The sequence below is a fragment of the Oreochromis niloticus genome, linkage group LG15, assembly GCF_001858045.2.
Source record: "Oreochromis niloticus isolate F11D_XX linkage group LG15, O_niloticus_UMD_NMBU, whole genome shotgun sequence".
In the NCBI taxonomy this organism is placed as follows: domain Eukaryota; kingdom Metazoa; phylum Chordata; class Actinopteri; order Cichliformes; family Cichlidae; genus Oreochromis; species Oreochromis niloticus.
This window is the reverse complement of record NC_031980.2, coordinates 35,047,805-35,108,067: the sequence shown is the minus strand read 5'-3', so window position 1 is coordinate 35,108,067 and position 60,263 is coordinate 35,047,805. Positions and strand designations below refer to the sequence as shown.

Genomic DNA, 60,263 nt, shown 5'->3' with positions numbered 1-60,263 from the left:
TTTCATTTTCAGTGATTTTCAGACATTTTTATTGAGGGGGAAGGTGAAATTCTGACTTCTCTAACATGCATAATTTGAGGCCTTTACAAGCTTTAAGGGATTTAAGCTACATCCTTCAGAGAAGTGCCATCATTACTCACCTCGCCGGGGGGCAAAAAGATAAAACAGGCAGCATCCAAGATGGGTATTTGTGTCAAGGAAAAGTCCATTTCTTTTCAGGAGGCATGTGCAATAGTATCAGAATTAAATATTTAGTAGAAAAATACATGTGCACTGCTTAAGACTGAGGGTTTATCCATGCGCTGTGTCTCATTAGCTTATTGCAGAGACAGATAAATCTTCCACACATATCTAGTAATCAGAAATGAAATCTTCAGATGTTCATTAGTCAGTAAGTTTATTAGCATCATTGTTCATTCTGGAAATGAGAGAATTTAAACTGATGGTGTGATTTACTTTTTAATTTCCATTGTAAATTGCGACAGCTTTAATATAATGGTAAATGGCCTGTATTTATATAGCGCTTTACTAGTCCCTAAGGACCCCAAAGCACTTCACACATCCAGTCATCCACCCATTCACACACTGGCGATGGCAAGCTACATTGTAGCCACAGCCGCCCTGGGGCGCACTGACAGAGGTGAGGCTGCTGGACACTGGCGCCACCGGGCCCTCTGACCACCACCAGTAGGCAATGGGTGAAGTGTCTTGCCCAAGGACACAACGACCGAGACTGTCCAAGCCAGGGCTCGAACCGGCAACCTTCCGATTACAAGGCGAACTCCCAACTCTTGAGCCACGATTGCCCCAGAAAACGTAAAATTGATAGCATGTTGGTGAATGGCTTTGCTTGTTTTTCGTTGAACCCTCCAAAGATGTGTGAGCAACAAAAAGTGATTACTTCAGTTTGAAGGAGGTGATAGCTGCATGTCCGTTATGAAATAATTTCAGGTTCTTCACTTTGTCATACAATTTAAATGTAAAACCATTACAAAGTGTTTTACAGGTGAGGCAGAATGAAACAAAAATGACTAAAAAAAGTCAAAATCGTGGAAAGCTTTTCATAAAAGCATCTTTTCAAACATGACGTGACTGACTCTGACATCCTATAGGTTGATACAGCGCTTCTGAGGTCTGATTGCAAACACTCTGTCCCCTTCTTTTCCCCCGGGCCGTGGAAAATGACAACAAACCTTTGCTCAAGGATCTCCACGTATGAAGTGGTGCGGTCAGTAGATCTTCTTATGCTTCCGCAGAACCAGAAAGTGTATTTAGTCAGAAATAAAAGATGTGATTGTGAGACATGAATCATTTTAGTTCTGTTGCTATGAAACAGATGTAAGAGCAAAGCAAAGTTAAAGATGCCTCCTTTGTGTAGTTATCTTGTCATCCACTGCACCAGCCTCCTAATAATTTTTGCATGACTGCGTGGACATAACCATTTCTCTCTGCAATTGTTCGTAACTTAAAGTAACTTTATTAAGAACTTACAGTTAGAACAAGGTAGCACAGGGATTCAGAATACTGACGGGGAACAGAAAGACAGAGCATGTTCTCATATCTCATATTTCCAAGGATGTAAGACCTCATAATATCTTACAGACTTGTATGATGTCCAGTTATCTCAGTAGGGCAGGATTACATGTGTTTTGGACTCCACTCAACTCCCTGTCTGGCTTCTGGAGACAGGCACTCCCTGTACTTTTAAGATTAGGCTTGAAGGTGTACTTTTGAAAAAGTTTATAGTCAGGGCTGGATCTTTTTTCCAAATCAATTCAATTTTATTTATATAGTGCCAAACTGCTTGACTGTAAATTATGCTGTGGTTATGCTGCTACAGTCTCGTGGCGGTTTTCACAAAGCCATACTTAAGGAAAGGAGAACAGGGGGGAAAGGCTGAAGTATGTCAAATTACACAAGAACTGCACTGAAAATCCATTGCAACAGGTCTTACTGATGCATCTAGACGCTAGCGCTGAACAGCCTTTGAAGCATTGTGGGACTGTCTTAACCGAAAATAGAACAAAAGGCAGAAACATCCAAAGAAGAGCTTTGAAGAAAGCTTGCCAAAGAAGGTTCAAGCAATATAAAAGACTGAAGGGGGGTCATACTAAATATTGCCTTTCAGGGTCACTAGAATTGTACAAACTCTGTTTATCCGCCTCTATATGGTTTCCATATATATTTGACGAGTAAAATGTAAAGAGATGAGGTGTGGATCAAGACTTTTGCACATATTACAAGACAGAGAGAGAAAGAGTGTATATTAAAAGTTCCAGTGAAAGGCAAGTTTTCCTTTGATATGAAGGGTCCTTATGTGGTCACATGTCCAGGCTTCTGAACAATTACATTTCAGCAGGCTCATTTCTGGGATTAAAATCCACTGCCATGTTAAGAAATATTTAACAGTTAGAAGGAGTTCTGTGTATTTTGTCAAGATAATGTCTTTGTGGTGCCATTAAACATGGCAGGACTGCAGCTGTGGTTAAATTATTACCACTTCAGGTGGGTGGTACAACGATTTGCCCACATCACCCCATCAAGGTAAAATTCATCTTACCTGTGATATTTAATAGTCTTGCTGCTAAGCCTTGGGATGATGCAGTTAGGCTAAGAACTTTAAACATTTTGCTACTTTATATTATCGTATTGCAATTTTATTACTATGTTAGAGCAATGAGCACCATTAGACAGAATACTTTAGCTCCTTTATTTGGATCTTTGGCAGAAGGTTTGTTCTAAGGCATTTGTTAAGTGTAAATAATCATATTAAAGCTATAGCTTTTTTGTGTATATGTCAGTACTGAAGATTTACCTTTAGCGGTAACCATTTCCTGAATCTCCCACAAGCTACATTAGTTACAATAGTATAGGCAGCGTGAGTGAACCCTCCAGGAAGAAGGTGCACTTGAAAATTGAAATTGTTCCAGGGTATTTTGCAGCCAACACCGGTAATGATGATGGTGATAATACCTGTGGTCTAACAGAGCATTAGGAAGAGAGGTAATGTGGCTGACTGCTGGTCAGTAGAAATGAAAAGCCAATAAGCTGCAGGAGTCAAAACAGCAGAAACATCACATTAACACCAACAGAATCAACTGGACATTGTCCACTTCTCTCATTTATGTTTTTTCTAAATCATCACGCTGCACTTCCAGTTCCTTTTCATGTGGTATTTGCAAGTCCTATCGCAAAAGAAGAAAATGGACACAAATAAAAATGTCTTATTCTAAACACAGGCTGCAGTTATTACAAAAATATACTTTTAATTTCTGAGCTGGCCTTCGTGAATGCACCAACTAATCACAAAGAGTGACTAATCAACCAAGTGCAGTTTGTGCTCATACAAACCAGCAAATCAGTCATGAAACATGTTTGTTTTCTTCCCCAATATATCAGGTGTATCTGTTACATTCTGCCTGAAGACCAGACGATACTGAAAAGACAAAATTAGTCCTGTGTGGAAACTTTACAGAGTAAAATCTGACTATTTTTTAATGATTTTCACGGATGTAAGATAAAGATAAAATGAAGAAATGTGAGGATAGAGCCAAACTGCCCGTCTATTCATTTTCTGGAGCCTATCCTAGCTGTCAAAGGACAAGAGGTGAAGTACTACCAGGACCAACAACCACACACTCACATTCACATCCACAGTCTGTTTAGACCAGTTAACTTCATAAGCACCTCTTTGGACTGGGAGGAATGACAGCGAGGGAGAACATGCAAATCAAAGCACCCAGGTGCTGAAACTTCTAAATGGGAAATTCCTTTTCCCATAGTGTCAGTATTAATGTTTAATAAATGCTTCCTTATTGCATGCCCCACAGCTGATCCACATAGTTTTATTCATTTAGCCATCCATCTGTTTTCTTCTGCTTCTACAAGCCAGGGTTGCGGGGCTGGAGTCTATCCCAGCTGTCACAGAGCAAGAGGAAGCATACATGCTGGACAGGCCAGCAGTTTATCAAAAGGCTTACACACAGCGAGAGCCAGACAGTTACTCATAGGCACAGGAAGAGCACAAAAAGCGCCAGCCAGCCAGTGGATTTGAACCTAGGACCTTTGAATTGATTAACACAGCTGATTATTTTTAGCATCATCTGAGTTGCTGATGTTGGACCTCACTCAGTTTCCCAAAATGCTCCCTTTTCACACCTCCACCTGATGTTCACCCTGGGGTCCCATATACAGCAAGGATAGGTTACAAGGCTACATGACGTCACCTGATCAGACTCCTGATTACTCTTTGGTTCACACTGGCCCAAAGAGTAACCCCAACCAGGCAAGTGAGAACAAAGGGACCAAGTTTTTCTTGCCTCATCATAGTCTTTGGTTAGAGCAGGATAAGTTTGTTCAAGTATGTAGATATTTCACTACAGCTGTTAAATTACTGCATGTCCCAAAGCTAATTAAGAGGAAATAAAAGGCAATCAAGTCCCTTTTATTTAACTGGACAGAGACCGGCATGATTAGTCAGAACAAATGGACTCCATTCACCACTACGTCGTTGGATTACTCTTACATGGCTGGATAAGCACAGTGGGAGCCCCGACATTATTTCACGCTGCTGTCTGGATGGGGCAGTCAATTAGACTTAGTCATCATCTTAAATTAGATCAGAAGACCTCCTCAGGTCCTACACTGATTTGAATATAAACTAATTTTATATATAGTTATTACAATTCAAATATGAAAGGATAAAAAAACCTTGAATTATGAATTGCCATAGTAAATATTTGTTTTGTATGCACTGTATAACTTCTATTTCTCATGATATGATTTATCCATTAATGTGGAAACGTTCATAAATGTTCTCATATTAAATTTGATCAAACATTATATGTAAATATGTTGGGAAAGTGTGCATACTGAATATCTACAATACTTACACGTCTCAGTAATGAAGACCTGTGCTGCTGTAACATCACATGTTTATCTATGGTGCCTTAGTAGAGTTACAGAGTTGTGGGTTAGATATAATATGAAATCTAGTAAGTGGAGGAAAGTCTGAGGATAAAACGGTCTGTATTTCTGACATTCGTAAATTTTCCCCTCAAAAAGTCAGATTCAAGTAGCATTATGAGAAATAACTCACAAAACTACAAGGAAAAAAACCCTCCCCACTCTCACCCGTTCTCTCTTTTGCTCTCTCTCCTATCGCACAACTTTACTCTAAAAAGTCGCCTGACCTCTCACACAGTGTTACAAAACCTCCTCCACAAACTACACGTGTATTATAAAAGAATTTACCTTTTTCAACTTGTTCAGATATGTCAAGTAGGTACATATGAAAACTGCAGATGTTCCAGAGAATAATGTGGCTGATGGTACCTGTTGGTAATGATTACACTGATCCAGCAGATCCCTCAGGAGAAACGTTCTGCCTGAAAACCAGATATTGTTTTAACAACAGCTAAAACTATGCCGCCTCCAGCCCTGAGAGATTTGATTATTTTGAAATGGCTTGAAAATCCATTACCAATGCCTTTTCAATTTTAAGGAAGAGGCACACATTGTTAATACCTGTAAATACACATTACTTGTGTGAATTTCTTTCAGTGGACTTCTGGCCTTGAGCACAAATAGCTTGCTAAACAAAGCCAGATAGAGATGTTTAAAATTGTTTTGGGGTGTCATACAGTTATTTTAGCAAAATAACAGTCTGACAGGAATGAAAAATGCCAGTGTTTTGGGATGTCACTAAAAATCCAGGTTTAAAAAGAAGACCATTTGAGAGGTGATGGCACATACTGTGAACAAATCTGCATTCCTTGAGTTTTTAGTGAACAGATTTGAAGTCATTAGATGCTCTCATTCTGATGTGCTTCCCCTGATCCACAGTCCTCATTCAAATCAATTCAGTTTTATTCATACAGCACCAAATCACAACAACAGTCGCCTCAAGGCGCTTTACATTGTAAGGTAGATCCTACAATAATACATACAGAGGAAAACCCAACTATCATATGATCCCCTATGAGCAAGCACTTTGGTGACAGTGGGAAGGAAAAACTCCCCTTTAACAGGAAGAAACCTTCTTTAGAACCAGGCTCAGGGAGGGGCGGGGCCATCTGCTGCAACCGGTTATGTGCTATTTGTGGTCATGTGCAATGTGTTGTAAAAACTTTAACTGAAACTTATATTTTCCATTTTTCTAAATGTTCCTTTTTGAGATAAGAATTCCTAAAAGCACACCCCTTCACAGTTTCCCCGTCGAGCTACGATGAATAGATGGAAATGGAAGGATCTAATTTCAGGAGGCGGACTGTGAAATTTGTTTCCTGCTGTTGTTTGTCCCCACTGGTTTAGTGTTGTCATGAAAAGTGTTGAATCCCTTTATTTTAATTGATTTCACCCTTTTGATTTTTTTTAAACTTTCATTACTTTCCCTGCTGTGCCACAGCAGGCTGTAAACTAATAAGAAAAACAAACTGCTGTATTGCTCACGCCATCTGTGACCATCAGCTGCATTTCTCACTCCTGCTGAGCTTTTGACTTGTCCGAGGTTTCATTCTAAAAATTTGGCTCAACTTAAACTTGTAAAAGCAAAAGCACAGCCTGCCAAAATGTCAAAGCACTTACCCTATTATTTTCTACTTGCTACCCCACACTGCCGTCAGCTAGACATGTGGTGTTTTGCAAAGCAGCGCAACACTCAGCATCCCAGGAGCCTGCAGCACTTGCTAAAAGGGTCCTCTGTGGAAAAACAATGATGTTAACACACTGAAATCTGGACTGCAGCTTTTCTGAGTTATCTTCTAATGTAGACCTTTGAAAAATCTGAAATGTAGCCCTGTAGGTGCTTTGTTATGTGATATGTTGTTCTGACACAGAAACAAAGTACTCAAAACTGTTTTTTGGGGGAGAATAAAATGGTAAGTGGCTGATTAATCGACATGAGGCCAACTTTTATTGAGAGTACCATGAGTACCATGTGACACGTGCCAGGACACGCTGACTTGAAAATCATGTGAATGTCGACCCCTTCATCTGCGTCTCTGCAGATAAGATTGTTTTAGCTGTTGTCTTTGTAATGATGAGAATGTGGATCCTATAACTTGTTATGTGTTTCTTGACCACAACACGTAGTCTTTTCTTTTCCTTGTTTCTGTTACACACAGGTGGCTGCAGGAAATAAAGTTAAAGTGAGGAGATTTGGGTTTCTTTGTCTTTTTCAGGGTTGGTGAGGCTGAAATAAGGACAGTAACGTGAACTGTTGTGACGCATCATCACTCACTTAGTCACTATCAGTATGAAGTCCCTTTGCTAATAACAGGAACGACAGGAGGGTGTGTAAGTGGGACCTTAACCGGTTGGTGAGAGAGTTTAGGTGAATTTTCACTACATGCTTAATCAATTAAGATATAAAGTCAAGCCTCGCCATTCCTACATTTCACAGTGGGGCTAATCACTGTGAAAGTAACATTTCATTCCTGATACAAAACTAAACAAACAAATTCTAGACTCAATTTAAAAATGGGTTTGAATGTGTATTTTTAACACATTTACAGCTAAGATTGAATATGTTTTGTTTTCAACATAATACTCGGAAAAAATCCACTCCAAAGGTTTGAGTGTAAACGTTACATCTTTGAGACTTTGAACGGCAACAGTGAGTAAAGAACATTTATATTACCACTCTTAAGAGTACACAAAGCATTAAAACACCAGTATAAGAAGTACACATACACATTTTTCAAATGCTCATCAAGGTAGTTTGTGATTATAGAAATAACCAATAATTTGATATACATACAGTGTAGTTTACCTCTTACATCAAAAGACATTAATATTTTACATTCAAAATTGTATTCATAGTATTTTAACAAATAACATAAATTCAACACAACTGGTCATTTTATTATTGTGTCTGCAAACTGTATATCTAGATTACTCCTCAATAATTTAATCATTTAAAGCATTTTCTACTGTACACACAAATATGGCTTCTTTCTGACTTTCACATTTATTGGTTCACAAGTCTGACCACTTGGCAGCCATCTTGGTAATGTCTATTGGCAGATATTTGGGGAGTTATGTTTGAGGCCCTGCTTAAATAAACTGTTTTTTCAGTGGCCTCCTGCCATTATTATATAAAGAAACCTGTAGATTTCAGGACTAGTTGAGTTCCACACTTCTCTCTTGTAGTGCAAGTTGAGAATGCAGGTTCTCAGATTACACCGATGTCATCATTTAAAAGTATGCTGCAGCGAGAGTACTGATGGGGACTAGAAGGAGCACATATATCTAACGTAATGGCTTCTCTTTATTGGCTCCCTGTTAAATTCTGAATCTAATTTAAAATCCTCCTCCTAAAATACAAGATCTAACATAGTCAGGCTGATCTTAAAGACCTCACAGGACCATATCATCCAAATAGAGCACTTCACTGACAGACTGCAGGCTTACTTGTGGTTCCTAGGATAATCAGAAGTAGACTGGGAGCTTTATATTGTTAACTGGTAATTATGTAACAATGTGCTTTTTGGAGTAACATGAAAGTAATGTAACCACAGCAATGTAGTGCATTACTTTTTTTGCAATGTATGGTAGTGACCTGTATTGAGCACTTTATACACAGAAGGGGCTTCAGGAAACTCAGGCTGACATTCTAGTGTACATTCATGGAACATATTTTATAGCTTGATTGGCATAAGCCTCCCCTCTTAAAAAAGTTTAGTGTTCATGTGGGGTGTGTGATTTGCTGAGTTATGGGTTAAGTTTTCAAAACAGACAGCGGTCTGACAGCTTCAGCAGAGGAGTGCACTTTTTTTCTGCAACTCTTCCACTTAAGACTATTTTAGATATTTTGCTGATGCATCTGTGCAGACTGGATGTTGATGACAGCTGATGGATGCACTGGCTCAGAACAAGCAAGTCTCTCTAAACACCATGTGTCCCCCATAACATGACATAAAATGTGTTTGTTTGTTTTTAACAAGAAAAACTGGTCTCATATTTCATTCTCACTTCTTCGTCTTCTGCCTCAACAACAGCAGCTCCGTTGCTGAGCGGCGCGTCGCTCAGGGTACTGCGAAGCGTCACCCGGGTGACACTGAGCGAATGTTTTCTGGGAGTGATGGGATGTGGCCGATGGCACATGACCTCCTTGAACATTTCTCTAAAGCGTGTTGACATGAGGTTATACAAGATCGGGTTGACTGCTGAGCTGAGGTAGAAAAACACTCCGGAGGTGATGTGCACATACTGGAAGATTTCCAAGTGGGTGTCAGTCCAGTCACTGATGAAACTCCACATTAGCCGGTCAGTGTGAAATGGAGCCCAGCAGATTCCAAAAACCACAACCAAGACAACTGAAAAACAGTAAGAGAGAGACAAGGACACAATGAGAGGGGAAGTTTCAACATTAGTGTTTTTCTCATGCTTAACCGATGCAATATATGAGTATTTGAGCCTTAGGTACCTGTGTTCATTTTTAGTCTGTTCCCAGCCAAATAACAGTCGTGACTTAAAACAAACATCTCAAACAAAAGGCTGAATAAGACAACAAGAATTTTTCAAAATGCCAGACCACATTTTCACCTTCTCTACTTGTGGTTTGGACTTTAATTATGCATTCTACTTAGTTGAGACATTATCCTGTCTGGCAGAGCTCTCGACTGGATTATTGTGGCTGAAAATTACAACAACTGATAAAAAAATGAAATGAAAAAAATGATATTTTTGTGTTACTTTGACGCTAATTTCAGTTTTCTTGTGTCTTAACAGACTCTAACCGGCAGAGTACAAGTTTTTTGAGGCATTTACATTTCCAAGGAAATTTATTCACCAAACTTGAGGATTGATTTTTATTTTAACAGAACCTGTCACATCCTTGAATAAAAATATGTTTTAAAAAAGTGGCAATTTTATAGATGTTGAGGAAAACTGCAAAAATATGAGACACACTAATGAAAGAGGAAGTAAGTTGAAAAGAGAACAGTTACCAGAACAAAAAACAATCTTCTGCTTTGTTTTGGCCCAACTTTTCTAAGGTCAGTTAAACTGTATCCAGAACATTCCCAGGGATTTATATCATCTCCTCAAGTGAATTCAGTGAAAATACTTCTTTAAGTGCTGCCATGTTCAGAACAACACTCTGACTTTGTTATTCCAAAGGTGTCTTGTACAGTGTGCATATCTCACCTTTGCACAGACAGTGAATGAACATGAACCCTTCCTGAATTTGGTTCAGTCTGGTTTAGAATTTTACGCAGCATATAAGATGTACACTGAGAAAAAGCTGTTAATTAAAAATAAACTGACAGAACTAGCTTGTTGTATTTGGCTTGAACTATCCAGAATATTGTTTGCTTGAGAAAACAAGAAGCACACTGATGTTCATAATCACACAGTTCAACAGGGTTTTTGCAGGCTCTGACTCCAAGTCCCCTGCTGGGTATCAAAAGCTGGAGCTGTTTCTGTTGCTTTCATCAAAAGCATCCAGTGACTTTTCTTGACAGTTGGGCACGAACTGCCTACCTTTCTTTGAGCTCCTTTGATCTCTTCCTTTCAGGCATATTGATGAAAATCTTCCAGGAATACTATGACCTTTTAAAAGTCACAACGCTTCGATATTTTGCACTTTGTTGAAGGAATATGACCTGAGATGAGGATGACATAACCCTAGAGGTCTTACTATCAACGCTGCTTTGAAATAGAGGTCAATAAATTATTTATGTCACATCTGAGAAAGATTGGCAATTTAACTTCACCTTCACCACTGAGTGATGCAAAAGCACATGTGAGCCATGACAAACCCTTTCAAAGCTGTGTTTCTGATAGAATTTGATTTAACCTTTTCTTCTTGTTTTCCTTATTATTATAATTATTAAAACATTTATTTTATTGATTTACATCAGACTACAGTCTTACTATCCATATGGGATGGGATTATGTGATCACACCAGCAGTGACCCTAAAGGTAAAGTTAACTAACTCTAACTAAGCACTCAATTCTGCACAAACTACATAACAAGACTGTGAACTGGAAGGTAAAAGTTGGCACATTAGCAGATCCATATACTTACACAACATTTTAGTGACTTGCCGGCGACGTGCCTTCTGCTGCTGTGCGCGGATGTTACAGCAGCTGTCTTGTCCGAAACCAGATTTTGGCTCCAGTTCCTGGTGCATCTTTTCACGCTTTAGCTGCAGCCCAATGAGCATGTAAAGAACACTGATTGTGAGCATGGGCAGAATAAAAAAAAGCAAGGTGGTCATCTGGATTGTCAGGTTGTACATCCAGCGTGGTTTCACCAACGTGCACATGGCTGAGTCGGGAATCTCCACATTTATGGTTCCAGCAGGGTCTGTGGAACAACTGTGCAAGAAGACAATCCCATGCAGGCTTGTATTGGGCACAGCACACAAAACTGATACACCCCACACAGTGAGAATGACTCTCTTAGCATGAGTACGTGTCACATAATACTTTGCTCGCAGCGGGTGGACCACAGCGATGTAACGCTCTATGCTCAGTGCCGTCACGTTTAGGATGGATGCCAAGCAGACCGTCTCAAATAAGAAGGTCTTAAAGTAGCAGCCTCCTGTTCCCAGAAGAAAGGGGTAGTTCTGCCACAGCTCATACAGCTCTAACGGCATGCCAAGCAGTAGCACTAACAGGTCTGACACGGCCAAGCTGAACAAGTAGTAGTTTGTTGGCGTCCACATGACTTTGTTGCGTGCAATGACGGTGCACGTCAGCACATTCCCCACAACGCCTACCAGGAAGATGATCAGATACATCAGGCAGATGGGGAGGAACACAGGTGATCGACGAGGACCCAGATATTTTTCCAGGTACCCTTGCTCTGTCAGATGTGTGAGATTATGAAAGGTCCCATTCATGCCATGAGTAATATTGGTGCATGCTTCTCCCTTAGGACAAAGCCACTCTCCGTTTTCAGTCATTAAATCAAAAGAACAGTTGAAAGCTGACATCCTGCCGACTTAGCCGAGCTCACTGGCTGGAAAAAAGTAGAGGAAACAGTTATTAGCATCAATCCAGTTGAACACACAGTAGACAACACTGAATAGTGAGACTAAATAATGAGTTTCAAAATAAGTAAGGAAAGAATCAACAACTAGGTGATAATTATTAAACTAAGAGTATTTCCTGCCTCACCCTGAATGCAGGACTATATCGCAGATAAAGAAACAGTTACTTCTGGCACTTACCATATCACTTAATTGTCAGTTAATGTTCATCTATATGTATATGAGAATCATTACAGGACTGTGCAAAAGTTTTGAGCCACCTCCATTTCTTTATATCTGACCTCCAAGGAGCCAGACTTTATTGTCATTTTTAAAGTAATCTTGAACAGTATCTCTCCAGAGTTTCTAAAGGTCCTTAAATCTGAGGAAACTGGACAAGTGGAGGACAAAAGAAGAAGTGGAAGGCCTAAAACTCCATCTAAAGCAGATAAACAATATCCAAAAAATCATATTTTTCACACTGTTGTCAATATGTACAGAGAAGGTTAGGAGAGAAGTACAACCATGACTGTTTATAGCTATCTGTAGAACAAGGTAGAGGCTCTGTCATGGGGTGATCTATCTAAAGGCCAGACCGCAACATTACTGAAGCACTCAAAAAATCTAGCATCCAAAGAAGAGCTCTGGATCGCACTTCAGGAAGCCTGGGTAACTATTCCTATTTAAAGAAATTACAAGAAAGCTTGCCTTAGAGAGATTAGGTTGTTTTGAAGAAAGGTGGCTATACTGTACCAAATACTGATTTTCAAACTCATCAGAACTATACAAATGTTTTTTTCCTTATATACTGTTTTCCTATTCATGTTTGCTCCTGTTTCAGGAAGTAACCTCACGCTGCAAAAAAAAAAGAAAAAAAGAAAGAAAAATATAAAGAAACCAAAGAAATCAGAGGTTGTGCAACGGACTATGAATTGATTACTGGATTCCTCATGTATTTGTATAGCAATTATAACCAAACAGATATTGAGTAATTAGTAATTCAATTTACTTTAAGCAAATGATTCCTCATCTTGATTAGCTTAAAAAGTCTGGTGGTCTCACACAGCTGATTGCTACATTATCAATTAACCATTATTAACCTTTATACCCTAAAGTGTTTATTTTAACCTTTTTGAATCTGTCTCTCTCTTTCGTTCTCTTTCCCCAACCGGTCGCAGCAGATGGCCCCGCCCCTCCATGAGCCTGGTTCTGCTGAAGGTTTCTTCCTGTTAAAAGGGAGTTTTTCCTTCCCACTGTCACCAAAGGGCTTGCTCAGAGGGGGTCATATGATTGTTGGGTAAAAACCCAACAATCATAATAACAATCTGTATGTATTATTGTAGGGTGTTTACCTTACACTATAAAACGCCTTGAGGCAACTGTTGTTGTGATTTGGCGCTGTATAAATAAGATTTAATTGAATTGAATTTTAGCGAGGTTGGACTGTTGAACTCATCTTCACTGTGGCCAAAGAGACTTTTGTCACTGACTGATGTACGTGCAATTATCTATCTGCACTTTTTATTTCTCCAATTATTATGCAGACAGGAATATTTAACATCAACCGTGAAAGCAGAATGTGCCTTTCCACACAACTCCATGGTCAAATATTTCAGCTGACACTCACACTGGTTTGCCAACTAAAAACTATAATGATGAAAAAATGAGTGATTTTTCACTGGCTGCTCAGTATGGTGTATCACACTAACAAAGGCGGCAGAGTAGATAAATTACTGATGAGTTAATAAGTAATGAGTGAGTCTGTGTCACAACACTTTTGTCATGACATCTAAAATAGATCCTATTTTAACAACCTTTAATTCATCTTTCTGCATCTACCCCACCAGTTCTCTCAACTGTAATTACATCAGTTGTTACTGTTGTTTTTACTTAACTTCTGAGTGGTTGAATAAGCTGAAATTGCTATCTGTTTCCTGAACATGTAGATCTTTAAAAGCTTTAAGATGTCTGGTGATGTTCTGGAAACTAATGTGAAAGGTAACATCCTCAGTCGGACTGTTTTGTTGACATCAAACACAGCTCTGTGAAATACAGTCAAGCACAAATTCTTCTGTGAGAGATGTTTGAAAGAGGGACCAACAGACGCTAAACCTGTATTTTTAAGGAAGCGACTGTTTCCAGTCTATATTTTGCTGCTATCACATTTTGTTTTTTTCAGTAAAATAACAGACTTGAAGTTTTCAGACACTTGTTCTTATTCCTTTTATTATTTGTGTTTTTCAGGTCCGTGATGTTTCTGTTTTGGCTTATAACCACTCTGCCCTCTCAGAGCCAATCTCAGCTGCAGTATGCGGCTCTATCCATCGATAATGCTCTGTTAAGCATCCACTCAGCCAAGAACCAAAAAGGACAAAAGACAAAATTAGTGGAATTTTTTTTAAGGAGCTGAATATTTTTCTTAGAACTCAGTGGAGCTGAAAACAGCGCAGAAAGGAAAATACGTAATGAACAACATTGGAGAATCACCACTACTTTTAACCCAAATGTATGTCTTTCCAGTTTGCTGCTACAGTTATTAGCAAATATTACTTGAACAGGCAAAGGATTCAGGTTGCATTTAGCAACACTTGCAGTATAAAGTAATTGCAAGTTTCTGTCTTTTCATGGGATTTATTGACATTCAGAAACCCCCCCCGATTACAAGCACAATTCATTAGTCTATTTAATAAAATTGAATTGAATTGAATTGAATTGAATATTTATAATTTCTTTGGATTTATTTCACCTGCACAGGCCGACAGGTCTGCACTTGGAAGCAGGAGGAGCCTGCAATACAAGAAGTGTCCAATCTGGCATTCTTCTGTTTTCCATTACCTTGGCCCTTTGATGTCAGGTGGGTGGAAAAGACGAGGATTAGCGAAAGTGGTGGGACACAGTTCTCTTTGAATATCCACATAATGGTAAATGATGAATGACACTAATTTATTTTGTTAGTGGGGAGCTATTTAACATTGACTGTACTGTATGTAATTACGGCACACATCAAACGGAACATATCTAATGCTGAGACCGTGACATTTTATTGACTTTTAAAAGATATATGCTAATTTATGAATTCAGTGCCAGTAACAAATTTCAAAAAAGTTGTGACAGGGGCAAAAGAGAAGAAAAAAAAAATAGAGTCGCTAAAGAGCAAAACCGGAGTTTACTTCATTGGATCATCTTCAAACTTCAAACAATATACCAGGCCTTGCAGATTACCTAGGTAGTTCATTGTTAGCACCTAAGGTCAAAGTTGACCTTGAAAAAAAATTCAGAGAAACCATATTGAGTAATATATCACATAAAGGGGCACGGAGAGAGCTGTACAACACACTTATTTATTTATCAATATGGCATCCAGTGATGTCACAAAGATAGCTTAAAAGACTGAGTTTGTGATGGGGGTATTCAGACTGAGTCATGTGTGAAAGAGCAGGAAGTAAACAAGCTTCCTTTCTAATTTTCAGGGTATTTGTTACTCGTCCTTTGTGATAATTTGTTATTTTCCGGTGGATAAACAGTTAAATATTTCCAAGGACACTATAATAGCTCTGGTATTAGCTAAAGCACCTGGTGTAGCAGTTGAATTTAAATTTCTGAGATGTCGGTATGATCTAATATTCCAAGTGGGTGGTGTTAATGAAAGGAAATGGTTTCTTTCCCAGATTCATAAAACTTTATTGGAAAACACCACAAGGAGTCTTTTCAACAATTACATGTGATGGAGGAGCCCCTACACCTCTAGCAGAGTTTCTGTGCAGTGCATTGCATTAAGTATTATGTATTTTACTTGGTGATTAAAACCTTCTGGGACATGTGGACAGAAAATGTGCTGAGTGATCTGGCATGTTTTCTGCATACTACTGCACTGGACACATGTAATGCATTACAATGAATTGTATACCGCAAACTATTCCCCTGTAACTGCAGAGTGTACTAGCTTTCCATAAATTAGTTGTAGTGTCATAAGTATTTCCATACTCTAGTCCCTGACGTCCAAGTTAGTTCTATTTTATTGGAGGAAAAATGCTAAAGGATTTTACTATATTTGCATTTTTAAATTGAAGTTTTCGAGAGAAGCTTGGATATAATGACACAGAATATGTTGATTCTCATTCTATTCCAAGAAATAACACAGTGTACACAGTGCAATGAATAACAAATACATCCTGCATCCATACAAGTTTGGATATAGAACTGAGAATAGATCTGGTGCTTATAGCTGACCTATTGTCTGTCTACGAATTTTACAAGTTATATATCTGGAAGATTCTGGTCGGATTACCAATTCATTTTTGTGTGATACACTGTTCCATTTCTCCATTTTCTTCCATTAAACCAATTCAAGATCGGGAGGCGCGCTGGACCCTATCTCAGTTGTCATAAGGTGGCGGTACACTCTGGTATACAGTGTTACAGTTTGTTCACGCAAGACAAAAAAGCATGGACGACCTGTGATATTCTACTTCTAAAGTTAGAATAAACTAAAGTGTGAGAGGCATGATAACCAGGTACTCTGGATGGTGTTACCTTGGCTAACCTTTGATACATTGACCTGTATGCCTCACATATACAATAAGGTCCTATGATTGCTTTCTTTCACACTGTGCAAAATTGTCATCAGTATTGTCAATTATTGTAAGTTTTTAAATCTTGAATATTATAATATTAGAATTTCATATTATATGTGATATATATTAACATTAGTCCCAACGACTCCCAGAAAGGTCTGCGGGAAGACTATTGGCATAAACTAGACAAAGACAATTCTAGCACCCTCTTTCAGGACTTCCAGCAACCTCCAGGCACCGCTCTAACTAGTCTCTTGGCCTGTGTGACTGATGGCTCATAGTAACTATGGCTACCACAAGATGCTCTGCAGCACGCAAAATTGACCATTAGTAAAATACAGCCATTTTCAACTTGCACTAATTTAACATTATTCATTATTAAACTCTGGCTCTCTTCCACAGTGTGCCCCAGCCGGCCACGGCCATTGGCCTGAGCCTGGTTTTGTTCGAGGTTTCTTCCTGTTAAAACTGAGTTTTTTCTTCCCACTTTCACCAGAGCGTTTGCTTATAGGGGGTCATTTGATTATTGGGGTTGTCTCTGTATTACCGTAGGGTCTTTACCTTACGTTATAAAGCACCTTGAGGCAACAACTGAGCCCATCAATAAAAAATTATTTATACTTTCCCGTCCTCTCTTCTGTCTTTCTACATCTTTGAGTTTATCACATTTTAACATTAATAAAGTTTTTCATAAAACAAAAATATAAAATGCCATCCACTGGGGCCAAGTTGCATGATGAAAACATCTTGTGTGTTTAGTGGTATTTACTCAGCACCTTAAAGTGCTGCATTTAAAATTACCTACCACTTCAGATAAAAAGGAAATACTTTTACCTTTACTACTCGTCTATAGGTAGAGTAGCTTTGCTGGATATGAGAACAGTGATTGTGAGTTTACTGAGATCTAAAGGTAAGAATTCATAGACAAGGATGAAAAGGGACAAAGTTCGTGGTTTGACTGCAGATGTAGGACCTTGGAGTAACATTACTTTCTGTCTCTTTGACTGAATATCTGCCTGGCAGCTGCAAAACATGAACCCACTTGACATTGCTATGTATAAAACTTGCAAATGGACTGATTTATTTAGTTTGGTGCCAGAACAGAAAACCACATCATTCTGGTTGACATAAATACCTGCGTGTACACTGCCCTGCACTGTAGTTTTTTTTTTTTAACCTGTCCTGTCGGGCAGCTTTAGCAGGCACAATCACGATCTGAATGCCCCGTTGTGCCAGACACATTTGTTTTGTCTCTAAGTCTCTATAGACAATATCTTTTTATTACATTTTTTTATTAGTCAGACAAATGTATCTACTGTGACAATGCCAGACCTCAAGGCGGGGAGAAGAAACTCTTTAATTCAGTTTCAATTCAATCTATTACAGCCCTGAAATGTATCTAATTAAACTGACGTGCGTTAAACTGAATTAAACAATAGATAATACAATATAGTTAATACAGGCCTGAACTGTTTTAAACAGAGTTGCATTAAAGGAATTCAACTTTACAGAAGACACTTAATAGGTGTAGAAAGCCATGATGAACTATGGAAGTAACACGTATTGCCCTAAAATGAGTACGAATAGCTTTCTGAAAGATTGTATATTTGATCACACATTAGGTACTTACAGAAATCACTATGGAAAATGGAAAAGCATCCTTTTTTGAATGTTAATTGGTCATTGTTTAAGGCCAGTGAGCAATGAAATCAATTATCTAGTCTGCAGCTGTTAACCACAATCCATATGTTACCCAGAAGCTTTTTCCAGTTGTCAGAGCTTTTGTCCCTGAAGTAGAGACTATACTTTTCACTTTTCTGCTATGATTTAATGAATAAATCATAGCAGATAGCATGATTCGGACTCACATGATTCGTGAGTCCGAATCATGTCAGTGGACAAAAATAACCTTCTGTTTCAGCAAAGTCGCCATGACAGCGTCTCTTATGAACGTCAAAAATGTCATTTCTTGATGGTATGGAGTGTTTTTTCAACAAGCTTTAAAACTGCATGAAGTCAGTACAGGTTTGCAGGAATTATACAAAAGCCAAATGGGGAACTTTAATGTCTGACTATAAGCCATTTTAAACTATGACTTTAATAACAGTGCACACTTTTCACTTCAATTGGGGGCACTGAGAACACAGACAAAAAAGAAAACACAGAACATATCTCCTTTTTCTGTATTTTTTTCTGTATCTTGCAATATTCATGATTTATTTTTATACCTCACTGCTTTTATCATTTTTCATAACATTTTCATTCATTCAACACGTTCGTTGTTCTAAACAAGTCAAATCATGTAATAGTCTCTAATGGAGTTAATGCCACAAGAAAAAGACCTGCAAGTGTTTGAACCTCATTTATTTACTTTACAATATGTAAAGATGTATTGACTGATTGATTGGCTAATTAACAGCTGATGCACCAAGATACAAAAAAGCCAGAAATGCATTGTTTTGGATTCAATAAAAACTTGTATGTGACACTTGTAAAAGAACTTATGAGCTGAAAGAAATCGAATCTCCTCCTTTTCAAGTAAATATTGACTTGATCACATGTAGCGTATAATAATTTGGGAGAATTAAGAGAGAGATCTGCAATCCTCAAAGGAGACACTGTTAAAGCACTGTTACTGTGTAAACAAAGGTAATTACAAAGTAGTAGTTTAATGAACTGGTTGATTACACAATGACACCCGAGATTTTTTTAAGTCTGAACGATGAAGTGACTCCTATATCAGATAGTGGATAAACATTACAGTGATTTACTGTAGCTCTGCACTGGAGCATCTCTAGCTTTTTACTGGATATAAATGCTCTTACCTCCGGTGTGTTCCTGTGTTGTTATTCCTTTGCGTAAACTCAGGTTGAAGCCTTAAGTCTGAACAATGTGCGGCTCTTTCACTCCACTCTCCTCCTGGTCTGTCGCACTCTCCTCCAGCCTCACTCGCAGTTACACACATACATACATACTGCGCGCGCACACACACACACACGCTCTCCCCCTTTCTGTCATCCTTCCTGCACGTCAGACTCTCAGACATGAATGTTCAAACACAGGCAGACATTTAAAACCACATTTATAGTTCTTTCCATTGCAAACACTTAAATTCAAATGACTATGATGATATTAAAGTAGGAATACGAGCTGCGCTCCCTTCACTCAGATCCCCCTTAAGGTTGAAAATAAAAACCCTTGCAGATACTCAGCTTTCAGTTTTAATTCAGTAGACTGTAAAACATACTTTCACACAATGCTGTGTAGCTGGTAATTTTTCTTAAAGCTCGTTATTAGAGTGGTGTAGCAGTGGTTTTCATAGAGAACTTATCAGTCAGAAATGAGTTTTTGTTCATCTCCTTCACAGCTTGGTGGACATATCTATATGTGAGTATACAGGTTGCCTACACTAAGCTGTTTTTGTATGTTTGAAGTGTATTCCTCGTCTTCGGTTTTTGCAAACACAGTTTTATGGATTAATAATCATGCAAAAGCAATGTATATGTGAATCCACCAATAACAAGGCCCAAACTGACTGTTTTACCTGACTTACCTGGCTTCTATTCCCTTTGTCTTCTAATGCTGCTTAGTACCACGTCTAACGAGCCAAACAGAGCTCTCTCAAAGTCCTGTGTTGCCTGGTTACACATTGTATATGTTGCAGTTTCACTATGGACCTGCAGACCTGCACAGAAAACAAATAACAACTTTTGTTTTAAACAGACACATTTTTCATGTCTCCCAACAATTCAGACACCAATCAGCGGTCTTCAGAGAAAGAGCCCGTAGTATCCCCAAAGACGACACAACAGGAGATGAGCGTGATCAGAAGCATGCTTCTTGTTTTCTTTGACATTCCCAGTGGTGCAGAGTGAAACTGTCTCCCAGGGTCAGACTGTCAATGCAGAGTTATAACATAAACTTGTTGAGGTGTCTGAGGGAGAACATTCCCTCACTAACAACTTGAACTGTGGTTCACCCCACCGTGCCATCAAAAGCACAAGAGCTGCACGTTTTTTCAAATTATTTTACTCTTTTTATACATTCTATTTATTTATTGTTGTTTTTATTTTGAGAAAACCTCAAACTGAATTTCGTTGAACACCTTATGATGACAATAACTATTCATTCAATCTATTGAAATCTTTTTGTTTTTTCTTCACACTAAAACAAGCATTGCTACCATCTGGCATAATTGCCATCTTTCTACTGCAAAGTGAATTTGAAAGCTCTCTCTCTCTGTGTGTGTGTGTGTGTGTCTGTGTGTGTGTGTGTGTGTTCTGTCCTGGTGTATAATCAATACTTAAATGTGCCAATATCTGGGAGTGTTTCAGGGCACTGTGCAGCTGGGGGAATTGTTGAAGGTTCAGTACCGTAGGTGGAGGTGAAATGTATGCACACCTAACCTTTCACATGCACCAAGCATATAATCAAAACCATAGTTAGCTTCCACCGTGAGCACCCTCTAATTTTGCTGGGTGACTGGTTTTTCTGAATGGGAGATAAAGAGGACGCACATTCACAACAGGTGGGTAACTCTATGTGTGCTGTGCTGGATTCTGATACATAGCTGACTGATCCTGCTGAGAACGATTTATCTGTTCCTAATTTACCATTGTGTGGACAAATTTGCATCCCACTTTTTAAAATATATATATTTTAAACAGTTTTACAAAAATAAAACAAAAACCACAAAAAATGGTGAGAAATAAAGGAAATATATGGAGACATAAATATATGGAGACAGTTATTCACCCTGACCAACAATAGTCCTTCATGTTTGGCATTCATGCCTTACTGAATTAACATAAGTTGAAGGGGTTTGCCTAAAGCTCTTATTTGTGACTATCTAAAGTGACCACACTCACTGGAAATTAAATGGGCCAAGTACAATAAGCACTATGTTCGGACTTACTCAAGCCTGTTTGTGCTTGTTTCTTTAAACAGTCCAAAGATATTTAAAGGTTTCAGATTTTTCACCAAAACGTCTGTAAACTACAAAATACAGCACCTAACATCCCAACAAAGCACCCTAAATCTCCTCTGCAGCCTCAGTAAAGTAGCATTGAAGCGACGCATGACGCCGCTCTCAGCCCGCTGCTGGTGGGAGTCTCCAGCTGCTGTCTGCATCCTGTGTGTTGGAAAATAGGACACAGGAAGGGAGGGCGCTAACTGGTGAGCGCTAACTGAACTTTCAAAATAAGAGCGTGGTCTCTCTCTCTCTCTCTCTCTCTCTCTCTCTCTCTACACACACACACACACACACACATATATATACACACACATATATATATATATATATATATATATATATATGTGTGCTTGCGTGTTTTACTTTATGATTAACAAAGCTAACACATGATCCTACCCTACTCCTTTCTGTATAATAAATGATAGCAATTTTCATATTGTTTTCAAATAATGTGCTGATGGCCCATATAGGCATACAAGTGTATTCATACCATTTTACTGATACAATAAATTCAATATTTTCTAACACAACGTTGTTGAGGCTTAATTTAAAGTAATCTGTCATGTTTTCTAAAATGCATTTCAGCACGTTTCTATTTGGTTGTTCATTGTGCAGCCCTGTGATTATTGAGTCTGGCACTGGCCAAAAAAAAAAAAAAAAAGACTTATTTAAATCTGAAATTGACATCATGCACATAATTTGATTGACTAAACATAAGAAGTAACTGCCTGGAGTTGTCTTACATCAGCTTGAATTTTTACATATATTTTATATTCATTATATATTTTTAGATTTTGTTGTATAGCAAAGTTTGTGTGTGTGTGTGTGTGTGTGTGTGTGTGTGTGTGTGTTTTTCTTCTTTTTTTATGTAACCAAAGCATTAAATGTGACCTTTTCCAGAACTACTCATGCAGCAGGTACAGTTTATTTTCTTACTTTTGATGCATCCGGGTAAGAACTGGCTACAGTGGCAACATATAGTCTTACAGTTCACTGTTTATTGTAATAATCTGAGACATGACACTTTCAAGTCTAATTAATGATATGCTGGCATTTTACTCTTATTGTTTGCTTCATCCAATTTAAGGTTATTTTGACCTAAACCAGGATTCATGTGTGGTTTCTTGTAAATGGTGGTGAAATACTAATAGCACTTTCATCATTATTTACCCATGTTAATAGTTTTTTTTGTATATTTTGTATTGATTCAAATTATACCTAAATAAGTGTCAAAGACAAGAGTAGACACTGCTAGAGCAGCTGAAAGAAGGATCGGAGAATAATTTTTTTCTTTGTTGAATAGTCATGCATGCGGTCATTTGAGTCATGAGTCATCGGTGACAATGAAGAAGGTATTTCCCATCCATGATGATAAAGTGTACCAAGTCTCAGAGGAAGGACACAGGACACATATGTAATCTTCAGATAGTGTGAGCAATTTGAAATACAGATATATGACATGTGTGTAGTAAATATACAGATGCCATATCTGTATTTCACATTCCCATGAGACCAATCATATTTTCTAATCTGTTCAATAATACTGTTTCAATCAGAAATGTTAAATGTTGCGGTAAGATCAAACAGTACTATGGTAGTCAGTTTGGCTGAGTCTGGATTCAGGCAAATATCATTTAATATCTTTACAAGAGCAGTTTGTGTATGGTGATATTGATGAAAACTGAATAGCTGAAAAGCTGAATGACCAGGTTTAAAACAGCAGGTAACTGCATCATGATTGTTAAATTGTTCCATTTTATACAAGTAAAATAGCAGGAACTTAGCAAATATGGAAAATAGGCTTTTCTCTCTTCTAATAATATCATGTGACTTGACTCGTGTCAGTTTTATTTCATGAGCATCTTAAACCACTAAAAGTTGTATGACTTATAGGCGTGAAAACACTCTTTTGTTGTCATCAGAGGAGCAGCTTTGTCACCTGCTTCACCTTAGAAAACTCTTCAAAGAACGGAGCCAGATTCAAAGTGACAATGAAAAGCTGTGGCTGAATCCCATGACATACCTCAATTACTTCTGCTCAGTGCATTCATAGAACCTCTGCAGCATCCTGCATGTTTTTAATGCGGTTTTCCACTTTATCCATTTTTCTCCAGCTGCTTTGTCTCACATTGTGTATTATAGCTTTGAAGCCTTTAATGTGAACATGTCTATCTCGAACTGCATGCTGATTCTCACCATAATAATCTTTTGCAGTATAGTATCATATTTACTAAGCCTTTTTAAGCAACATTTTTTCACATGTGTAATTGAATTTGATTATTAGCTCTCATAGGCACTGTTCTAGAGATGGCATGTAAAGGAAAGTTGGGAAAACACACAGTATGTGGGGTTGAATTTAGATGATATCCAGCTGTTTGAAAAAGAATATGTTCTTTACTTTTTGGAGTTAAGTGGTTAGTTCCTGAAAAGACGTGTAAGATTAATCTGAAGTTGGGAGTAACTGGGCAGATGAACACATCTGGATCAGTAAAATGACACAATAATATCCTCACTCAACTCAAAATGCTAATGGCAATAAAAACAGCTGTGTGGCAGGAACATTGTAGACCCAAACGCAGAACTTGGAAAGCAAGAATAAAAAAACTGCTTTAATGCTGATTGCTCACCAAAGCACAAAGCACAAAGCACACAGCTACAGTAAATGGGACAACTCAACAAAGGACAAGGGAAGACACAGGTAATAGTGAACAGGTGGGGAACACAGCTGCAGACACAACTGAGTCAGGGAAGTAAAATTCAACACATAAACAGGAAGAGAGACAATAGCATTGGGAAACATGATTAACATGACACAAAAGACAAATTCAGAGACAAAGACTAAACCTGACATGGAAACACAGGGGAGGCAGGAATAAACAGAGGCTCAAGGAATTAAACACAAACCAAAAGGAAACCAAGAAGAGAAGATGTGAACTGAAACCTGAAAATAGAAATATAAAGAAACAAACCAGGGAAAGAAAATAGAAAAATTAAGACAAAAGGCTCTCAAAGAAACCAGCTCAAGTGCACGAACACAGTGTCCAAAGTTAGTGTTGCCTTAGTACTTTGCTTAGTAGCTAAATTGTTAATATAAAAATTAGGTTAGGCAGTTCTTTTCAACTGGCCAAGGGATAGTCTAGTAAGAATCTTCCATTTCATATCTTAAAACTATATATACAGGCATCAGCCATATCATATCCATTAAGGTCATGGGGTACAGCACCAGAAGACCTCATAAGATGGAACTTCTGTCCACTGAGAGCAGGAAATAGAAGCTTCCATTTGCACGGCTCACCATAATTGTACAACAGAAGATTGGATTGATGATAGGGTCAAAAACTGGCATGAACAAATGAAGGCATGGACCCATTCTGCCTTGTGGCAGCACTTCAGGTTTCAGTTGGTGGTGTAATGATGATGGGATATTTTCTAGGCACACTTAAGGCCCTCTAAGACCCCACTGAGCATTGTTTAGTCACCTCAGACTACCTGAGTAGTGTAGTTAACCATCTCCACCCCTTTATGTATCCTTCTTCTGACCCCTGCTTCCAGCAGGATAACCATCATGCCATTAAGCTGCATGATGCTATCATGTCAGTATGAACCAAAATCTTTCAAGCCCCTCTGTATTTATTTGAGAAATGCAGAAGTGATTATCTGGAAGGCAGTTTTAACTCGTGACCATATAATTAAAGAACTTTTTAGAAGTATTTGTTCAATCATTTGCAAAAACAGTTGGGGCCAAAAATATTTAATTTCCAATCCACTGGAAATTAAATATGCTAATTTAGACTGATGAAACATTTCAGCCTCTGATCAATTAAAACACGAGGCTGAGGCAACATAATTTCATGTGAAAGCTTCCATTTCACTGAGCAATAAATCAGATATGGCTCTTTGAATCTATTCCAGCAATCACACAGAATCACACAGCTTGACAGAGCCTGATTCAGTGAACATTTGGACTTTGGAAAGTAATTTCATTACCAGCATTTTAATGAACTCATATTCCTCATTTCAGGAGAGTAATTGAATGATTTAGTAGCAGGCACGGGTCTCATGGTATTTTAGTTTTTCATGAATGACAAAGACTTATTGAACAGCTGTTTGCCTGCACCTGACAGGACAGATCCATATTAAATGATCACCCTGACCTTTTGCTTGTTCTTACTGGGGAAAAAACACAAAAATGAACAAGAAGGAAAAAAGTAGAATATCTTTGTCTGTCTTTTTTGATAATGGTTAAAAAACAATTACCAGATGATAGAAAGAATAGCAATGTGTGATGTGGATATTACACATGTCCACAGATGTTCCTTAAACATTACAATCAGGGGTGTTTTATGTATGCCTGCAGCTGTGCTCAGTAGGGCAAAAACATTTAAATAAAAATGAGTTCCTGTTTTCAGCTCTTGGAGCCAGTGTTTTATCCTGTTAATTCTGCGTGCTTTCCGTGCAAGTCCCTCCAGTGACACTGAAAAGAAAGACACGCTGAGCTGGATTGTCAGAGTTATTGTTTTAGGCACTGTGGTGTCAGTGTGGATTGTGTTATAGCTATGACAGTATGATAGCTTGTCCTTTCAGTGAAATCCAGCAGTTGTTGACGTCGTTTGACATATCAGCTGGCTGAGACGCCTAGAGGTTATAGGCCACCCTAAATAGCTGATGACAAGTGGCTTTTCATTACAAAACACAAACTACAAATTTATTAGAAAATCTAGATGTCCAATTTTAGAACTGAACAAAAAAGGCTGATGAAAAATTAGATTTCTCTTACTTCTGCTTGTTGTTAGAAAAAGAGAATATTCTGCCTTTTTCATGATTTTAGTCAGAGGATGTGCTGCAAGTTGTTGATGTAGTGTGAGCATATTATTGCTAATTTATAGAGCCAGACTTCTTTGTCAGTGTGCTAGGCATATCTAAAGAATTGGACTTCAGTTTAGCCTTTTAGTTCCCAATCAGAACAACTTTACATCTTGGACTTAAACTCACCAGCTCCTTCAGGATGTTACATCCATGAATGTTGTCACAAGAAAGTTTGCTGCTCTGATATCAGCTTATAGGCCATTATGTGAAGTGAGCTGGAAAGAGATCAACATAGTGCCAGGCTAGGTATCTGCTATTTGTGTCAGGAGGAAGTAGGAGGAATAATGTCAGAGCCATAAAAATTGTGCTCCAGCAGGTTACTTATGAGAAACTGAAATGTTACAATATGCCTAGCAAAGTCGAAACTGAACAAGGGTTCATGAGCTAGCATCAGTGTGAGGGTGAGAACACTGAAAAAATACAAAGTAGACATTTTTACAAAAAGGATGGCACAGTTGGGGGATTAGGACAGCACATTTTGTCCCACAGGCATCAGCTTGTCAGCTTTCTTCAGGCACACAGGTTGAGTTTATTCACGATGAGTCAGTCTTTACCGCCTAATGCCTTTAGCCACAGGATTGATCACTAAATAAGCCAGAAAGGCGGCATGTGCACATGTACATCCGCAGATTTAGCAGATCTAAGCAGGACCTTTTTACTTGCACATTTCCTTCCCTATTCTTCTGCTTATATACAAAGTCAAATGGGTTCATTTGGGTGTTTTTCCCTCTTTCATCAGTGAGCCTTTTGTATACTAAATTGAACCTAAATTCATATGCAGGTTACCACTGCTGTGTATTACAGGTGCCAATTTCATGTGTTATTCAGGACAAGCCAAAGGCCAAATCATGAATATACACAGAATAACAGCCGGAGTCATGATGCATTTTAATTTGTACTTTTTTCTTTTTTCACTGTTAGTGAGAAAGACAGAGAGAATATGAAGCAGTTTATGTGAGAACAGACAGTTGCTTTGTTATGCACGGCTCAAAAAAATCAAAAGGACACTTTTTTATAAGAGTAAAGCATCAGATCATTTTAACTTCCGGGATATTCATCTGGTCAGTTAAGTAGCCGAGGGGGTTGTTAATCAGTTTCAGCAGGTTGGTGTTAATGAAATCAGTAACAGGTGCACTGGAGGAGGCAACAGCGAGACAACAGTCTGATTGATTGATTGATTTTGCATTTGGCAAGGCTAAGTGTCACTGCTGGGAGCATGAGGTAAAACATGGACCATACATAGGTTGCACCGGTAGCCCAAGTCTTCCAGGATGGCACATCAATACGTGCCATTGCCCGGTCTGCAGTCTCTCCCAGCACAGTGTCAAGATCTTGGAAGTGATTCCAGGAGATAGACAGTTACTCTGGGAGAGCTGGACAAGGTCTTAGAAGGTCCTTAATCAATCAGAAGGACTGCAGCATCTGCTCTTTTGTGCAAGGAGGAACAGGATGAGCACTTCCAGAGCTCTACAAAATGACCTCCAGCAGGCCACTGGTGTAAATATCTCTGACAAAACAATCAGTAAAAGACTTCACGACGGGCCTGGCATCCTCTTGTGGGCACTGTGCTCACTCCCGGACACTGTGGAGTCTCACTGGCACTTCCCATAGAATATCAGGATTAGCAGGCCCACCACTGCTGCCTGTACTTCACCCTGAGCACATGTGACATTTGAATGGATCTGGAGAAGCTATAACATCGTTCAGCATAACTGCTGTGGTGGTGTATCAGTGATGGTCTGGAGAGGCATATCCATCCAAGCTCTATTGGCAAGGCAATGGTATGCTGACTGCCATTAGTTCTCAAGATGAAATCCTGATCCTATGCAGGTGTAATGGGTTCTGGGGTCCTCCTGGTGCACAACATTGCCTGGCCTCATGTGGTAAAAATATGCAGGTAGGTACTTGAGGATCAAGGAGGTGATACCGTTGACTGGCCCCCACACTCGCCAGGAGCTCAGTGATGCCCTGGATCAGATCTGGGAGGAAAACACATGCATGATTATTTTCTGATTTGTTTTCAAGGTGGTCCTTTACGTTTTTTTGAGCATCATATATTTGAAACTCTGTGTATTGCTCTTAGTATAAAAAATAGCAGGTGGCTTGACAATAACATCGTTAAACATCAGGAAAATGGCACAGGTGTGCTCCAAATCATAAATTGGGAAGTAAATGTCCAAGATCAGTGTGTTACTGGATGCTTTGCTACTGCCAGAGGGAGCCAATAAACTGAATGTGAAGACCACAACATTAACATCACAAACAAACTAACCTCATCTAACACCAATTTACAGACTGCCCACATCACAGCTACCCCAGAAACGTGTGGAAAACCACACGGGCTTATATAACAGTTCAGTGCAATTCTTGTTTTATGCAACTAACAATCCTGGGACAGGTAATCAGACTCTAGAGGCACACCAGGATAGACCTTTTAATCATCTACAAATAATAATAATAATAATAATAACAATAATAATAATAATAATAATAATAATAATGATGATGATGATGATGATGATGATAATAATAATAATAATAATAATAATAATAATAATGACTGTTTATTTAAAAAAACAGGGTTAGAAAGTGCTTCACAGTTCAAATAAAAACCACATATTGAGGATAAGTGTGCATGTTAAATCATACGGATGCATAAACACACATAATCAGCCATAACGACAGACATTCACACAAACATACATATGTGGTTTCAAACTATGGCAACAAATGAAGGGGAATGGATTAAGGAAATGATAACTTATAAAAATGAGTTTTCAGCATTCGCTTAAAACAAATAACAGAGTCACCCAACCTGACTGACTGAGCAAGGCTGTTTCACAGTTTGAGTGTCACACCCTCAAAAGCACTATCACCTCTGGTTTTAAATGGGCTTCAGTGAGCTTGTACAATGTGAAGGTATAAGATATTATTGTATTTTATAATATTGTATGGTGTTTGTTGATATGATCTCAAAATGGGTGGAGGTTTTTCTTTTAGAAATCAGGATGGTGGAGTGGCCAGTGCCTTGTTGAGAGAAATCTCTGGAGAAACAGCTGGAAACAGTGGCAGGGATCATTATAGGTACTACTGAAAACTGAGATAGCAGTTAAGGTCCTATTTCAATGGCTGGCATGAATCCAAGTGGTTCATGCCAGCCATTGCAAGGGGATGCAGATGTTATAAAAGACTACTACATGCGAACAGGGCTGTCTCTTTCTAAAAAGAAAAAAAAAGCTCCCTGGGCTCTTTAAAGCCCCTTTATTGAATTAAAACTGGAAGACAGCGCTATCAAATATAAAGAATATAAAGACTCAGGTGCGTAATGATGAGGGATGCAGGGTAAACTAACAAACTCTGACAGGCTGTTGCCAGATATGCAGCAACAAAACAGCTCTAAGACTGGTCGACCAGCTGATGTTTTTCCTTTGTTCTCTACCCGCTGGCTCTTGGGGAGGCAGTTGTACGCAGGTGTACTCAAATGTCTAAGAATAAAAAGGAAGAGTGAAAGAAAATTCATAAATGAATACATTTACTTTAATACATCTGTCTATCTATATTAGAAATTTAGTATTGAAAACCTAGGTTTGCTGCTATATCCTTATTGTATGTATTTCATATATGCATATTATTTTACAATACAATTTTATAAATAGTCAATAGGATGGTTTTGCTGGCCCTAAATATCCCTTTGACAGCTTTAACCAATCATTATTTATTTAAAAACAGAAACACAGTTATTTTACAACTGTTAAAATAACAGGAAATACTATATCTACAAAAAAAAACTTGAAATAAATTGCTTCAATATGACGCTGCCTTTGGAACTTGCTTTCTTTGAGCTTTTACTTTGAAAGAACAGGAAGCAGACGCTTTTCCGGTACACGTAGTAGTAGCAGTGTAATATCACAGTCCCTCTTTATTTCACAAAGTTGGCATACAGAACGCAGAGGTAGGTCTACCAGAATGTTTCCCTTTTGTTTTGCATTTGTTATTAATTATTTGGAACACGAGCTATGTTCACAAGTTATGAACTTTTCCTAAAGCGTGCACAAGGTTTTTTTGTAAAAAGATAACAATGTTAGCCTTTTCTGCTGCTATAGGACATATATGGTCTCACTCTTGGCTGGAAGCAGTGCTTAATCAATGGAAAAACCACAAACTTTGTCCAAAAACCTCTCATGTTTAACTGTTTTCCACTTTTTCTTTGGTCATTTTAGCCTTTTAGGCCAGGGTGAAGGGAGTATCTGCCATCAAACAAGAAGACAGCCGCATGTAACTACGACGGTGTTTGCTAGTTCACCTTACATGCATTAATGTAATAACGTGGTTTGCGTACTCAATGTAAATTATACACGAACAACATGAAGCTACTCACGCAGAGGAGAACGGCTGCTGCTGCCATCATCATCCGTCATCATTTCTGCTATGCTGGCAGGGCTAGGGGCCAGGACTCTCCTCTTCGGGTTTTTGGGGGATGTTGCTAACTCCGGGTCCGATAACAGGCACCACACCCGCAGTAGATGTGCACGGTGTGAGGTCTCGCAGCAAGCTATCAAACACGTTACTGGGACACAGTAATTGATTTGGGACAGATATTTATGAGAGATGTGATTTTGCTAGCACTGAAACATGTCAACTTACATTAATTAAAAAAAAGACTGATGCAGAATGGAGTTTTTAACAAGCTGTGGACTTCTAAGCATTTATTAGGGCCCGAGCACCGAGAGTGCGAAGGCCCTATTGTATCTGCTCTGTTTATTATTATTATTATTATTATTATTATTATTATTTTTCATTGAAATGAATTGCCTTTTTGAGGGCTTTACCATGCTCAAAAACTCATGAAATTTCACACATGCCAGGTCTGGTGAAAAATTTTGTATTTTAATGGTTTTACATATGAGCATTGGGAAATGGCTCTAGAGCGCCACCTATGCCTTGTTAAATGCAGCCCTACGAACACATCGTTTGAGCTACATGTATGAAATCTGGCACACATGTGTATCATGCCAAGACGAACAAAAAAGTCAGTGGGACCATTGTCACAAACCCAACAGGAAGTCCGTCATTTTGGATTGAAGGTGACATTTTGGCTCTAATTTTACCATTTCCATGCCTCGAACTTTTTCGAACTCCTCCTTGGGATTTGGTCGTATAAGCTTCATCTTTGGTCAGTTTCAACTACACACCTGGGCCATGTTAAATTGCGGAGCTTTTGAGTTTTCGCGATATGGTGAGGCCGTGGCGCCATGGCGAATTTCGATGACTCGCCATGAAAATCTTATTGTCTCTCATTCCCTCATACATGGTCCGACATGGACCAAAGAGCACACATATGATAAGGCTCCAACCCTGAACATATTTCAACTGCCATATTTGACACCAGGGACAGCGCCACCTAGTGGGAACAGGAAACGTCATGTTTTACACTTTGGTGTACAGTATTGTTATGGTTGACATCTGCAGCCTCAAATTTCTCCAGGAAAGCCTTAAGGAGTTGGTCTTGGGTTACAGTGAAAACTGTGAGTTTTCGCGAAAGGGTGTGACCCCTGCAGCACGGCGAATATTGATGTCTCGCCATTAGGAAACAAATTAGTGTAACTCAATGAAATCTAGTCTGATCAGTACCAGACTTTACAGGAATGATGTCAGACCCGCCCTGAACAGAATGATGTGCCCATTGTCAGGAATACGTAGAGCGCCACCTAGTGGCAACAGGAAATGCCATGTCTTATATTTTGTTGCACTGATTTTCACAGGTTCATCGTGGCCACCTCAAAAGCGGTGAATATCACCATCAGTCTCTCATGATGCTTCAGTGACAAAATTGTGACTTTAAACTGAACGGCGCACCCTAGTGGCAACGCGGTTCACCATGAACAATAAAGTGGCTTTTGAGGGGCTTGGAAAGTTTAAAAAGTCTTGAAATTGGGCGCACACCTCCAATGTGATGAGCGCTATCTTGTTAAGGGATCATTTTCATTAAATGGTGCAAAATGGCTCCACATCGCCCCCTACAAAATTTCAAAACATCAGCCCCTGCTCTGTTTTATCTATGAGTCTGAAATCTGGTAAGCTTATGTAAGATATCAAGATGTACAAAAAAGTCTCTTGGAGCAATATCCCAAATCCAACATCAAGTCAGCCATTTTAAAATGAATGTGTAATTTTGGCGACATTTTCCCCTCTTTTCAGGCACCGTTCTGTGACGAACTCCTCCGAGGGATTTCATCAGATTGACACGATCTCCTGTGTGTGGAATCTAAAGACCTTTGTGATGTTAAATTGCAAAGCTTTTTACGTTCAGGGAAACGGGGTGGTCGTGGCGGCACGTGGAGTTTCAATCACTCTCCAAAAAGCAGTAATCTGCTGTCACTCAAAAACACAATGTCCGATCTCTCCCAAAGGTCGCAAGCGTGATGAGACTCGAGCACGGAAATGTTTGTTATGCCATTTGTCAGTAATGCTTAGAGCGCCACCTAGTGGGACGACTATAATAATGGTTGAATGAGATTAAATTTTAGCTGGTGGTTAAATGCATGAATTCCATCAATGTGACATCAGATCGGAAGCGCTGGTTTTAGGTGTTGGGCTTGGCTCGACGTGCTGGGGTGCGAGGGCCCTCATATCGCTGCTTGCAGCTTTAATTTTATTTGCATTTGCACTTTGCTGCATTAATATGTCCTGAGAAGAAAGAAGCATTTGGGTCATTCCATGGAAACTGACTAAATTTAAGACCGTTACTGAGTTCCCAGTGGTGATGAGCCAGCAATTCCACTGATGACACATTTATTAATAGGTAATCCACATAGTAATTTTAAGTTTTTTAGCTTTATACTGTTATTAGTTTGCTCATACAAAAATATTTTTGTGAAGAAGTCAGGGGCTTGATCAATATTTTCTGAACACTGTGTTCTGTGGAGCCATTTTCAAAGAGACACATTCAGAAAAGAATTTAAGCTGTCTCTCAGTTTTTCACTCCAAATATCTGCTACAGCACTGCTGCGATAAAATCTCGTACTCTTCTTATTTTATTTGCATATTTGCTAGATTTACATGTATCTTTATATCAATTTCACGTTAGCTAAAGAGTAAATACAAAATGCAGTTCTTAAATGATGTTTTTATTTATTAATGAAAAAAAGCCACTCCTACCTATGTGAAAACGTTTTTTCACAAACAAGATGGTTTTAAACATTAAATCTCTGTGTTATAACTGATTTAGTGTCCATGTGTTAATAAAGTTATTGTGCTACATGTATGGCATTGCTGTATTTTGTGTTGTTGTTTCTTTGCGAGGTTCAGGTCTGTTATAGTGAGTATAGTGTGGGTGTATGTGTCTCTAAAAAAAGATGTAAAGGCTTTTGTGCTTTTTCCACATGCTGTGTGGACTGATCTCTGTGTTGTGTATTGCAATTTTCTGCTCTTTTTTTTAATGCTCGAACAAGTTTCACTTCTGCTGTTAACACCTTTATGGTTACTGAGGGCTAGAAATGTGTGGGGCTGAACTGTAAACATTAATAATGAAGACTGAAATTTACACCATTGTTATGTAACACATAAAAGATCTGATTTGACAGTTTTAACACGGTGATGATTGAATTGTGCCTGATTAATACTGTAACACTGTATAAGGCAGATGAAAACAGGTAGTCAGGTAAAGGAAACGTTTCTCTCACTCTAACATTTTTTTGCAATTGTATTTGTTGTAATTTGTGAAGATGTTATAATATTTGTTGATTTTATAAATTAGTGCGACTGTTCTCTAATGATTTGTTTTGTTTTCCTTCAGCAATAATGTCACCGAAAAATAAGCCCAACTTAAGCCATTCCCAGGTATCTGAGATTGTGAAGAGGCTCTACCGGCTGACTGCATCAGTGATTCAGTCTCTGCCCAGTTATGATGACCAGAACTTCTATGTGGCGCCCAGTGAGGGTGGCGAGTATATCCTAAAGATAATGAACTCAGAGGACAGCAAGAATACCTTACTCATTGAGGTGCAGACATATGCCATGTCTGTCCTACAACAGAATGGAATTCCTGCTCAAACAGCGCTGCCCAACACCTCAGGAGAGATAATGAGTCTGGAGGAAATAGGTATGTGACCAGCCACGTTGTTCATATCTGGAAAATATCGTTACCTGACATGACATAACAGTAACATCTAAAGATAACATGTCAGAGTGTTATTTAAACCTAGGACTACGAAGCCCCAAAAAGACTTTGTGTGCTTACTGCAGACTTCTTTATGTTACAGTGCTGTGAACGTCTTTGTCTCCTTCCAGATTTCTTATCATTTTTTTATATTTAAACTTAAATGTTCCAGATCACCAAATATATTTTTTATTGGATAAAGATAACCAAGAAAACAAAAAATGCAGCCATTAAAGGCTGATCGGATATTGTGGTCCTAGACCCTAAAAAAAATCCTGAAATTGAAAGTAAATGAGTGAACCAGTGTCCAAAGACTTTCCATCATTACTCAAGTATGTTGGCACACTGCACATGCTTCTAAGTGCTGTGTTTCTGTGACATTGCATAAATGTGCTGCATAGTTGAACTCGACCTTTGGATGGTTGCTTTTGCAGATTATCTATAAAGATAAGGCACAGGCAAACTTGGCATCTGCAGGAGTAGAGTAGAGTAACACATCCTGGCTCAGGGCTAAAGGGCAATCTTACACAAGGAAGTTTCCATAATTAGCAGTGTTGTTATGCTTGTGCCCTTCGATATATGTTTATTAAAGCCTAAGATTATTCATATCCTTACTTTTGGCAGATTGCGGTTATGGCAGTCAGAAGTACCTGGTGAGACTGTTGACCTATTTACCTGGGACAACCATCTCCAAAGTTCCTTTAACTCCACAGCTGCTGTATGAAACAGGGAAAACAGCAGCTAAAATGGACACAGTCCTTAAAAAGGTATCATAGTAAGGCTCCTGTGAAATCTTTTCTAAAGGCGTCCACTCTGTGTTAGAATTCCAGTGAATCTTCGGGAGAGAATTTCGTGAAACTGCCCACAATATGTGTCTATCAGTTATTTTTCATTTACACGTGTCTTGCATTTTTGGTCTAATTAAAGATGAAACACCCCCATCTTCACGTTCTGGAGAGAGAGGGCTTCAAATGGAGTCTGTCAAATGTTTCTCTCCTGGAAGATTACCTCTACGTGTTAGACGGAGAGCCTCTGCTGGAGGTTGTGAAGTCTGTAATCGAGGCGTACAAGAGCTCTGTGGATCCCAAACGCTCTAGTTTTCGCAAATGTGAGTATACAATATTAACTCGTTACATTTATCAGTTACATGCTTATTACTTACCATAAGATATATTTATTGTCATAAAAACATAGCTGTGAAGGTTAAAGACCAATACCTGTTTATCAGAGAGCTGCTCATACAACATGCACTGTACTACTACCTGTTGTATGTAGTCAGTGTCAGTGTGTCTCTCATGTAAGGACTTTTCAAATTTCTTTTTAAAGGCATTAACCACGGTGACTTCAATGACCTCAATGTCCTGGTACAGCCTAATGACAAAGAAGGCTATAGGATCACTGGAATTCTGGACTTTGGTGACATGAATAGTGGCTACTACATCCATGAGCTTGCAATCACCGTCATGTACATGATGACTGAGCACCCTAAACCCATCGAGGTGGGTGGACCCGTCCTTGCTGGCTGGGAAAGCGTCCTTCCTCTCAATGAGGCGGAGAAAGATTGTCTATATGTGCTGGTGCTGTCCCGCTTTTGCCAGTCCTTAGTTTTAGCTCGTTACTCTGTGACCTTGCAGCCAGAAAATGAAGAGTATCTGATGATTTCATCCAGGAAGGGTGTTAACATTCTGCAGCAGCTCTGGGAGTTAGGAAAGGAGCAGGTGGAGAAGCTGTGGTTTGAGACTGCCACTCAGCTCAGTGACAAAAGTGAAAGACAGGAACAAACAAAATAGTAATGGAAAAACTAAGTACACTCTTATTGCTTCCGTAGGAATTAAGATGGTAAGAGGTAACCAGATGCTGCTAATCAAATTAAGAAGTTGTAGCAGTTTGCTTGTTTGGAGCGTTCAGTTGTGTGTGTTAGTACACTGCTACGATCTTCCCAGCAAATTTCCCTCCAAGTTCAGACTGTGCAGTACTCAATTAGGAAAAAGGTGAACAAATATGTTTTGTTTAGAAGGAAAGCCTCTTATCACTAACAAAGCACATGGCAGCACACCTTAGGTTTGCAAGGTTACATCTGAACAAATTACAACATTTCTGCAACAATGTCCTGTAGTCAGACGAAACTAAAGTGGAGATGTTTGAACGTAAGGCACAGCACCATGTTTGTGGCAGAAACTAGCATATCAGCACAAACACCTCAAACCAACTGTAAGGCACGATGGTGGAGGGGAGATTAGTTGGGCTTGTTTTACAGTCAAGGGAATGGACACCTTCCAGTCACTGAGTTGACCACAAAGTCCTCTGTATACCAAAGTATTCTACAGTGAAATGTGAGACTTTGTCAAACAGCTAAAGTTTGGCTTAAACTGGGCCATGCAACAGGACAGTGATCCCAAGATCCTAGAAGTCCAGTCCAGTCAACCCTGGGCGATCGTGGCTCAAGAGTTGGGAGTTCGCCTTGTAATCGGAAGGTTGCCGGTTCGAGCCCCGGCTTGGACAGTCTCGGTCGTTGTGTCCTTGGGCAAGACACTTCACCCGTTGCCTACTGGTGGTGGTCAGAGGGTCCGGTGGCGCCAGTGTCCGGCAGCCTCGCCTCTGTCAGTGCGCCCCAGGGTGGCTGTGGCTACAATGTAGCTTGCCATCACCAGTGTGTGAATGGGTGGATGACTGGTTGTGTAAAGCGCTTTGGGGTCCTTAGGGACTATTAAAGTGCTATATAAATACAGGCCATTTACCATTTAATGAATGTTTGCAAAGCTCAATTAACTGAAGAAATCTTGTAAAAGAACAGTTGAGACTTATAAAGCCATATAGAAAACAATTACCTGAAGTTTTTGATGCTATAGGTGGGTCTATAACATGTTGTATGCATGTAGTATCGTACTGTGGAAACTTTTTCACATGACTGCAGTAATCATTAAGTGCAATTACAAAAACAATTAATGGGAAGCCTGTTAGCTAGTTTGCTCCAGCTACACAGAGCACTATGGACTAACATGCCTCATCCCAATCTGGCAACCTACTGAAGCAGAATTTCCCAGGATTGTCTCTCCCTCTGACATGTCAGTGCTGCTGAAGTTTCTCATTTTTAATGACTAAACCAGTGGAAGAATTAAGAAGTAATCTGTCATTCAAAGTAAAAGTAAAACCAGCTGAAACAAAAAGTACTGCTCACATTTTAATCTGTATATTTTCCCCTAATGATGCTTGAGCTCAAGAAACAACTCGGTAAGCTACACTGTCTGCTCTGCAACAGACTTTCTGCTTTTTCAAGTAACGGCGAATTTCACAACCAAAATAAAACAAATATGCATGCTCATTTACTCAGTTACGCATTCACTATGCTAAGCAAATCAGTGCCTCCCACTGACCCCCTTAGAATCAGATTATAATTGTTTTTACAATAACTTTAGAATATTTAATGAAGCTATGCAATTTTTCAGCAGCTTTTTCTTTTCAGAGTTGGTCCTTTTTTGTTTGGAATAAGGCTTTAAAAAGATTTAACATCTCAAAAAATGTGTGGTATTTTGACTGGAACCAAGCGTTGGCTCGCTTGTTACACTTTTGTACTGTTTCTATTACTGTTTGTTCTGTTTCAATTATCTGTTACCTTTCTGCTTGAGAATGTGTTGTGGCTGATCGAAGTCCAGTCAGGTGAAAGCTCTGATGTCTGTAAAAGAGTATCTTCTAATCTAAAAGAGTATGCTTCCATAAAACAGAGAAATGGGGTCACATTTCTAAGTACAACAAGTCTTTTATTGCACATCTTTAAAAGGCTCCACTAGAGCGTCTGTATTCTAACATTTTGTATGCAGTGTTTGCTGGTAAATCACTGACTTGATCTGGAATGTAAAACTCTGTGAAATTGCTGCACTTTTAAAAGACAAAACATCTCAATTTACAAATAAAGCATTTCATGTTGCATTTTTATTTCTGTGATTAAAGGAGTTTTGGAACCAAAATAGTTTTTGGCACAGACTCTCTACCACATGGACGGTATTTGCTGTACATCACACAAATTTAATTCAGATCGGCAGCAGAATATATTAGGAACATAATTTTTTAATAAGACTCGATGACTTTGTGTTCTTTGCAAGTTAGAGGTCTTTACATGAGTTACACTCATTTCTCTTGCTGCAGTTTTAACTCATAATTCATAGCACCTGATCTAACAGATGCTATCATGCATCAGCTTTTAAAATGTCCATCATTTATTTTCTTATTTTCTCCTGACATTATTGTTGATTAAATCTAGTGTAATACTGCCCCCATGTGGTTGTCATTAGTGAAGCAAGGACTCTTTACGGTAAATACTAAAACACTGACTGTTAATCACTGACATCCCCGACAGTCTGACCAAAATAATATATCATATCATCAATTTTTTATTTTATTTCATTGTAATTTTTGTTTCAAAAAACATGTTTTTCCTTTGTAGACTAATGTTACACTGACATACACATACCGGCCACTTTATTAAGTACACTGTAACAAGTAGGACTCCTTTTGCCTTCAGTGCTGCTGTAATTCATTGCTCAAATCCATCAAAGTGCTTGAAGATTTGGGTAAATATTGACATGCTAGCTGCAGATTTGTTGGCAGTACACCCATGATGCAAGTCTCCTGTTCCACCTGCTTTCAAAGGTACTCTGTTGGACTGAGATCTGGTGACTGAGGAGGCCCTTTGAGTACAATAAAGTCATTGTCATGTTGAAGAAATCAGATGTGAAGTGATGCTCAGAGAGTTCTAAGGGGCTCAGAGTGTGCCAAGGAAATCCGCCACATAGTTACACCACCACAGCCAGTCTGAACTATTGTTCCAAGGCAGGATGGATCTGTGCTTTCATGTTGTTTATGCTCAGTTGTGACTCTACCATCTGATTATTGCACCTGAAATTTCTCTTCAGAAATCTTCTTGTCCATTTTTTTCAAATTTCAATTTCCATTCTCCAACATTTGTGAGAGAATGGGTCTCTCTCAGGACCTCTGTGATAGGATGCCACCTGTGCAACAAGTCTAGTTGTGAAATTTCCTCACTAAATATTATTACAGTTAGTGGTATTATAACAAAGTGGAAGCGGTTGGAACGACAGCATTTTAATGACGACGTGGTAGGCCCACGTAAAATCACAGAGCAGGGTCAGCTGATGCTGAGGTGCATAGTGTGCAGACCAACCAACTTTCTACAGTCAGTCACTACAAACCTCCAAACTTAATGTTGCCTTCAGACTAGCTCAAGAACAGTGTGTAGAGAGCTTCATATAATGGATTTCCATGACTGAGCAGCTCCATCCAAGCCTTGCATTAATAAACACAATGCAAAGCGTCAGATGCAGTGATGTAAAGCACACCACCACTGGACTGAGCAGTGGAGGCGTGTTCTCTGGAGTGACGAATCAGGCTTCTCTATCTGATGGACCAGTGTGGAGATTGCCAGGAGAACGGAGCTTGTCTGACTTCATTGTACCAAGTTGAAGTGTGGTGGAGGGGTGATTTTGGTGTGGGGTTGCTTCTCATGAGTTGGGTTCGGCCCTTTAGTTCCAGTAGAAGAAACCCTTAGTTCTTCAGCATATCAAGACATTTTGAACAATTTCAGCTCCCAACTTTGTGGGGACAGTTTCGGGATGGCCCCTTCCTGTTCCAACATGACTGCACACCAGTGCACAAAGCGAGGTCCATAGAGAGACGAGGGAGTTTGTGTGAGCCAGTCTTCAACAACAGTGCTGACCTCATCCCGACAGCACACCTTCGGGATAAATTAGAGGGGAGACTGCAAGCCAAGCCTTTTCATCCAACATCAATGTCTGACCTCACAAATGTGCTTTTGGAAGAATGGTCAAAAATTCCCATAAACACTCCTAAACCTTGTGGAAAGCCTTCCCAGAAGAGTTGAAGCTGTTGTAGCTTCAAAAGGTGGGCTGATGTTTTATTGCACCCCATAGATTACGAATGGGATATCGCTCAAGTTCATAAGTGTAAAGACAGACGAGGGAATACTTTTGGCAACATAGTGAAGATTTTTTACTCGGATCCCATTGATGATGCCCATTTTTGTTGAATTAATTAAACAAAGAGTAATTCATAACTCTGCACTTTTTAAAGCACAAACGGATGATGCAGTGAACACAGAGAACATCTTGTGTAGATAAAGATGACTCAAAGACTTTAGAAAGACATCATGTTTTTACCACCATTCCCTCCATAAACAAAGCTGTGTTGTTACATTACACGTTTCAACCAATCTGACCCCTGACCTGACCAGTGATTGCATTTATAGCCACATGTCATCCCTCAACTGCTTAAAACAATGCAAACTTTATACTTGGCAGTCTTTCTGGAGATGGCACCCATCCAATTTTAGGTGGTCAAGCTGATCTAGTTCAATAGAGAGAAATCATTAGAAGGAATTGAAAATTCAGAATTCAATTATGCTATCTGGCGATTAGACTCTGATGGCCCACAGCAGAATGAAATCTCAGTGGTGATAAAAATTAGGGCAGGACTCTCCAGAGGCTAGAGGCTGGTGGTCATGAAGATAAACTGGAGGCTTCGATGGAGTGACTTGCGGGCAGAAAGACGATTGGACAACAGCAATGATGTCACTATTGAGTTGGAATGTGGAAGTCATGTAATGAATAGACTAGCAGCTAAACACCTGGGAAAACAGACAGATTAGTGAATATAGATCTTCCTTATTTAACTTGATTAAACCTCTATAAACATGACTATCTGGGGCTGAGATGCGGTCTTACACGTCTCGCTGCAGTTTTCTCCTCCTCTTGTCACACCAAAACCCTTACCCTGTAAAACCTGTGTCTGCTTCCAGACCATCTAACATAAAGATCTAAACAAAAGGAATAAACCATAAAAAAATCACGAAGAAAAGCTGTAACACCTTTTCAGAACAATTAATTTACTAAACTACATGACTAAACTTTAGTTAATGAGTGATTTAATAGCTGATCAACATGTTGGTTATTTTTGTCTTACAGAAACTTAGTTGCAGATGGAAAAATATATTCATTTAAATAAATCAGCACCCATGTGCTGTACTGACTGCCAGAACCCTCAAAGCACAGACTGAGGCAGATGATTTCATCAATACTGCTAAAAGTAAAAACATCCTGTATCAGAGTGATGCTGGAAAACAGTGTCAGGCTGTTCTCAAAGCTCCCCAGAAGGGCTTCAGTTGATCCAAAATGCTGCAGTGAAAGTACTGACAGGGACTAGAAAGCAACACCATATTTTGCCCATACTATCTTCTCTCCACTTTTTCCCTGTTAAATCCAGATCTGATTTGAAAATCTTTCCCCTCACAAAGTTTTGAATGATCAAGGGCCGTGTTAAAACACGTATTACACTACCCCAACAGAGAAGGCTTATTCGCAGTTGTTAGAGTTTCCAAAAGAAGAATGGGAGGCAGAGCCTTCACCTATCAGAGCCCTTTTTCTGTGGACCCGGATCCCAGTTTGATTGCTAGAGACACACAGCTTTCTATTTTCAAAGATTAGACTTAAAAATTTCCTTTTGATAAAACTGGATTCGATGACCCTGATTCATTCTTTAGATTTGCTGCTATAGACTCAAGCTGCAGGGGGACTTTCACAGTTAGAGCCATAATTTATGGACAAAGACACAACAGTGGACTTGAGTTAATGTGATTGAAGTGCAGACTTTCTGTTTTAATTGAAATTATTATTATTATTTTTTTTTCTTTTTGGGTGGGCAACATTTTTTTGCCAAAGGGACAGACTGACTTTGATACACTGAATAAAGGGCCACAGAGGATAGCTGGAGCCTATGCCAGATGCTATAGCTTAAGAGGTGGGGTACACCCTGGACAGGTTGCCAAACAGGCAACTCTTCATACACCTAATTTAGAATCACCAGTTAACCTAACTAAGTGCATGACTTTTGGACTGTAAGACGAAGCTGGAGTACCCAGAGGGAACGCACACAGAGACTGTGCAGCCTCCATGCAGAAAGGCCCTGGCCAGAGGGTGAATTCGAACACAGGACGTTTTTGCTGTATGGACACCACTCAACCACCCCACTGACAACTTTATATTTAAAATTACACAGAAAAGCTATAAAACACAAATTCAATACTTTGGCCCAACTTCAAATATTTTACTTGTCGTGATATCCCAAGGAGACAGACCTCATCTGGTTATGGAACTGGTGGTCTGTCAATGTACTAATTTTGAGCCTCTGAAAATTGGCAACTATGTATAAAATGCTGTAACTCCTAAATGGTTCATGCAGGGTTTTTTTTTTAACATCTTTGATTAAAGCTGAAAGCCTGCACTTTGATTGTATCATTTAAAATACACTGCTAACACATCATGTCATGAACTTTCTCCCTCAGTTTTTCGCTTCACGTTTTCTCTCCATGCTCTCCTTTATTGCTCTTCTCCTTCCCCTCATTTGCCAAACTGGTTGCAGCACATGGCTGCCCTGGTTCTGTCAGAACGCACTTCCTGTTAAAAGCGAGTTCTTCCTTCTCCTAGTTGCTATGTGCTGCTAATAGGTGTTTTGGGGTTTTTTCTCTCTAACGTTCTAGGATCCCTACTTTACAGTATAAAGTGGCTTGAGATTACTGTTGTTCTGAAATGGTGCAAATAGATAAAGTTTAATTGAATATAAACCTCTTTACCACTAGATGGAACCATCATCCCACTCATCCACCATGCTGCATAATCCGTCCTTTATGAATCAGTTCTTCAGACCTGTGGGCTTGAAAACTTTACTTTTGTTTTGACAGCTCGGTGGCGGCAGAGGGAATTTATGTCTTGTGTTGTAACCGTGTAAAATTTGTGTTTATTCAAAAGCTTATGAACTTAGGCTGATCTCTTCAAAAGCTTGAAACATCTACATCACGGCATGCAAATCAGAGCTACGGCACATTAGACGCAGATGTAATGAGGAAACCATGGTTTGCGTAGCAAGATGTTGCCCTGAGTTTACTACCAGTCACCTCATCCTTAATAAGTCAGATTACAGCTTTGAAAAAATTCAGAATAACAGCACAAGCATATGAAATTGTGTGAAGCTGATTTTGTGTTTTTTTGTGCAGAATTTCACCTTCATGTGCTGCTGTGCTGCCCACACCTCAGCCAGAATCTGGCTTCGCACTCCCTCTGTCACACATACGCATGCACACTCTACCTTCCTACATTTCAACCTCCTACCTCAAAGGCACCATCTGCCCTCTGCCCCCACTGCAGCTAGTGATATGTACCTCCAGTCATGCAGAAAAAGTCACAGTGTGCGTCTGTGAATATCTGCCCGTGTTCACGTTTGTACTCCGTCTGTTTCGCTGTAGTTCACTGTTGTTTGAGTACGGCGAGCCCAAAGAGACATCTAGCTGAACCCTATACTGCTGTATCCTTTATACTGTAACCCAGAGTCCCTTATTATGCTTTCTCATCTCCCATTCCTCTCTTTTTGTCTTTGTAATACTTTAATTCCACATCCCACAAATTATAGTTGAAACAGAAATGGCAACACTCAAAGGACTTAGCTTAATACACCGACCCCACTTATCAGTGCCATTAAATCCTCTTGGCATTTCAAACTCAAGCACTCTGGGTATGCTGAACATCTTTATAAAATACAGCACAGAAAATTAAATTTACACTCCAAAGATCACCAATATGGTGACTTTTTTACTGTTTCAAAAAATATGCTACCCCTGTTGTCAGGTTTCTTGAATGTTTTTTACAAGTTGTGTAAATATTGTGTACATATTCTCAAAGTTCTTTCCGAAGGCTAAATGATGAGAAAAGATGCAGAAACATGAAAAGCAAAGTCAGCAGGTGGAACAGAAGATCAGCTACAACTAAAAAGTAGAATCTCAGTATTGTCCAGCCTCATTACTTCAGCATGAATTGCTCAGATGGTTTTGAGATTTTAGACCATGTAAACATACCTGGACACTGCTCCTCAGTTTTAGAGGTAGGGACATTTCTGGCTTCATGATGCCCGCTGGATTCTGCTGCCACTCTAGCTGGTGTGAGGATGTCTTCTACACTATGACAGCTATCTGCCCATGTTTACAGTGACTGACTTTAGATTGATTATTTAAAAAAAAAAAAAGAAATCTTTGTTTTAGCTGTGATCAATGGGGCTGGGTTTTTTTTTTTTTATCATTTAATTATTTATACGTCTTTCAGATCTTCTGTTTCTGTAATCAGACAACATTAAATGTGTGATAACAGATTTTAAATACAACCAGGCAGGCTGATATCATTTTTGAAACTCTAGATCAGCAATTTCAACCTCATTTTACATTGTGGGCCACATACAGTATCCAGGTTTTTCTGCATGATAAAGTAATGCTGTTGTAGTAAATCAGAGAAATCTGTCAGCACGATTCTTTGCACCTAAACTGTTTGAAATAAATCTATACATTTTTTTTTTTATTGTGGACCTGTTGTTAAAAACTGAAATTTCTTTGGTGTAGTACGAAAGGCATGGTGAATGTCTTTATCAGTAGGGAAATATGCAAAACTTATTTAAATAAATTTAAAAGTACATAACATCCTTCATATTTTCCAAAACCATCCACTGAGTTAGATTGGAGTCTTTACCCGACCGGTTCTTGCCCCTACTCCTTATGTTGGACACCCCAGCTGTAGATGGTTTGAGTGAAAAGTATTAGTTGGCACACATGGTCCTTTTCATTCATTACAATGAATGAAATGAAAGCGCTTTGCTTTGTCTTTGATTGTATGTCTTTGTTTCACTGAAAACAACAGTTAGTTTCCGCCTTTAATAAAGATTAATCTGACACAAAGCACTTGGCTGCCTTTCCAAACTGTCTTTGCTGCCAAGCTGACCTGTTAGCACTAATCCACTTCATGGACCCCTGACAAACTGTTGTGTAATGCATATTAGATCTGTGGCTGGATGATCCGTAGTGACCACAATCATCAGGGTTGACAAATAGCTAATGGGTCTTTTTCTTTACAGCATGGGAACTTGGAGGTTTGGCTATCGGTTATGTGGACAATTTGGAAAGATCCCCAACTAGCAGATTTTGCACCAAATTGTATATTCATTACTTAATTATGTATCACTTTTTAATGTGATTAACAGTTTTTGACTGATCGACGTTTATTTCAATAGCACTATCACATGCAGATGAATCAATTATGCTAATTATTTACTTTATCTTCTCATTTGTAATCAAAAGAAAGAACGCTTCAAAGATAGCCACCAAAAAACTTGGACAGCTTTTTAACAGAGGCATATTTAAAGTGGTGCTCATCCTGTGAAAACAAAGGGGATGCACCTCACAAATGGGAGTAAAGCTCAAGAGGAGACAGTGGCCTCAATTAGTAAGCTGATGTGTTAGCTCGGTGGCTTCTTTAGCCTCATGAATCAATTTCTGAATGCCTGGTCTTCTGTCACGAACTGTTCTCCATTAGACCTACAAAACTCACCAATGAGGCAGCGAAAGAAAGCCTTAGGCACAAATTCATTACAACTTTCACACATTATCACGTTGCCTTTTACTCGATGTCTTCTACGTTTGCTGTAGAAGCATCATGGTGGCCTATCTGCACCAAACAGGTTGAAGGCACAGCGGTCTCTCGGAGATCCAACATTAGGGGAGGTGCGTGGAAACGGATGGCTAATCGATTAAAAAGGGTTTACTGAGCTGAGTGAATCACAGGGTGACTGTGGAAGTAAAGACGGAAATCTGTGTGTGTGTGTGGGTCTCTGTGGGTAAGGAGGAAGAGGAGAAAGTTGTCTGACTTACTACCTAAATCATCAATATAAGATAGATCTGGAGTGAAGTATGTGCACTAATGATATGCAGTGAGAGAACATTAACAGGACATTAACGACAGAAAAAAAGCAGGATTACCCATTTTAAATGTTGGACAAATTATTACAGACTACAACAATTATGGATCAAGTATTTGCAATAAAATCTTTTTACGAAAGAGCAACAGCTCAACTGATGTAGTAAACTTCATTTTCTAGCCACAGGAAGCCAAAATCCATATCCTGCTTACTTTCCAGTCATATAGATGATCTTTTTTTGTCCTTTTGTAACTTTTTCTGTCCTGTGAATCACATTCTTGACACTGTCTGACTTGACGGTTTTGTAATCTCGATCCACCCACGCGGCAAATGTACAGCTGAACTCAGGATATAAAAATGTACACAATGTCTGACACTTAAACATAGTTTCAAACACCCCCACATGCCCCACGGCGGTATAGTGGACAGACAAATGTAACTCCTGTCAGTTGCATTTGTCGTGAAAAACTCGACTCTCGCTGCAGCCCAGCAAGTTTTGCTTATACACCGGCAAAGATTTAGACACTGTTGATAACATTATTGACCTACAGAACATTCGATTAGACCAACCTCAAACTTTCTGATACTTGTAGTGTCGCTTGAGGACTAAAGTCTAAACTTTGTGCCCGCTTAGTACTTTACAGCTGTTGATGGTGAAAAGGATGTATAAGGATTGTTCTTCATGCCGTTTTATGGTAATATGTACTGGAGGGGAGATGATGAGAAGTTGAAAGGCTGAAATGGTGAATCAGCTGACCAGTCGGTCCCGCGTCACCCCCGGCTGATCGAGTCAAGTTTATATCCCAGAACCTGTCCTACCCAGTGCCATAAAACAAACAAAACTGGAGAACCTTGCTGGGACACAGGAAGAGCTCTTTTTTCTTTGGCTATCTCAAAATACTTATTTTACCATAGCTAACATAAGCTATATTTAGATATTTTCAGGCAACAAAGTAACCATTTAGATTCCACTGATGTGTTCTAACAGTATCTTTAAAAAGATAAAAAACATTTTTATCTTTCAAGTCCTTTGAAAAGGCCTTAGGGTGCTGGCAGCTCTGATGTTTGTGGAGGTTTGACATAAAATATAATTGCCAAACTGGAAAGTTCAGATATTATACTTGCTGCTGGTCTGTCTCAGCAGACTTCCATTGATTCAGTTTCCCAACATGTTGCTGTGGTGCACAAATAAATGGGTGTGGTCAAAGGAGCCATGAGCTAGATTAGATGAGCAGAGTTTAATTGTTAAAAAATAAGATCTACAGTGTAGCATAATGGTAGAATGACTTTTAGCATGTGCGTTCATACTGACGGATAGATTTGGTTCACTGATTTTCTTATTTAATCTTTCTTTTCTCCTGTTTGGTTGCAGCAGAGCGGGGTGTTATGGGACAAGAGGAATTGAGGTGTGCTAGGGCGAAACCCTCCTATAAGCGGCTGCGTACATTTCCCTTGGAGCACAGCTGAATCTTATTTACTGTCTGACACTGACATCGTGCCAGGCACAGCTCGAGTTGAGAAACATGTTCAACAGAGAGTGCCAAGAGCAGTGACTCAAAACACAGTGTGTCCAAAATCCAAGTAAACTGTGACAATCCAGGAAATGCATATCTGAAAAACAAACAAGAGCAAAATAAAAAATAATAAATACAAAACAAAGGAATTATAATTTTATATATATAATATATCACAGGAAACGTCCGTTATGATAAAAGCTATTCATAAAGCAACTCACACTGCCGGTCAAAGGTCAGCTGATGTAGAAACATTGCAGCTGATTATCATTGTGTACTTAGCTTTACTAGCTTTACTTTGGGTTAGTAACCCAACTTTTCCACTGCAGCTGTCAGATAAATGCAGAACATTAGTGTATTTTCAAGGGGAAATCTGGTAAAGTATCCACAGAAAAGTAATGAATACTTAAGTAAAACTAACTCAAAATTTTCTTGATGCCTTTAGTTACCACCAATACTCCTCTAATACCTCAGGTTTACACGGGCTGTGAGGTACAAGTCTGCTGTTAATAATACAATCCATTTCACAGGAAAATTGAAGAGTTTTGCTGTGTTTGTTGCTCGGGTTGTTTTACAGAGACGTGTGCTTTGTTGTAACAGCTGGTTTGCTGTCACCACGGAAAGCAAGGTTTCCTTTTCCTTCACCTCCAGCTATTCCGCTTTTTTATTAAACACAACGTCGAGCGTCTGCTTTATGTCATGAGTTAAGTTGCGTGTGTGCTGAAATCACGGGATCACCAGATTGTAGGACAACAAGTAACAAACCCAGCTCACATTGCTCTCACAATCGAGGGCGTTTACCTGAACGCTATTTGCAGTATCACCTTACTTGAAGTTTTAGATGCATCACTGGAGTGAATGTAAACACACTTTGCGATTCAGTGGACTCTGAATTAACTGAAACATGAGTTGTGGGCTGCACAAATCAAGCACCATCATCTCGTTCAGCTTAATGTGTGTGTATAACAAGGGGTTGCGGAGTATGTAGCTGTGTGGTTGGCTGAGCTTAAAGTCAGTGTCTCTGTGTGATCAGCAGTTTGGATGGCCACTCATGACCTTAATTGGGAGGATTTCTGCAGAGAAGCTAAACTTAAAGTCATGTGAAAGTAAAAGAGTTAAAAAGTCCAAAAAGTTGTTGAACCTAAAAAAAAAAAGAAAAGAAAAATAAGCCTAATGGTTTTGCTGGAAAGCGTGTTTATCTCTTTCACTTTTGCCATCCATTTAAAAAGAAGTTGAGAGATTAAGAGAAAAGCTCAGGGAGAAAAGCTATTTTACTGAAACAATAAAGTAATGCAAGATTATGCAGGGTGGCAAGAGCAGTTAAGCAAACAGAGAGCTTTTGCCAGCACTCCATAATACACTGTCTCTGTCACAGGCCCTCTGTTTTTAGATAATATGGGCTTTTAATTCAACATGTAATTTCCAGTAATTCTGCAAAATCTGCTCACTCTTTGAGGGGAGAAATTGAGGTGATGCGGGGTTGAGTTTTTTTCTCCCACATCTGCTGGCAAGATTGAGGAAACAGAATTAAGACTTTTTCATTTTTGTTGTTCATTAGTTTTTCAGCACTTGGTATTAGTTTGGGGGATCTAAGGAGTCTCCACCCAGGACACATGTTTCTGATGAGAGCCTTGATGTGATGGTGTGATGTTTGGCTGTGCACGCTTGTAATTATGGACACATATGCGTGCATTTGTTTACAGATGGATAGTCTGAGAGTAAATGACAGTGGAGACAGAGACGGAAAGAACTCGCCACCAAAGGGAAAGTGATGGCAAGAGATCAGGAGAAAGAGAAGTGAATGAGTGGGAGGTGTAGACATCCAAACTGTGAGGTCGGCATAACCCCTGATGACCCTCTCACGGCCCATCTACATGCAGAATCTCTGAGGTCCACTCTTGGCTTCCCTCACTCTGCTGTTTGGCCAGCATTGGCTAGCACCCACGTGGTCCTCCTGCTAAATGTACCCAAATTAGTTAGCCTCGACCCTGCAGGACATTCTGATTTACAAAAATATGCCGATCATCGCAAAGGATTTCATACCGCTTTGGTGTTTTGAGGGTTTTCACTTACAATAACTGAAAACACATGGACATGGGTCCGTGGTCAAGATTTTATTTAAACTACATATGAAATAGAAGAAAACATTTCTGTTTAAAAATTCTGTTTGTCTGGCCGAACTCAAACGCAGGACTCAGGAATGGAAGTTCAGTGAGTTTATATATAGTTTTGGTGCAGCGCAATATACAAAGTCTTTTTGAAGTGTTTGGTTCAAAAGTCCAAGATGTACAAAATCCAGTGTGAGGAAGGGTCCAAGTCCCCAATCCTCTCAGTGTCCCAAACAGAAACAGGTTTCAGCTTAAATACCAAACAACTGATTGAAAGATGATCCACAGGTGCTTTCAGGTGTGTCCCAGGAGGATCCCGCCCCTGTAAGGCAGGTAAACACACAAACAGAGAGAGAGAACAAAGGGAAGAGAAACAGTGGGGATGCACAGTGAAGACTGGAGGACCCAACACATTGACACTGTTTTATAGTTGCTTTAATCACAAGACTTTTTTTTATCTCATACATCAAAAAAAAAAAAAAAAAAAACCTTCACAAGTGCAGATAAAATTAAGACTGAAAGCTGACTTTGAAGGTGAACATATTAAATTGATGAGTACGCCATGTTTATTATTATGTTTTTCACATCATGGATAATGAAGTTGAAGACATAACAGCCAAAGTACCAAAAGCAGATCTCAATACCACAGTGGGAACGCTCTACCCACTCTTCCCAGAGATTTGGGAACAAGAACAAACACCAGTAGACTAGAAAGAAGCCTTATTATCAATCTTTTCCAAGAACTAATAAGGAATTAAATTAAACTGAATTGAGTTTTTTTATATAGCCCAGAATCAGAACAATTGTCACCTAAAGGTGCCTTGTATTAAAGTTAAAGATCCTACAATAATACAGTGAAAATCCCAACAACCAGATGACCACAATGATAAAGCACTTGGCAACAGTGGGAAGGAAAAACTTCCTTTTAACAGGAAGAAACCTCCAGCAGAATCAGGCTCATCGATGGTCAGCCATCTGTAATTACATTTCTCTCAATTCCAGGGAAAATCCCTAACAGAATAATTTTGGACAGACTGAAGGCTGCTGTTGATCTCCTGCTAAGAGATCAACAAGCAGAAGAAACGGATCATGTCTTGGCCAGATTGACACCCTGTGCATCATCATTGAACGGTCACCTGAGTGGAATCAGAGTATGTACAGAACTTTATGGATCATGAAAAGACATCTGACACTGTGGACAGGGAGACCTAGTGGAAACTGCTAAGAAACTATGCCAGTGAAGCTGGTTAACCTCATCAAGAGGTGAGACAACGATGCCCACGTTCACCATTCCTGTTCCTATTAATGTTTGACTGGGTGATGAAGAAAACCATAAAAGGAAGAATTCAGTGGACACTGAAAAACTTGAATTTCACTGACCGTCAGTCTTGGAGGACAACAGTGGCTACCATCAATAAGATAAAGACCATCACAAGAAGCCACGTAGGGAAAGTTTTTATGATCTATCAATCATTCTTATTTGAAAATGCGAAGCAAATAAATGTAAAAGAAGGAAAAGACAGAAGAAGCTGTAGATGGACAGGATGTAAACTGAGGAAACCAGGCAACAACATCACCAGACAAGCCCGGACGTTAACCCGAAGGGGAGGAGAAGAAGAGCCAGGCCAAAGAATACATGGCAGAGAACTCCAAGAGGATCCTGAGAAATTGGGAAACAATTGGCATCAGATTAAGACAATCTCAAGAGTGAGCACTTTGGAGGACTCAGGAGGGGTGTTGAGCGTAAGTAAGTGAGTGTTTGCTGGTGGGAAATCTTCTTTCTCCAGTCTCAAATCACAGACAAATGCTCATTTACTCATGTAATCACCAGATGATTTTTCCATAAGATATAATTTCAATAAATCAAGCTTTGAAGATTTGACATTTTATGATGCATCCCCTGTATAAATGGTCAAATGCATGCAGTATGTATATACAAAGGGTGTTTTTTTTTTGTCCTGCCAATTGGTCCATGTTTAGCTTTACTGCTTCAGACCTCTCCCGCTGCGCTTTCTTGTTTTAGCATTAATATTCTCTTTTGCTGATATTTTGGCTGATTGCTCATTTTAGGTTTTGCTTGACCTGTGTTTTTGCCCACTGTAACCCTTTTTATATGGCTTACTGAACACATCTGACATCCTTTTACAAGACCGGTCGGGTCTTGGAGCATTTAACCTGTTAGATCTGATATGCCTGTTGCCAATTACGTGCATTCTTTTCACAGTAGTAATGCTTCTCTATTCCTGCGGGAGCTTGTGTTTGCTTCTCATTCAAAACCTGTTTCTGTTTTTTCATCATTGCCTATTACTGTTTGTGAGGCTCCCTTCTGCGGATATTCTTTCTATTCCCATGCTCATTTACTTTTCCTGATTCATACTCAGGAGCTGATTTTATGATCATTTGTGAGCTTTTCTTAAAAACAAAATCATTTTCAGTTTGCCTCATAGTTAGCTTCAAGGAAACTGCTGCAGAGATATTACTGCATCAGTGCAATTCAGATCAGCTCTGGTAACTCACCAGTATACATAATAAATGGTGTAAAGTCATCAAAGCTTTCAGGCTGTGTTTGTGTGGTGGTATGCATAAAATCTTGTCACTCTAGCACCAAAATATGCCAAAATATCCTCCAAAATGTGTTTTTCAAACACAGTGTGACACATGTAGGTCTATTGCTATGGCACCAACTGTAAAAAAAAGAAAAAAAAAATCTCTATTCAACGTCTGTTGACAGACAGAGGAGGAGAGAACTGTGGGAAAAGAGGTCAGAGACGTTGTTTTGGCTGCATGCAGCAGCGCCATAAATCAGAAGCTGTATAAACTGACTTTTCAGAGAGGACACAGAGGCGTCTCTTGGCCTGCTGGATCAGAAGCAGGCAAACAGAAATAAGAACTATGTTTATGCGTGTGTGTGTGGGGGTGTTTATGTATTTTGCTTTTAAGTTTAAACATACTTGTATGGTTAATTTCCCCAAAGGGATCATTAAATCTCAGCATGTCTTATCCTGTGTGCATAAGTGTGATAATACAGCATGAAAACAGCTAATATTCATGGATTTTGTCATTCTCATTACTTTTAACTGTCTTCCTTTGATTTAAGAAATTTGAAAGTTGTGAGAGCTTTATTTACCACAATCATGTGGTTTTATAAACAAGATTAAAATTTGCAATTCAGTTAGTCACAACGAAAAGTTGACATTTTGACTTACAATTGTCCATCCATCAGTCCGTTTTCTTTCTGCTTAAGTCAATTCCAGTCAGCCTCGCCAGAGAGGTAAACAAATATCCACACTCACAAACGCACCTACGGCCCATTTAGAACGATGAATGGCTCAGCCACACTGGACCAAAAATAGGAGCTCAATCTCCTTGCAACTAGTGAAAATTGGTGACTGCCTACAGACTGCCTTGAATTTTTTGGCATTCACCAATTGATTGCAAGTACTTGCAAATATAGCCCGGTTGCAGGCAACATGCCGCCAAACAAAATCGGAATGACTGTAATCCCTGTTAGACGGATTTGAATCAATTTATGCTGATGAGCACAACTCGTTTGTGGTGCTTCTTTTTGCAGCAGAGGACTCAACTGAAGTTGCTGAGTTTTTTGTATTTTTGTATTTTGATTATATTATATTAGTGAGCGCCTATGTCACTTAAATAGCCGTCCTGCAGAAACTACATCATCGTGTATGGAGGAATGTTTGGATTTCTTTTTCAGATCAATGACGTTCTTGCTGTAATTTGACTGTAAATAGTTAATGTGAATTTCTCTATATGTAGGCAGAAAGGATTTGCAATGTTTTGCCAATTATCAAAAGCAGATTGTGTGTAATTACCAACTTGACCCAATTCAATTACAAACTGAAAGCAGACTGATGTTTTATCACCATCTTGACATACCAAAGTTGCTTTGAAGATGGCAGCTGACTGTAAGTGGTCACAGACCTGGTCCTCATCTTCAGAGCAACCATTTCAAAGGCAATGAGATCACAAGTTTATTGCACATGGTCAGAGCACGGTCTCTAACCACTGTTTTCCCTAGTGTGACTGTAGCATTACATAACAGGCTTGTATTTTGCACTGTGGGAGGTAGCTGGAGTACCTGGAGAGAACCCACACAGGCACATGAAGAACGCACAAACTGCTGGCCTGGGTCCTTCTTGCTGCGAGGTGATAGTGGTAACCACTGCACCACTGCACCCCTTGCCTACAGTTGTTTACATTGTAAAAAGTTTGCAGGAATACCTACTTTTCTTCTCTTAGCCTAACATCTCCATATGGTACACATCTGCTGGAGTCCAGTCAGGGTGCAGGTGACATCAAATTGATTTCTTTGTGTACATGTGACTGATCTGATGCTTTGGAGTGCTATTGTGAGACATGTTTTTTTTAATTGTTGCAAAAAAAGAGATAAAGCTTGTTTCTTGTCCAGTGAGCTGCCTTCAACATAGTTTTTAGTGGCTCTTTGTTTCTTTGCTGACAGTAATGTTGTTCTTTGCTGTGTTGACAACCCTTCCTACTGGCAAGCTTTGTTGCTTTGTTGGTTTAATGCTTTAGTTTTTCACCAGCAACATCACCTGAGATATACTGTTACATAATTACCAATTAACAGGGTAATATGAAACCTAACATGCTTCACATTAACACTAATAAGGACAATATACACAATCTTTCCATTATACTATTTAATAGCCCATAACCGCAAAGCAAGAGTTAGTGAAAACCATCCCAAAGACCACTTCAGAGAAAATAAAGTGGTGAAAATCCCCAGTTACATGTTTAATAGATTCAAGACAAATGCATGATTATAGTAATGGAGTTCTTTGTAATATGTGACCCTAACGTTGTATGAATTACTGACAAAGCAGCATATTAAGTAGTGTCGCAGACAGAAATGATGCCAGTGTGTTTTTTGTCATGTCCCGGAAGAGCATAGCTAAAGATGTGACCACACAACAAGTGCTCTTCTTTCCTATGGGAGCTTTAAATTTGCAATAGTGGTACGTCAGAGCCTTTGCAGTAGTCATGCAAACTGACAGCTTGCACGACTCCAGTGACTGCTACAGAGCAGCTCACCACAAGAGAGAAAGAGCTCAGTTTTTTTATTTATGACAAAAGCCTAGGAGGAGACAGCAGACTGACTTAATCTTGACACGCAACATCTGAGACCTGTCCCTGGCAACCTGATGTATCATTTGATCATTTTTTATTCCTTTCAATATGCAAAATAAGAACATAGTTAACAACAAAGACATAAGACTTTGACAAAGGCAGAAGGAAGACTATGCTGAGCAGACTACATGCATGAGCAGTATGACCAGTCCAAGCAGTCTTCTTCAGTGCACCATTATAAAATTTCATGGCCATAACCTTTAATCAGTTTGCAAGAAGCACTGCCACTTTTTGGTAGCACAGTAGGTTATTGCATTTCCAGCATGCATATAGTTTCAGCATGCAGATTTTCTACAGAAAAGTGCATTTGAATTTGTGTGTGGCCACAAAGAACTTAAATAATAATACAAACTTATTTAGTCTAATACTAAATAAATCATTAGTGGCAGCATCAGTAAAGTAACATTTCACCTGCCTTATAGTTAATAGTGGATTACTTCCATAACAATGTTTATTATTTTTGGCCCAGGCTGCTTTTATCTATCTCTTCATCTTCTGTCAGTAACAGGAAGTGTTTGAAAGTCTTTGAAAACAGTTCTTGCATCCCACTTATACAAAAGGATAATGCTACTCTTACCAATGCCAATCACTCTGAGAAAACAATAGAACTATCTGCTGTAAACGTTATCAGAAAAGCTCCCAAGGATAAGACATTAGAAGTACCAGGAGTTGAGCACCAGTATAATGAAACTTGGTTATCATTTCACTTCAAGTCATAGACTGGCGAATTGGTACTGAATCTAAGTGATTGCTTTACATTTCCCAAATAACCTGAGTAGAAATGCACAAAAATACTATCTAGGGTTTTAATCTGCAATCCTAGGACTCCATTTGTATTATTTTTCTGTTGGAGCCATGAAGGATAACTGGTTTAAGATAAAGTTGTTTTCGATGATCACTGGAGATAGTCCAGTGTATGAACCTGTGGACCAGTTGGCTCCTGGGTGAGTATTGACCTATTTCTTGCTACATCTAAAGACTCAGTCACTTCAAAACTATTGAGGTACTCCTGAATACTCCTGACAGCCCTGAATCGCTTTCCAGGCCATGCTTGGATATTCCAAGGTGCAGTACCAGGATGAATCCTGTGACTGCCTGGTTGATTAAAATGATTCATGATGGTATCTCCAGAAAAAAAAGTCACAGTCAAAATCCATTTATATGGGTCAAACCCCCTTTTATTGTGTTGGAGGGGTTTGTGTGTCCCTGTGATGCTGGGAGCTGTGTGACCTGGCGAAATCAAATGAGTAGTGAGGATGAACTGGGAACACTTTGTGGAGGAATCTATCCATGGAATCTTTAACTTCCATGTCCAGGATGCAAGAGATACGTGTCAGGGTTTGCGAACATAGATAGCAAATTGAGGACTTTCTGGGCTTGGTGGGCCAAGGGGTCTCCTGAAACACCAGATGCTTATTGGAGTACCAAAAGGGCTGTGGCTTCAGCACTTGTGGAAGCACAGGGTTATACTTCCACAGGGTTATGCTTCCACTACTGCCTTCATGGCACTTCTACACTCGAGTGTGGAAGGAGGAGTTTGGAGAAGCCATGGAAAACGGCTTTTGGCAGGCGTCAAAGAAGTTCCCTCTGGGCTTGGTTAGAGAGACTGCCTCAAGCAAAGGAGTTAAAGTATCTTGGGATGTTATTCACGAGTGATGGGACGGTTTGAGCATGTGGTTATGATGCTTCCTGGGCACCTCCCTTTGGAGGTTTTCCAGGCACACCCAACTGGAAAGAGACCCTGAGACAGACACACAACCGACTGGAGATATTACATCTCATCTGGCCTGGGAATACCTCAGGATTCCCTAAGAAGAACTAGAAAGTGCGGCTGGAGAGTAGGACAGTTGGAATAGTCTCCTTAACCTGTTGCCACTGTAATCTGACTTTAATCAAGTGAAGGATAATTAACAGAGCTTTTAAAAGAGGGAGGACAAAATATGAAAACAGTAAAAATATATTATATATCAAAGATCAGCGTTTTTATTTTCATTCTCTAAGTGCGTTAATAGGGGCACATACAGGGCAAGTGAAAAAAGAAAGGACAGTCTGTGTGAAGTGGCCTGTTTAGTGTGGGATCACTTACATCAATATAATATGGTTACTTTTTCATGATGAAAATGCATAAAACTGCAATACTGACATTATATTGGTCCAGTTATTCCGAATAAACTAGTAACTGCACTAGCCAACGTCCTCTTAGCTTGTTGTAGCATCCCTGAATAACAGTCAAGCTAACATGGAATTAGACTGGAGCTAGGATGGGACTACATCAGCTTTTAGTGGCCCAACGGGTTGGTGAACTGTGTTCACCTGGGACTGATTCACAGTAAAAGCAACAAAGGGCAACAAGACATGGAGGATGTCCAAGTGTGTCAAAGGTCATTCGAAGCTAAAGTTTTAATTTTTCAGAAGTTTGAAAGCAACAGCAATCCAGTAAGAACATCTGATCTATATAATTGGTTTAAAGACTGGCTAACACCCGATCAATCTGTACCGAACATTTGCACTTAGTGGGGATGTCTAGAAAACCTCAGCGTTGCTGGAGAGATGCTCTGAGAACTAGTGGGTAACAAAATGCTTGAATTCAACATGAACTTGAACCTGAATTGAAATCAGAACAAGAAGAGCCAATACTGCAGAAATTGTTACATCATATAATGCACAACGCTTTTACCCAATAACACAATCTCAGCTGTAGTGCACTGGCCTTGGCGAAGGATGTGCTTTCCCTGTCCCTGTATGCCAACAATAAAGTCAGGTATGTTTAGGAGCTATAGTGCAAAGAATAATAACAAGTAATAGAATTCCAGTTTTCCAGAACTTTGGCCTATGAGCGATAGCCACAATAGCCATACAATTCATTAACTTTGTAGGGACATTGCCATAGGAATGTAAATTTTCCTGCAGGGTTTTCATTTCCTACTATTCATAACTCTATAGAGCTAAAAAGAATGAATGTGGTGTGTGTCTGCAAACATGTAAAGTGAAAGAAGCTTCAAAGTGTGATGCAGTCTAATGCGTGCCTGTAAGGGCAATCATATGTTATTAATGACCCAGTTTTACCTTACAATGTAACTTTGCTCACATTGTTCACTGTAACCAAAATTAACACTACATAGCTTTTCCTCCTTCATTCATAATTGACTCCGGCGCCTTGTTCTCATTTGTGATTGGGGAGGTTTATGTTAAGCTTCTGATGTTCAAAATCAGAGTCGGGAAGAGACACTGATGAGACAGTCGGATGAGTAACAGGAAGGCTCTGTGGCTCATTCTGGCAACCGATCTGGTGCCATCAACAATAAAGTCCGGTAGTGGTTGCATGATATTTAACCAGACCACGAACACAAACCTCCCATAGCTTTAAACATTAAACATCATATTCCCTGCTTCATCACGTTTTCTCTTAGTCAGAGTCTGATGGATAGAGTGTTACAAGAAACCACACACAATCCCTGCTTGTTCTCGCTTGCATGACTGTTTCAAAAGTTTGTGGATTGTTGAATGTAATGTATTTTATACTGCTGGAACTCACTGTCCTGTGTATATTTTAACAAGATTTTTTTTTTAAAGCAAATGCATTCTGATTTACTTTTTGGCACATTATGAGTCACATGTTACAGAGTTCATTGACTGCTTTGACTCTTGTCTCCATTCCCTCACAGAGTGCACTAAGCCAATCTAAGCAAATAACTCAGTGTGCCCATGAAGATGACTCTAAGGGAGAAAATTCTGTTGGTAAGCCACATGTTTTTGTTTTTTTTAAGCTCGGAGACATTATTAAGAGACAGTGTCGTCCTCTGCTGTCCTCCTCTTGTGGGCGTCAGGGGCCAATCAGACTATCATTACTCTGCTGACAACATGTGTTTATTGTTCTGAAAGCAGCTGCAGGGGATTCTCCCCGAATCCTCGACTCTTCATGTGTTTTAGATAAACAAGTAAAATACAATGCTCTCTTTCTTTAGGTTATTTAAGAGATTATTGGGTAGATTTATTGATTGTAGCACACTGGTATCTTCTTTTTTTCATCCAGAGCAACAACAAGTACAACATTATGCTGGAAATGCTATAAGTTACAGTCCTTGTTTACTTTTTATCCTTTACTGCTGGTTTCACACTGGGCATTTTACTGTTCATAACTGGTAAACTGGGCCATGTTAAAGCCTTTTGCAAACATTAGAAGAAAAATAAAGTTCACAAGATCGAAAGATATGTGATATTTGTTTCATTTGTATAGTGCCAACTCACAACAACAGTGGCCTCCAGGCACTTTGTACTACAACGTAAAGACCCTATAGTATTAAAGAGAAAACCCAACAATCTGATGATCTCCTATAAGAAAGTATTTGGTGACCACAGGAAAGAAAAACTCATTTTCAAGACCTCCTGCAGAACCTGGCTCGGGAAGTGGCAGCTTGGGGGTGAGGTGAAAAAAATAGAGAGACTAGAAGAAACTGAAGAAAGTTACTGACATGCAGTAGTGTTAGAAAATGCATCAGGTGTGAAAAGAGAGGAGAGTTGCTCATTTATGTCAGTCTGAACTTATAGCAGCAAAATTGATGGTTCAGAGTCACCAACTATGAACTTTACCAGAAGGAAAGTTTAAAGCCTAATGGTTGAATTTGAGAGAGGGTGTCCCTCCCAAAGTCAGACTAAGAGCTGAGAGGGGACTGACAGCTGAAGGCTCTGCCTCTCACGCTACTTCTGTGGTGAAAATGGCTGTTTGCAGGTATGGCAGACTCACTCAGCGCAGTTTGCTTCGCCTACTACACGATTCAAGTGGATGCCAAATGAATGAAGGCTCAGCATACATAGAAATACCTGTGTAAGCCATCACGCTACACTAAAATTCAAATAGATCTGCTGACCCACATTCACTGGAAATATGTTATAAAAGTTTTCTTTAGGTTTCGTGCAAAAATGATATCTTATGTAACTCCTTTGTTATCACAACCATTTTGAACAGTTAATGTAATTACAATATAAAATAATATTTTCCCTCAACTGTAACTGATTTTACTTCAGAATTATGTTTATTTTGTTATTGGGTTACATAACTTTCTTAAATGCAACTGGTCGCTCTATAAAACTGCGTTTCACAGT

The 60,263-nt window shown here is 39.2% G+C and overlaps 2 protein-coding genes across 4 annotated transcripts; one reads left to right on the top strand and one right to left on the bottom strand.

Annotated features, from left to right (window-relative positions):
• Positions 1-7,487: 7,487 nt before the first annotated feature.
• Positions 7,488-21,675, bottom strand: nmur1a (neuromedin U receptor 1a). 2 transcript variants are annotated; one of them, XM_005453935.3, is made up of 4 exons: positions 21,472-21,675; positions 19,382-20,241; positions 11,034-11,972; positions 7,488-9,317 (listed from the first exon to the last, which is right to left on the bottom strand). In XM_005453935.3, exons 3-4 carry the CDS (start codon positions 11,944-11,946, stop codon positions 8,938-8,940), a joined length of 1,293 nt encoding a protein of 430 aa, XP_005453992.1. In that variant the 5' UTR covers positions 11,947-11,972; positions 19,382-20,241; positions 21,472-21,675; the 3' UTR covers positions 7,488-8,937. The 2 variants fall into 2 exon arrangements, with proteins under 2 accessions (XP_005453992.1, XP_025754473.1); XM_025898688.1 differs by lacking the exon at positions 21,472-21,675 and having other exon boundaries at positions 19,382-20,257.
• An 8,587-nt stretch (positions 21,676-30,262) lies between these two features.
• On the top strand, positions 30,263-36,961 carry hykk.2 (hydroxylysine kinase, tandem duplicate 2). Of its 2 annotated transcripts, none has more exons than XM_003449042.4 (5): positions 30,263-30,346; positions 34,190-34,495; positions 35,177-35,319; positions 35,480-35,660; positions 35,879-36,961. In XM_003449042.4, the coding sequence occupies exons 2-5, from the start codon at positions 34,195-34,197 to the stop codon at positions 36,340-36,342; spliced, it is 1,089 nt and encodes a 362-aa protein (XP_003449090.1). In that variant the 5' UTR covers positions 30,263-30,346; positions 34,190-34,194; the 3' UTR covers positions 36,343-36,961. The 2 variants fall into 2 exon arrangements, with proteins under 2 accessions (XP_003449090.1, XP_019201856.1); XM_019346311.2 differs by lacking the exon at positions 30,263-30,346 and adding an exon at positions 32,939-34,054.
• Positions 36,962-60,263: the final 23,302 nt, after the last annotated feature.

Coding starts and splice junctions, on each gene's coding strand:
- nmur1a (XM_005453935.3), bottom strand. CDS start 11,946: ATGTCAGCTTTCAACTGTTCTTTTGATTTAATGACTGAAAACGGAGAG. Junction 9,318..11,033: donor GCAAGTCACTAAAATGTTGT/GTAAGTATATGG, acceptor ACTGTTTTTCAG/TTGTCTTGGTTGTGGTTTTT.
- hykk.2 (XM_003449042.4), top strand. CDS start 34,195: ATGTCACCGAAAAATAAGCCCAACTTAAGCCATTCCCAGGTATCTGAG. Junction 35,320..35,479: donor TGGACACAGTCCTTAAAAAG/GTATCATAGTAA, acceptor GTCTAATTAAAG/ATGAAACACCCCCATCTTCA. Junction 35,661..35,878: donor ACGCTCTAGTTTTCGCAAAT/GTGAGTATACAA, acceptor TTCTTTTTAAAG/GCATTAACCACGGTGACTTC.